The sequence below is a fragment of the Nelumbo nucifera genome, chromosome 1, assembly GCF_055504915.1.
Source record: "Nelumbo nucifera cultivar China Antique chromosome 1, China Antique-T2T, whole genome shotgun sequence".
Taxonomy (NCBI): Eukaryota; Viridiplantae; Streptophyta; class Magnoliopsida; order Proteales; family Nelumbonaceae; genus Nelumbo; species Nelumbo nucifera.
The window spans coordinates 145,510,023-145,582,111 of record NC_142649.1 but is presented as its reverse complement, the minus strand read 5'-3'; the positions used below and the strand labels follow the sequence as shown (position 1 = coordinate 145,582,111).

Sequence of the window (72,089 nt, the reverse complement as noted above, 5' to 3'; positions counted from 1 at the left end):
GACCCGATCTACGTCTTTTATTAGTACCAAGCTTACTACCTCGTCGCTCGTGGAGAGGTACAACTTTAAAACATCTTCCTCCTCGGGTCGGGTCAGAACCGGGATGCTAACTCGGTATTTTTTTCAGCTCGTCGAAGGCGAGCTAACATTCTATGGTCCATTCGAAATCTTTGCTTTTCTTTATGGCCTTGAAGAAAGGCAGACAGCGATCTGCCGACTTGGACATGAAACGGCTCAGAGCGGCCATCCTGTCGTTAGTCTCTGAACCTCTTTTTGCTTACGAGGTGGTCTCATGTCTAAGATGGCCCTTATTTTTTTAGGATTGGCTTCGATGTCACGTCGATTGACTATGTAGCCCAGGAATTTACCCGAGGTGACACCGAAGACGCATTTGTTGGGATTTAGCTTCATGTTATATTTACGCAAAATCTGAACCAAAAGGAGTGGGAGAGGATTATACCTGATATGGAGAAATACTATCTCCCAATAGAGGTGTTCACGCCCAAGGAAGGATCCAAAATCTGCTCCCACTGAAGATGGCGCAGTGAAGGATGGAGCAGAATCAGCAATGTTCTTCAAAAGAACTTGACACTTCGCAAGAATCAATTGGACGGCTTGTGAGTACAGCTCCAATCAATCTTTTCCCAAAAGATTGAAATCAAGATCCAATCTTGATTGCTCCCAAGAACTAGAGATCGAACTGAAGGAAGGGCAATGGCAGGAAGGTGGCGCAGGAGAGAATTCGTAGTATGCAGGAAATCTCTCAATCACTCTTTCTCTAAGAGAAGAATACTGTTGATGATGTTGTGTTCTTCAAGGCTGCCGCCCCCTTCCCCTTTTATAATCTTAAAGGGATCAGTTCCTAATCAGATTAGGAGTTGCTAATCCAAATCATATTTGGGTTAGAAGTCCCTTAGTGATAAGGGATAATCCTTATCTTATCTGCAGATCAAATCAGCTGTTTCCTAATCTAATTAGGAGGTTTCCAGCTCTAAATCTTATTTAGATCTTGGACTCTCTGAGTGGATAGGGTCTAAGCCCAATCCTTTTAGCTGACCCACTTCAGAATTCGCCCCCTTTAAATGACTGATCAAATTAGCCCAGTTCGAAATGGGCTTAAGGTCCATTAAGGTTATGTACTCAAAAAACCTTCCAAATTGCTGCCCAGTTGGGCTTCCTTGTATGGCGTGGGACCCAAGCATTGATCTACACATTAGCCACATGGGTTCAGCCCAGCCTTTGTCACAAGGCCTGGCCGAATGCACTGCTGAAGACAGTGTACCCCCTGAAACCCATCAAATGAGCTCTATGGGCCCAACACTTACACTAAGTGGTCCCTAGGCCAAGCCACCTTATAACACCCAGGGACTGTGGGCAGATGCAAGATTAGCCCATCAGGCATTATCCTCAATGGTCTTACACTTAACCTCTCAGCCCATAATGATCATACACTACCCGACAAGAGAGGACCTCTCCCTCGGCTGCAAGGAACAGTGTTGCACTCTCCACTCATATGGATCCCGGGAATTAAAACCTTCTTGCAAACAATTTAGAAACCATATATATATACTTTTATATCTTATATAAAATATATTTTTGCAAAACAAATCTCAACGGTTGAAATCGGCTGCCGGCAGTCTTGGTTTCCATCAGTGAGAGTGCATCCCCGATCATTACCTTTGTCCAAAAAAGGGGCTGATCCTGTCACTATGATCACCCACTCAGATGAATTCTCGGACTGTCCCAACATACCCAGGTTTTGACCCCCGCTAAGGATCTCACTGATTGGTATATCAAAGACAGCCTAATCCGACACCTAGTGCAGTATCATAATCGAGTCTAGGGGTCGGGTGTAACTATCTAGGTTTGCCCATCAATCTCCAAGGTCCAGGGCAATACTGGAAATCTGGTCCAATTCAAAGATTCAATTAATCCTACACTGTATGTGCCTAGGGCATCACCCTGGCAGCTGAGACAAGCCACCCGAACCGACTTGGTGGCACTACAGTGTCAGCCTTGTCAGGATAGGTCTCCCCAGACCGACCCACTGGCTGTGAACATTCTAAACTAACACGAGTCTCATTAAGTGTCCAGTTTAAGGGTATTACACAGAAACATACCAAGGGAACATGAATCAAATATGTATCTTTATTCATTTACAATAAACTCATAAAGTACATCATTCTGATTGAAGCTAAGGGCATACAAAACTGTCTAACAGCTCCCACTTGCACTTAGGTCCAAGCAGGTACTAGCCGGAGTCCCATGCTTTCCAAGTGTTTCTTAAACACTTTCTGTAGGTCCAGCGTTGTCATACAACAGTGGAATGGGTGATGTGCCGAATTCCAAATTCAGGAATGAACACCTTCATTCATAAGGCAACCTCACTTATGGCAATGCTTTCGGCTTGGGTTGTGGACTATTAATTTGCTACTTAGGACCCCTGTTTGCTGACATTCAGCAAACAGCACACGATCCTATCGTGAAAACATATACAGATGTAGACTTTCTATCATCTGGGTCTGACTGGAAATCGGCATCTATAAACCCCTGGATCTATAGTGAGCTACCGTCGAACACCAGACAAAACTCTTTTGTCCTTCGAAGGTACTTAAGTATGTTCTTCACAGCAGTCCAATGCTCCTACCCTGAGTTGGCCTGAAATCTGCTTACTACACTCACTGCCTGAGCAATGTCAGGACGAGTGCACAGCATGGCATACATGATGCTCCCTACGGCAGAGGCATAGGGAACGTCTTTCATGCCCTCAATCTCCTCAGAAGTCTTGGGAGACATCTTCTTGGAGAGAGTGACTCCGTGCCTGAAAGGAACATTTCCTTTCTTGGAGTTTTCCATGCTGTATCTTTTGACTATTTTGTCAATATAAGCAGATTAGGATAATCCAATTATCCGCTTCGATCTATCTCTATAGAGTCGAAGACCCAGTATATAGGAGGCTTCTCCAAGATCTTTCATGGAGAATTGCTGCGAAAGCCATACTTTCACCGTAGTTAACATTCCTATATCATTCCCAATGAGGGGAATGTCATCTACATACAGAACCAAGAAGGTAACCTTATCCCCACTGTACTTCCTGTGGACATAGGGTTCATCTGGATTCTGCTCGAAGTCAAACGATTTGACAGCAGAGTTAAAACGGATGTTCCAACTTCTAGAAGCTTGCTTAAGCCCATAAATGGATCTGTTAAGTTTACATACCATGTTTTCCTGACCTGCAGCAATGAAGCCTTGCGGCTGCTGCATATAGATATCTTCAGTAAGATCTCCATTCAGGAATGCAGTTTTGACATCCATCTGCCAAATCTCATGATCATGGTATGCTGCTACAGCTAGCAGGATCCTAATGGATTTAAGCATGGCCACAGGCGAAAAGGTTTCCTCATAATCGATGCCCTCTTTCTGAGTGTACCCTTTCGCCACCAGACGAGCCTTGAAGGTCTCAACTTTACCATCGGGGCCCTTCTTCCTCTTGTAAATCCATTTGCAACCGATTGCCTTTACCCCGGAGGGCGGATCTACTAGAGTCCAGACTCCATTGGTCTCCATTGAGTCCATCTCTGCCCTCATGGCCTCCACCCACTTCTGGTAATCTATGTCCAACATAGCTTCCGCGTAAGTCACGGGATCTTCCTCACTAGTCAAGGTTTCCACCAGGTAGCTATCCTGGTCATAACCATAACGGACTGGTGGCCTGGATGCCCGAGTGGATCTTCTAAGTTGGTCACTACCTGGAACTTGTGGGACATCTCCCACTGCTCCTAAGCTCTCCTCATCAAGAACAACTTCCTGACGATGGGTGTCCAGGATATAGTCGGTTTCCAAGAATTGCGCATTTCGACTGCAGAACACTTTCTGCTCACTTGGGTCATAGAAAAGGTAACCTACAGAGCCTTTTGGGTAGCCTACAAATAGGCAACGACTGGTCTTAGATTCCAACTTGTCTGCACTCATTCTTTTAACGTGTGCTGGACAACCCCAAATCTTCAAGTGTCTGACACTTGGTTTCTTTCCGGTCCAAAGTTCATATGGAGTATTCGGAACCGATTTGGTTGGAACCCGATTCAGCACGTAAATCGCAGTCTCTAATGCGTAACCCCAAAAGGATGTGGGTAACTCTGAGTGTATGAGAAGCGACCGGACCATATCTAATAAGGTCCTATTCCTCCTCTCTGAAACACCGTTAAGTTGTGGTGTAGCAGGAGGAGCTAATTCTGATACTATCCCATTGTCCTTTAAGTAGTCCCTGAATTCGTCAGAGAGATATTCGCCACATCGATCGGATCGAAGGGCTTTAATTTCTCTCCCTAACTGTTTCTCGACCTCTTGTCTAAACTCTTTGAACTTTTCAAAGGATTCAGACTTGTGTCTTATTAGGTACACGTAACCATATCGTGAAAAATCATCTGTGAAGGTGATGAAATACACGTGTTGATTTCGTGTCCTAACACTCAGGGGACCACATACATCAGTATGTATTAGGTCAAGTGTGCCTGTACATCTTTCAGGCTTACCGTTAAATGGCCGTTTCGTCATCTTGCCTTGTAGGCAAGGCTCACAAGTGGGAAGATCTTCTACAGCTAGAAAATCCAAAGGACCATCCTTTACCAACCTTGTGATTCGGTCAACACCGATGTGGCCAAGTCGGTAATGCCACAGACACGTGGGATTAACTGTATCACGGGCTCTCTTCTTGGGGTTTTCAACCGACGTAGTTTCGGTTAAGTTAGTTTCTAGAGAAGGATGTAGAACATAGAGACCGTTCTCCAGTTCCCCGTATGCGATGAATCTGTTATTTCTTTTAATAGTAATCGTATTACTAAAGAAGACAGAATAACCATATGCACACAGTTTTGAGACAGAAATCAAATTTCTTCTTAAATTTTGTACATAAAGACAATCTTTCAGTACAATTATTCCTTCTCTAAAATATAGTTCCACGGTTCCTATGGCCGTGGCTGCAACAGTTGCAGTAGTCCCCAAGTAGAGTGTGACTTCTCCTTCACTCAGCCTTCTGCTTACCTTGAACCCCTGCAGTGAGTTACACACATGAGTTGAAGCCCCGGAGTCAATACACCAGGACGCAGAAGCTACCAACAAATTGGTTTCTATAACACAAGTTTCGAAGTTACCTTTCTTGGATTCCAGGTAGGCAGGACAATTCCTTTTCCAGTGGCCGGTCTTCTTGCAAAAATGACAGGCATCTGATGCCTTGTCCTTCCTCTGTTTCTTGGGTTTGGCAGCCCTTTTCTGGGGCTTTCTCTTCGCCTTCCTTTTCTTGCCCGATTTGCCAGTTTCAACAAGCACGGCAATGGGCATCCTTTTTAATCAATTCTTCGGCCCTCTGCAACATATTGCTGAGTTCCTGCAAGCTGACATTCAGCTTGTTCATGTTGTAGTTCATGATGAATGGATTAAAGGATGGAGGCAGAGAGTTGAGAATAGCATCGATCTGAGTTACCAGATCCAGCCCGGATCCAAGAGCCTCTAGTTCGTTGATATAACCCATCATCCGAAGACAATGGTCGTGAATTTGTTGGCCCTTGGACATCTGCGCGGTCATGAACTGTTTCAAGACCTTCTGCCGAGTAGAACGATTCTGCTCATCGTACATTGTCCTAAGACTGTCCAATACGTCTTTAGCAAGTTCGATCTGATCGAACTGCCTCTGAATTGGATTGTCCAAGGAGGCAATGATATAGCAGCGGGCAAGGGAGTTTTTCTCCTCCCATTCTTGGTATTCTCTTCTTCGGGCCTCAGAAGCCCTATCTCCCGGACGATCCGAGGCAGGATTCTTTGCTACCTTGTCCAATTTCTCAGAGGTTAAGACCAACATAAGGTTCCTATACCAGTCAGCATAGTTTGGGCCCTTCAACTTGTTGTCATCAAGTAGCTTTGCAAATGATCCGTTCGCCATTTTCTGATAAAAAAGCAAACATCAGTCCACGACCTAATTTGATTCATGTTCATTTCATAGATATGGATTTTAATCTACGATCCATTTCCATTTATTCATCTCTGAGATTTCCCTCCTTTCTCAGTGACGGAGACTACGGGTTGTCTCTGGAAATGTGGGAAATCACATAGGGCGCATGAAGTCAACTGTTTTAGCTGCATAACCCCACCACCTTTCTGTGAAGGATCATATCCACTCATCATATGAGTTTTCCCTTTGGCCTCTGTCAGACAAGGTTCAGAGCCGTTTTCAGGTAAACCTTTCTGTCCAGTGAGTGCTTACCCATCATATTCGTGAACGCCAAGGTACCGTGAGAGAGTTCCCATTTTCTGGTGAAGCCCCTCCCACATCGGTCTATGACGCCCCTATCATCTTATGAAACACTTAGACAAGCCCAACAGCAAATGGATAGCCCATTTTCTGGTGCGTTTCCTCATTACTGAAGGACCCATCTTCGTGCTAATGATGTAAGGCCTTTAGAGAGTTCATCATATGAATCTCCCTATCACATGCACTCATATTATCTGGAGGGAACAGATAATTACGCCCTAGTTCTATCTTTAGGTCAAACCAAAGTGGCTCCCACTGACTTTCATAAAGCCAGATTTTGGTGGGCCTGAATCGGCTAGGGTTCCGCACGAGACCTCATGATGAGGTGTGGGGCCCACCACTAAGGGAGGTCATACAATAACCAAAAGGGACACCATGGCAATGATGTGCATTCAGCCATGGTATGCGAAAGAGCCACTGTTGATTGAGCATGGGCCAAGTACTTATGGCCCATGTACGTAGCACATCACACATCCATACATCACATACAGGGATAAATTGATCCAATCAATTAATTATCTGTAAAGCCCATTTGAAGCCCATTTTAAATCCATAATATTAACCATTAACATTATCTAGGTATATGGGCCGAATGGTTCAACCCATATAGCTTTTAAGGGTTAGGTGGGCATTTAGCAGTTTTAACTGTTTAAAACTGGGCCTTTACAGGTTCGGCCGAATTAACCATTTAATTAAATATCAATCCTTAGGCCCATTAGTGGGAAAATTAGGCTTGACTTTCAGCCTTGATTAAACCCTAGATTTGGTCCAAACAGTTTGAACCAATCTTGGTTCGAATGGGTCTAGGGTTTGATTTTTAATCAAATCTTTAATTCAAGAAAATAATCTGAAATTAATTACTGATAAAAGAAAAACAACAATCAGTAAATCAGGGCTGTTCGCACAATCCATCCTGCAAAACAGAGGTTAGATCACAGAATGCAGTTTCACAAACTGCAAATCGCAGATGGCGATTCTCTCATCTGCGAAATCTTCTTCTCTGCGAAATCTCCCTTTCTGCGCCGCCATCTTTGATCCTTAATTAAAATAAATAGAAATCCTATTTCTATTAATAATTACATCAGATCGAATACCTATACATTGAGTCTAGAAAAAATAAAAAAAAATTATTTACAGACCAAATGTTATAAATAAATCAAGAAACTGCAAATCTTGCAGGTTCCCTGCGCAAACCAAGAGTTCGATCTCCTCTTGTACGAACAGCCCATAAATCAAGAAAATCATAAAGAACAATACTAAATAATAATCAGATTTATATAAAATTAATTTCAGATTATTCGCCCATTAATTTTGGGAACAAAATTTCCCAAAACCCATATCTGCGCAAATCGGGTAGAACACCTTCTGCCCATTTGTGCAGGTTCAGATCTGAAACAAACTGGTTCAAGATTTGAACCATGGCTCTGATACCACTGAAGGGATGAGAGATCCTTCCTATGGACGCCCAAAGAGTGCGGAATAAGGGGCGAATTTCAAAAATTTTATCTCTCCCTTCAATTGGGAATCGTATTCCCTATTTAGAAAATCATATTTTCAATGATCAATCTTGAACCATAAACTGAACCAGATCTGAACCAAAAGGAGTGGGAGAGGATTATACCTGATACGGAGAAATACTATCTCCCAATAGAGGTGTTCACGCCCAAGGAAGGATCCAAAATCTGCTCCCACTGAAAATGGCGCAGTGAATGATGGAGCAGAATCAGCAATGTTCTTCAAAAGAACTTGACCCTTCGCAAGAATCAACTGGACGGCTTGTGAGTACAGCTCCAATCAATCTTTTCCCAAAAGATTGAAATCAAGATCCAATCTTGATTGCTCCCAAGAACTGGAGATCGAACTGAAGGAATGGCAATGGTAGGAAGGTGGCGCAGGAGAGAATTCGCAGTATGCAGGAAATCTCTCAATCTCTCTTTCTCTAAAAGAAGAATACTGTTGATGATGTTGTGTTCTTCAAGGCTGCCGCCCCCTTCCCCTTTTATAATCTTAAAGGGATCAGCTCCTAATCAGATTAGGAGTTGCTAATCCAAATCATATTTGGGTTAGAAGTCCCTTAGTGATAAGGGATAATCCTTATCTTATCTGCAGATCAGATCAGCTGTTTCCTAATCTAATTAGGAGGTTTCCAGATCTAAATCTTATTTAGATCTTGGACTCTCTGAGTAGATATGGTCTAAGCCCAATCCTTTTAGCTGACCCACTTCAGAATTCGCCCCCTTTAAATGACTGATCAAATCATTCCAGTTCGAAATGGGCTTAAGGCCCATTAAGGTTATGTACTCAAAAAACCTTCCAAATTGCTGCCCAGTTGGGCTTCCTTGTATGGCGTGGGACCCAAGCATTGATCTACACATCGGCCACATGGGTTCAGCCCAGCCTTTGTCACAAGGCCTGGCCGAATGCACTGCTGAAGACAGTGTACCCCCTGAAACCCATCAAATGAGCTCTATGGGCCCAACACTTACACTAAGTGGTCCCTGGGCCAAGCCACCTTGTAACACCCAGGGACTGTGGGCAGATGCAAGATTAGCCCATCAGGCATTATCCTCAATGGTCTTACACTTAACCTCTCAGCCCATAATGATCATACATTGCCCGACAAGAGAGGACCTCTCCCTCGGCTGCAAGGAACAGTGTTACACTCTCCACTCATATGGATCCCGTGAATTAAAACATTCTTGAAAACAATTTAGAAACCATATATATATACTTTTATATCTTATATAAAATATATTTTTGCAAAACAAATCTCAACGGTTGAAATTGGCTGCCGGCAGTCTTGGTTTCCATCAGTGAGAGTGCATCCCCGATCATTACCTTTGTCCGAAAAAGGGGCTGATCCTGTCACTATGATCACCCACTCAGATGAATTCTCGGACTGTCCCAACATACCCAGGTTTTGACCCCCGCTAAGGATCTCACTGATTGGTACATCAAAGACAGCCTAATCCAACACCTAGTGCAGTATCATAATCGAGTCTAGGGGTCGGGTGTAACTATCCAGTTTTGCCCATCAATCTCCAAGGTCCAGGGCAATACTGGAAATCTGGTCCAGTTCAAAGATTCAATTAATCCTACACTGTATGTGCCTAGGGTCTCACCCTGGCAGCTGAGACAAGCCACCCCAACTGACTTGGTGGCACTACAGTGTCAGCCTTGTCAGGATAGGTCTCCCCAGACCGACCCACTGGCTGTGAACATTCTAAACTAACACGAGTCTCATTAAGTGTCCAGTTTAAGGGTATTACACAGAAACATACCAAGGGAACATGAATCAAATATGTATCTTTATTCATTTACAATAAACTCATAAAGTACATCATTCTGATTGAAGCTAAGGGCATACAAAACTGTCTAACAATCTTCTACTAAGATCGGAATGTAGACCGTATCTTCTGTTGGCGTGGCTCGCTCCTCGGTGTACTCCATTGGTCGCTCGATCTCAATGTTAGCCGCTAGCTTGTCTTTCCCTTTAAGGGCGACGACATAGCATTTGCGAGACTCGAGCTGGTCACCTCGTAATACCCCCACTCCATAGTCCGTAGAGAACTTCATGGCCAAGTACTAGGTGGATACCACTGCGCGAAGTGCGTGGGTAATGGGCCGACCTACTATGGCCTGGTACAGGGAGGGAGTTGCGACCACCGAGAAAGTGTGTTCGAACCTCGCAATGTTAGGCCACGTGCCGACCTCTACAGGTACTATGACTCGCCCTAGAGGCCTGACTTCTTCTCCGCTGAAGCCTACCAGAGGAGTATTTGTGGGCTTGAGATTGCCTTCCTGGAGCTGGAGTTTGTTGAAGGCATCCTTGAACAAGATGTCAACTGAACTGCCCGAATCTTCCAGGACGCGCTTTACTTCAAAGTCATTTATTCTCAACTTTATGACCATCACGTCATCGTGCGGGTACTGAATCCCGCGTGCATCATCTTTTGTAAAATATATGAGGTCTTCGAGCCTAGGTCGCTTCGGTGGATTCTGCTCTTCACGTTCTAGTTCGCGAACTGTGGTTTTCCCCACTGCTGAGGTGCAACCCGCAATGATGGAACCGCCAATAATCATGTTGATTACTCCGCGGGTCGGTCTTTCTTCTGGTAACTGTCTCTGCGGCTGCTCACTCTACCTGCTGCTGGACTCGGGAGCATTTCTCCTTTGCTCCCCTTGTCGATCTGTCTGGCGATCTGCCAAGTTCGTATTTTCTTTTTGTACAAAATTTTTTAAATATCCGCGACAGATGAGTTCTTCGATCTCGTTGCGGAGATTTCTACAGTTTTCGGTACTATGACTGTGGTCTTTATGAAAATGACAGTATACATTTTTATTTCTAGTGGTGGGATCTCCCCTCAAGCAAGGTGGCCACTTCACATAGGAGGTGTCTTTGATCGCCATAAGAATCTCTCCCCACTTCGCATTGAGGGGCGTGTAGCTTGTCCTTTCGACCGGAGGAGTTCGGGAACGCCAACCTGACTTATGGGATCGTGAAGGAGATTGGCTCCCGGACCTGTTTCCTTCCCTGGTCGGGGACTTGCTTTTTCTTCGTTTACTGCCACCGTTATTCGACTTGTCACCTTTTCTTTTTCTCTTCTCCGCTGGATTTTCGCTTTTCTGGTTCATCTCCTCTTCTGTTCCGATGAACTGGTCGGCGAGCTTGAGGAATTCAGTGATGTCCTTGGGCTTGTTGGACACCACGTGCCACTTGAATTCCTTGTGAGTAATTCCTCTCCTTGCTGTCGTGAGTCTTACAGCGGGATCCAGGTTGGGGATCTGTAAACAGGTGTCATTGAAGCATTTTATGTAGCTTCGGATTGACTTTCCTTCCCTTTGGACTATGCTGAGGAGGCTTTCTTGAGACCTCGGGCACTTCTTGCTGGTGATGAAGTGCGAGGTGAACATCTACACGAACTATGCCCAGCTTTTGATCATCCCTGGCGCGAGGTTCTTGTACCATGTGCAAGCTACCCCTTTGAATGTCATGGAGAAGGCAACGCACATGCAGGACTCGTCAGCCCCAACTAGATGCATCTGGGACTGGAATGAGTCCACGTGGTCATTGGGATCGAACGATCCGTCGTACTTGTCCAGCGAAGGCACTTTGAAGTCCTTCAGCATTGGGGTCGGCAGGAGCTCAGAGGACAAAGGGAATGACCCAGAGAGGAGAGGAGCGGTCTTTGTGGCTTCTGAGCTCGCCTCCTCTTTACCTTTTAGCTGCTCAGGTTGACTAGGACCGGCGAGCTGGCTTGGAATTGCATTTCAGCGTGCCTTACGACGCCTTCTTTGTTGCTTCTTAACCGGCTCCACATTGGTGTTGCTGACCTCTGTGTGGTCGGGTATCGTCCTGGCACGGAGTGGCTCGGACTGCTGATGTTGGCTGTCATGAATGGAAGGGCCTCACCTAGAGTCCGCGGCCAGAACCCCAAACCAGTTCCCTGTAAGCGAACCTTCATGATGCGAGGACCGGGGTGAAATGGCTCTGGTGGGCTAAGCTTCTCCCGATCTGTTAATGTTTTGCGAAGCGGGAGGAGTGACTTGTCTATCCCTCCTGCCGCGAGATGAGACCTAGCTCCCAAGCAGATGTGGAACCTGGGAAGTCTCTCCCCGGCGAGGGGGGCGAGTGTTCTGACGATGGGGCTGATTCTATTGTGCTGCCGGGTGCCGAGGTGGAACCGACTGCTAATTCTGCTACAGCGGAGGGAACTGCTGCTGGTACTGTTGCGGATAGAGCTGATGAAATACTTGTTGCTGGTATAGTTGATACTGCTGGACCTGCTACATTTGGACTTGAATGGCCCGAACACAGTGTACCAGGTCGTCAAGTTGGGACTGTCCGGCTCCAGAGGGAACCACAGACGGTTCAGCAAACGTCGTGCCGACTACAAGAGGGAGTGGCACATTCACTTGCGTGGTCGCTTGGGGCACGGTCAGCGTTGGAACCCCAGCCGCGGTAAGCGGAATGGTGAATTGACCGATGCAGACAGAAGGGAACTGAGACTGCCCCCCGAAACGTTCATCTCATTCTTTTGTCCGGCGTTGCTGGAGGATGCCATGGATCTGAGTCTGTGATTGTTGGTGGAAAGAGGCTTTTTGTAGCGAGTTCCCACAGATGACGCCAAATGATGTTGCGCGATCTGATTGCTCCCTGCTGGAGGTGATCTGGCTTCCAGTAAACGGCGAACTAGGTCGATCTACAAAAGAAGAATCAAAGAACCCGGGGTTGTTTGCCCGGCGAGGTCGCTTTGATGCTTAAGTCAGTATATTTGGTTGCGAGCTAAAAAGCTTTAGAATGTAGAGAGCTAGAGAGCAGAGAAATCATGCATACCGTGGGCCTCCGGGGGTAGAGCCTTTATATAGTGGAGTCCTCGCGGGTTTCGCGGAGCGGTTCCGGGATTCTCATCACGATGAGATCCGTTTCCACATTAATGGGGGATAACTGATAGGGCTTATAAATTCTGCCCGAACCGGGCGGGGAAGAGATAAGGCTTACCGTTACGAGGCGTGATCCCGCGAGGCTTGGAATCTGACGGCAAGATCTTCGGGGTTGCCATGTAGTGGTCTGTCAATATTACTCGAGCTAGTGCTCTTTAGATCCGACCTGGGGTGAATGCCGAAGTGCCTTGGGACCGAGGTGGTCCTGATACGACCTTACACCGAGGTGAACTCATCCACTTACACCGAGGTGGACTCATCCACTTACACTGAGGTGAACTCATCCCGAGGTGGTTTGACTATCCGAACTCGATCTGTTGCGGACTTGGCATGTCGAGCTGAACTGTCATCTTACTAATTAGGTCGTGTCCACGTGTCCCCCTATTGCTAGGTCGGGCCAAATCACCCTTCATTAGAAGGGGAGAAAATAGTTGTTGATGCTCAATGCCGAGGCGAGGAAGAAGATGAATAGAAAAAAATGGGTTGCTGGCGGAGAAAGGCGGAGAAAGACGGAGTAACTCTCGACATCGCTGGCGGAGAGAGAGGCATTGTGGAATAGTTATTATAAAGATAGAATGGAAATTAAAAAATATTATAACGGTAGGTTTAAAGGGAAAGCTTTGTCTCACGGTAATAGTACAGGAAGGGACTTTTGTCCCAGACCCCATAATAGAGGGGGGTTTTTATAATTTACCCAAAAAATAAATAAAGCTCAAATCCACACCCAGGCCATTTATCAATCAAGCTTCAGTAATTCTGAAGCCGAACTGAGGTCATGAATAACCAAAAGTCTTGGTGGGCATCAACAGGCTGTAGGAAGAACATATGCATGAATATTTCCAAGTTTCACAATGGTAGACGGATTGAGGGAGTTTTAGATAACTTCCTGGATTGATTCTGATAGTTCTTGACTACTTCTTGTGCTCTGAACTGTTAAGAATAAGAAAGAAATTTGAATCTCGATGACTAATAAGAATCACTAGAATCACTTTTTGCTTTTAGAAAGCCTAATAAGATGATTCCGTTCTTCTTGAAGCAAAACTAGGGCACATCGTTTCTTGCTCACTCATTTTAAGTAGTACTAGCGGGGTGGGGACGTGTAAGATGCACGGGCTTTTTTAAGTGAAAGTGAAAATAATATAAACTTATTACATGATACGTGTTTATTTAAAATGCTTGATTATTGGAACGTTTAAATAATATTATAATTATAAATTTTTATAATTTATTTATAAATTTAAAAATAATAATTATCTATAATATAACTTGTTTATAAATTTATAAATAATTGTAATTATTGATAACTAGTACAATATAATGAAGTTAAACCTTATTTTTTGAAGATTATTGATAACTATTTATGTCAATTTTTGGTAATTCATCATATTTATAGGAAATAATGTTAATTCATTTGTGTAACTTTTTTTTGGATAACTTTTGGTAATTATGACATTTTTTGTCAAATGTTGGTAAATTTCTGTTATTTCTAGTAAATTTTGAAATAATGGCATAATTATTGAAAATAGATTTTGATGAGGGCAGATTTGGCCCTCTAGTGAAATTGTGACACGTGGCACCTCGTGACAATTAACAACACCCAGGCAACAACTTACCAAGTTGGTGTCCCACCCAGGCACCGGCCTGGCCGGCCTGGCGCGGCTTGGCATGACCTACACGCAGCCTACAGGCGGCCTGCACGCGGCCTGTGTGCTGCCTGGCGCGCGGCTTGCATGCAGCCTGCGCGTTGCCTGGCGCGGCCTGGATCAGCCTGGCACATGATCCGACCTGGCCGACCTAGCCGCCCATAAGACACCCACCGATAAACTCTGCATGCATACCCCACGAGCTCGGTAGCTCACCAAGGAGCTCGCCAAGGAGCTCGGTAGCTCAACAAAGAGCTCGCCAAGGAGCCAGGCAGCTCGGCAGAGCTCACCACAAGCAGCTCGGCATAGCCCAAGGAGCTCGGCATAGCTCCCCCGGGCAGCTCGCCACTTGTAGGGTAGCTCGGTACAGAAGAGTAGTTTGGCGTATCGCAGGAAGATCTCTTGCCTGACAACCTGGCCCAGACACCGACCCGCCAACTGACACAGGCACTGACCTGACAACCTGGCCCAGGCGCTGACCTGGCCGCCTGACACAAGCGCTAGCCAGACAACCTCGAGGAGTTCACCACCGTGCCCCGGTTCTGATAGGATGTGACAAGTCTTACTGTTTGAAGGCTTTTCACCCACCTAACCCGCGAGGACTCTAGTATATAAAGACCTCACCCCCCAAAGGGGAGGGGGGATGAAAAAGGATGGTAACCCCTGCTTTCTAGCTCTCTCATTTCTCTCCAAGCTCTCTGTAATCAGAATGCTAACTTAGGCATCGGAGAGTCCCCGCCGGGTAAACACCCCCGGGTACTCTGATTCAGTTCTCGCAGGTCCCTCAACTCCCGCCGCCTACACAGGAGAGGAGATCACCTCATGCAGAGGGCAGTCAGGTTGCGCTGCACCAGGGAGCTCCACCATCCTCTGAGTTGCAGGCCGCCTAGGAGTAGGTCAAATGATGAGTCCACCAAGGCAGTTCTCCACCAGGGAGTTCGCCACCAAGTAGCTCTCCACCAGGGAGTTCGTCACCAGGCAGTTCTCCACCAGGGAGTTCGCCACCAAACAGCTCTCCACCAGGGAGTTCGCCACCAGGCAGTTCTCCACCAGGGAGTTCGCCACCAAGCAGCTCTCCACCAGGGAGCTCGCCACCAGGCAGTTCTCCACCAGGGAGTTCGCCACCAAGTAGCTCATCACCAAGGCACTTCACCACCAGGTCAAATGACGAGGTACTTAGCCAAAAAAATTGATACACCACAAAAATTGGTACGTGACCGGAAACGGTTACATCAATTGGCACCGTCTGTGGGAACACGCTACAAAAAGATAAGTTCTCATCCTACAAAAGCTAAGTTCTCATCTTACCAAAGCTAAGTCCTCACTTTTTAGAAATTGAAGCTATCACTTTATAGTTTACAGTTTTTATGAGCTGAAAGACTATGCAGGGAGCTAACAGACTAAGTAGCTCTACCAACCTTACTTTCAATTCAGATAAAGCCTCATCAGTCCTCTCCGCAAGGTCCCCCCTACAAAGATGAGCTCTTCGTGGCTTCCGCGGGAGTTGGCGGCCAACAGACTACATAGGCGTCCTTACCGGTCGAGCCTTCCAAGGCTCCCGTGTGAGCTAGCGACCCAAAGTTAGTAGTGTTGCCCTCGAAGGTCGAGCTCCTAGTAGCTTTGTGTAGGAGTGGGAGACTGGCATTACGAAGCTGATGCAGCACAATCATAGCTCGGCACGTTGCAGGTAGCTCGGCACCTGGTCAGTTCGGCACCTCACAGGTAGCTCAGCACCTGGTCAGCTCGGCACCTGGTCAGTTCGGCACCTCACAGGTAGCTCAGCACCTGGTCAGCTCGGCACCTGGTCAGTTCGGCACCTCACAGGTAGCTCAGCACCTGGTCAGCTCGGCACCTCACAGGAAAAGCCTACGGGCCACATTACTGCTTAAGACCCGGTCGCCTCTCCGGCACGGACAAAGTCAAAAACGAGTAGACTACGAGTCACTCCCAAAAGCCTACGGGCCACATTACTACTTAAGACCCGGTCGCCTCTCCTGCACGAGCAGTGTCGAAAAAGAGTAGACTACGAGTCACTCCCAAAGCCTACGGGCCACACTATTGCTAAATACCCAGTCGCTTCCTCAGCATGAGAAAAATCAGCAAAAGTGAACTATAAGTTGCCCCCAGAGCCTAAGGGCTACACTACTGAACTGGCGGAGACCTCCTCACCTTACTCGCAACTCGCCACATATAGGCAGCCCCCAAAGCCTAAGGAATTGGATTAGCATTTACTAGCTCATCGACTTACGGGCCAAAAGAAATCTACTCCCTTCGCTGAGTTACTCTCAGCTTGTGAGTGGGGGGAAAATGATGAGGGCAGATTTGGCCCTCCAGTGAAATTGTGACACGTGGCACCTCGTGACAACTAGACAACACCTAGGCAACAACTTACCAAGTTGGTGTCCCACCAGGACACCGGCCTGGCCGGCCTGGCGTGGCTTGGCGCGGCTTGGCACGACCTACACGTGGCCTGCGTGCTGTTTGGTGCGTGGCCTGCACGCGGCCTGCGTGCTGCCTGGCGCGCGGCCTGCACGCGGCCTGCGTGCTGCCTGGCGCTCGGCCTGCACGCGGCCTGCGCGCTGCCTGGCGCGGCCTGCGCATGGCCTACGCGGCCTGGCGTGGCCTGCGCGACCTGGATCAGCCTGGCACATCCGACCTGGCCGACCTAGCCGCCCATAAGACGCCCACCAATAAACTCGGCATGCATACCCCACGAGCTCGGTAGCTCCCCAAGGAGCTCGGTAGCTCCCCAAGGAGCTCGGTAGCTCACCAAAGAGATCGCCTCAAGCAGCTCGGCATAGCTCCCCCGGGCAGCTCACCACTTGTAGGGTAGCTCGGTACAGAAGAGTAGTTTGGCGTATCGCAGGAAGATCTCCTGCCTGACAACCTGGCCCAGACACCGACCCGCCAACTGACACAGGCGCCGACCTGGCCGCCTGACACAAGCGCCAGCCTGACAACCTCAAGGAGTTCACCACCGTGCCCCGGTTCTGACGGGATGTAACGAGTCTTACCGTTTGAAGGCTTTTCACCCACCTAACCCGTGAGGACTAGTATATAAAGACCTCACCCACCAAAGGGGAGGGGGGATGAAAAAGGATGGTAACCCCTGCTCTCTAGCTCTCTCATTTCTCTCCAAGCTCTCTGTAATCAGAATGCTAACTTAGCCATCAGAGAGTCCCCGCCGGGTAAACACCACCGGGTCCTCTGATTCAGTTCTCGTAGGTCCCTCAGCTCCCGCTGCCTACAAAGGAGAGAAGATCACCTCATGCAGAGGGCAGTCGGGTTGCGTTGCACCAAGGAGCTCCACCATCCTCTGAGTTGCAGACCGCCTAGGAGCAAGTCAAATGACGAGTCCACCAAGGCAGTTCTCCACCAGGGAGTTCACCACCAAGTAGCTCTCCACTAGGGAGTTCGCCACCAGGCAGTTCTCCACCAAGGAGTTCGCCACCAAGTAGCTCTCCACCAGGGAGTTCGCCACCAGGCAGTTCTCCACCAGGGAGTTCGCCACCAAGCAGCTCTCCACCAGGGAGCTCACCACCAGGCAGTTCGCCACCAAGTAGCTCATCACCAAGGCACTTCACCACCAGGTCAAATGACGAGGTACTTAGCCAAAAAAATTGATACACCACAAAAATTGGTACGTGACCGGAAACGGTTACATCAGATTTATCATAAAAGTACCATAAAATATTAATTATTTGTAATAAAAATTATTTTTCACAAACAATTTAGCTATTTTAATATTTTTTTATCTAAAATATTTAATTATATATTGGAACGTTTAAATAATATTGTAATTATAAACTTTTATAAATTTGAATTGTAACTATTGTTCTACTTTTTAATACATATAAAAATAGACTTTTTTGAAAGTTATTACATATTATTAAATATTTTTTATAATTATTTAGCTATTTTTAGTTTCTTCTGTTTAAAATATTTAGTTATTGGAACATTTAAATAGTATTATAATTGTAAATGTTTATAAATTTATTAATAATAATACTTGTACTATATTTTGAATTGAAAATAAATGGGAAAATTGCAGTTTGTACCCAAATTCAAGCACAAACTGTTCACGCCTAATATGTAAGGTGGTGTCCTTTTGCCATTGTTTTTAGCCCAAAACAATCTTCTTCTGCTCCCGTTTACGCCAGAGACTCAAAGTGTTGTGATGAGGGCGGATTTGGCCCTCCAATGACATTGTGACACTTGGCACCTTATGCCAAATAAGTGTAGCCTCTCGACAACTAGACAACTCGAGCTCGCCACCAGGCAGCTCGCCACTAGGCAGCTTGCCACCTTGCAGCACTTACAGGCAGCTTGCCAGCTTGCGGCACTTACAAGCAGCTCACCACCTTGCAGCACTTACAGGCAGCTCGCCACCTTGCAGCACTTACAAGCAATTCGCCACCTTGCAGCACTTATAGGCAGCTCGCCATAGGCAGCTCGCCATCTTGTAGCCTGGCACCTCAGAACAACTAGGTGACACCCGGAACCACTTTGACAACAACTTGCCTTTGCTAAGTTGATGGTGTCCCACCAGACGTAGGCTGGCACAGGCGTGGCCTGGCCCTAGCACGAGCTGGCAGCCTGACACAGGCGCCAATCCAACAACCTCGAGCTCGCCGCATTTTACGGGATTGTGACTTGTAACGGCTATATTAGCTCACCCACTCCCCAGTTCTTACGGAAGGGATAGTATTATCGTTTAACGGCGTTTCACCCACCTAACACGAAAGCAGGTCCCATCACAGCGGGAATCCAGGAACTGCTCCACCCAACCCACGAGGACTTCAGTATATAAAGACCTCACCCCCCCCCCCCCCAGGGGCAAAGGGAGACCAAGGCGAAGATGCTAAAGGAAGAGGTGGTAACCCCTACTCTCTAGCTCTCTCATTCTCTAATATCATCCTTCAAGCTCTCTTTACTAAGTGCTAACTTAGCCATCGGAGTGACCTCGCCGGATAAACACCCCCGAGTCCTCTGACATCTGGTTCCTTGCAGGCCTCTAAAAGAGCAATAGAGCTCATCAAGGTAGCTCACCTTCAAGCAACTCATCAAGGTAGCTCACCTTCAAGCAGCTCATCAAGGTAGCTCATCTCCAGGCAGCTCATCAAGGTAGCTCACCTTCAAGCAGCTCATCAAGGTAGCTCACCTCCAAGTAGCTCATCAAGGTAGCTCACCACTAGGCAGCTCATCAAGGTAGCTCACCTCCAGGCAGCTCATCAAGGTAGTTCACCTCAAGGCAGCTCATCAAGGTAGCTCACCTCCAAGCAGCTCATCAAGGTAGCTCACCACAAGACAGCTCGACACCAGACAGTTCGCCACTGGGTAGCTCGCCACCAAGCAGCTCGCCACCAGGCAGTTCGCCACTGGGTAGCTCGCCACTAGGCAGCTCAGCACCAGGCAGTTCGCCACTGGGCAGCTCGCCACCAGGCAGCTCGCCCCCAGGGAGCTCCACTTCAGCCTCTGAGTCACCAACTGCATTGGAACAGACGAGATGACGAGGTACTTAGCCAAAAAAATTGATACATCACAAAAAAATAATACATGACCAGAAACGGTTACATCATGGTGTGCTTCTTGCAGCCCCTGTTTTTTGTCCAAAACAGAAAGATCAAAAACGGAAAAGGAGTTAGGGAAGGGGGTTTTACCTGTTCCAGCAATGCTTTGTCGACCTTCATCCCCTGCCTTTCGTTGAAAACAGAGAAAGAAGAGATGGTTTGAGCCTCTAGTGTGGCAAAAGTAAGAAAGAAAAGACAAAAAAAAAAAAAAAGAAAAACTGGTTTCGTAGTTCAACACGATTTAGGAGGGGATTCTGACGTGATAAATCCGATTTCTTTTGATTCATTAGAGGCAAATTAATATAGCTTTAAAAAAATAAAATATTCAAAGAAAAAGAGAAAAAAAAATACACTTCCATTTTATTTATTTATTTATATATATATATGAAGAAAATCAATTCTAATCACTTTTTATGTCTCCGCTCTTTTATTAGCTCAAAGCTCATCTTTGGATGGAGTGAGTTCTCTGAAAAATTACTTTAAACAAAAATCATACTTCAAATAAACGTTTTATTGAAATACTAAAACCGTCATTATTCCATTGGTGATAATTAATTTATTAATCTTTAGGTTTTAACTTATTAAGACACTAAGGTTGCATTTAGCATTCTTTAGTTTAAGGACTCATCTCCTTTTTGCTGTTAAAAACTCACTCTTCATGGGGGCATTTTAACTGCAAAAACGAGATAAATATCCTCAAAATAAAGAATGCCAAATGTAACCTAAGTACCAGATTAAATGATGATTTTTACAGTTTGAATGAGTAAAAGAAAAATATATAATGCAGAAAAGATATGGTATCAAAAGAGTTTATGATTCTAACTCATTGGTCATTTCAGATATCATATCTTTCCGATATCATAATCGAACCCATGGGCAAATCCATTGATTCACCAGTAAAATAGTGATCCAATGAGCATTCCAGTTTTTTATCTGGTTATCCGGTCCAATATTGGTGAATGCACCTTAGTTGCACTCATAAACTAATTTACTTTTAATTTATTGTGCATCTCTCAAAAATCTTGAATTCTTCATTCCCTGTGATCAATTTTCTTTCATGAAAAGCAATTTCTGGTTGAGATTATGATACACGTGCTGTAACAATCAGATTGCCACAATATGTGTCCAAATTGTTGGAACACACTATACCAATTAATATAATTTTTCTCCACCTTGATGTTTGAGAAGAGTATTAACATTCTATGTTCCAACTTTAATTTTTAAGACCCGGTCCATTTACAATTTTCAGACAAATTAGTTCATAAATCGCCACGTACACCATATAGCAATCTGAATCTGACTGATATACCAATAACTAGCTTTACAGTTTGAGAATAAATGAACCTAACAAAGAATGAGAATTGACCAGATTTGAGAGTGATCAATCTAACAAGTAATAACAATTCATACTATTTTAACAAGTATGAATGACTTCAAAAATATTTATAGAATTTTTGAAGACAAAATTTACCTCTTTATATTTAAATTTATTGATAAAAAGTGAGAGAAAATAGGGTAATCTGTTATTGATATAAAATGATTAAAAGAAAGTAATTTTAAGATATTCAATGCATTCAATTCCCTCTCATTAAATCCAACATTTAAGGTATTAACTTGCATTCACCTTCATTGAATCATATATTTAAGTCATTTTTGTTTCTTCTCATCATTAAATTCTATTAATTAAATCCATACATAATAAACTAATAATTCCAATAACATAAATACTTATACTTTTAAAATCTACCTAGAAAAAATAGAGTTTTCATCTACATGTTGATAAGAAATTAAACCATTTTGGGTCAAATGGGTCAATCCATGTTGCCACAATTAAATACTAAATTCAATAATAGATAAAATGCAAAAAATATTGAAATAAAAAAATGGAAATATTTTTAACATCATATATTCGACATATTAAACAATAATAAGTATGATAAGTAATAAATATTTTTATTAATAATGGGAATGGAATGTAAAATTTAAAATCAATTGGAAATAAAACTATTTTCCTATTCTCTCTCATTAAATCTCATATCTAAGGTATATTCTCTCATTAAATCCTATATTTAAGATATATTTTTCTTATCATTAAATTCTACTAATTAAATCTACAATATTAATTGTAATAGTACAAAATACATATTTTGAAAATTAATTTGAAAACAAAACCATTTCTTCCCTCCCAATAGTGGGTAAGCAATTCAAGTATTCAACCATTTGGGGTCAAATGGGATAATAAATAATGTCATAATTAAATAATAATAAATAAAATATATAATACAAAAAAATAATTTAACATACCTCTAATATTGTATATTCGTTATACTAAACAAAAATAAATATGAAATGTGATGGAGTGCATTTTGAAAACACCCCGCTTACTGGTGACTCAGATGCTAATTAATGGTGCGCGATTTGACTGTTCTCTGGCCGTCTGGCTACTACCTAGTGGCTAATGACTCAGAGGCCGAGATGAAGGATTTATGCTAGATGAAGACTTGGATGCCAAGCTAATTAGGATGAGTTGGGGGTAGATTGGGTGTCGAGCTAGGTTGATTGCTGAGCTGGGTAGCTCTTTAGAGAAGCCTACAAGGAATCAATGTTAGAGGACCCGGGGTGGCTAACCCAGCAAGGTCGCTTCGATGCTTAAGTTAGTATCTAGTAGTGAATTGCGAGCTGGAAATCAATAAACCAGAGAGCTAGAATGCACTTACTCGCACGTACCTTCACCCTGTGAGGTTGGAAGTGAGGCCTATATATAGGTGTTGCTTGGCGTAGGCTTCACACATCATGTCCAAGATCTTCGGGAGGTCGTGCCTAACCGGTCCGAAGTTCTTGGAGGTAGCCGTGCACGTAGACCAGTCATCGCGCCTTGTTCAGTTTCCTCCGGAACATTCGGTACGAGGGCCAACTTTTGAGAGACCCGGTAGTGACAGGTCGTGCATGCAGAATTAATCGGCGAGCACATCTCGCAGGTGACCACCTGGACCTCAATCAGGTCTTCAAGCCCTCGAGGGAGGTCACTCCTCGCGTCGAGGCCACTTCGGCTAGTGACGAGGTCATACAGGTCAGCCCTAGACGAGGTGCTTATAGCTAAGTTGTGGTCGAGGTCGCCAAGTCGGCAGCAAAGGCAGGTTGCTAGGTCGGGGCAAAGACGAACCATGATTTGGGACTCCAAATGATCACTTAGGCGGTGTCTATGCGTCATCCAACTGTTCTAAGATGCCATGTGTCATGATGTCACTGGAGGGCCAAATCCGCCCTCATTAGTTGCCCCCCACTCTCGAACTGAGATCAGCTCAATGCAGGGAGTAGCTTGTTTCTTTGCCTGGAGTTACTAATTCGATGAGCTCGTAGCCATTGGTCCAATTTGCTCCCTTGGTTGGAAGAGTCGAAGTGTTGAATGCAGCCTTACGCAGGACCTCGCCATCTTGATCATCGGAGCACGAGAGCAAATTCATCCGTTCGAGGAGAGGTGGAGTAGGTACCCCAAGGACATCTACCTTATCCAAGATGCAACCGTCAAGGAGTTCTGCAATCTGACCAAGTACCTCAAGAGCAAAACTCATCATGCCATCCTCAAGAGGGAGTTCTAACTACGTGACTGCCTCGTCAGGTCGCTCCACCCGGGTAGGCTACAACACAATGTCCGTTGAGCTAGTTCTCGATAGAGTAGCCAGTGAGGTCGATGTGGAACCTGAAACCGAGGTGGAGGTCGGCTATGAAGAGATCGGCCAAGTTTGCATCTGCCACGGTGCTGAAAGTGAACTAGTCATTCCTTCGTTTATTTTTCTCTCCCTTTCTATTTTCTCTTTTTATTTTTTAGGCTGGCGGTGAGATGTCAATGTCCTTTGAGGTCGATTAAGTGTAGCAACTACAACCATGACACTGTCAAGCTAGATAGATAGGGGGGCCGACCTACTAAGATTGGTCTTCATGTTGCCGATGTGCTTTGAGGTTGGCTTGAGGGGGCCTTCGCTAAAAAGCGGTATGGCTTTCCCTTAGAACTTGATTTGGTTAGGTCACCAGAGCGGATAATCATTCTGTAGTAGCTTTGAATGTGGGTGCTTCTATGTCGTCACTTGAGATTGGCTTCCCCGAGTAGGTGCTTACGAGATCATGGCGTACATGTACCACATGCTCCTAGAACCGCTAGCTGCCCACTCCTACTGGAGTCATGGAAGGCTCACCTTGAGGGGTCGACTCTACTGTCTGTGGGTTGCCTACTCTCACAGGAACCACAAAGGACTCGACCTATGAGGCCGGTTCCACATTTAGTTTGCTTCCAACTCTCAGGGGAGCCATGAAGAGCTCGATCTGTAGTGAGGCTTCGCAGTTCGGGTTGGAGGCAGTTTGGGCCAGACCGCTGAGGCTCGCCCAGGCTGGTTGTTCATTTTTGTTCTACTTGTGAGCTCTATTGATACGTACATTACTCTCAATGTCGGACGATAGGGTGACATCGCGGCTGCACTGCATCAGCCCTCGAAGACGCTGGTCATCTACCCCTACGAGAAGCCATAAGGAGCTTGACCTGTGGGGGCCGCTCTACTAACTATAGGTCGCCAACTCGCATGAGAGCCTTCAAAGGCTTGACCCGGAAGGGCGTTCGCATAGTTCGTAGGCCGCTAACTCCCGTGGGAGCCACGAAGGGTTCAACCTGTAGGGGAGACCTTTCGAAGAAGGCTGATGAGCTCGTCCGGGCTGAAATGAGGTCGGCAAAGTTGCTTAGTCTGTTGGCCATCAATTCCCGAGGGAACCATGAATGGCTTGACCTGCAGGGGTGGCCTAACTCCGAGGTGCCTATCACTGGATTGCTGGTTGTTGAGTTCGTTCTACTACTGATTGTTCTACGGTGGCATGAGTGCACTGAACTTCTCCTGTGCCTACATCTGGAAATTTGTGCTTCAACTCATAGAATTGTCGCGTTTCAATCCTGACGGGAACTACTAATGGCTCTACCGTGGGGAGAGGGGCATTCACATAAGGTAGCGATGTGTTTGTGGTGGCCTAACTCCGAGGTGCCTATCGCCGGATTGCTGGTTGTTGAGGTCGGTCTATTTTTGATTGTTCTACGACGGCATGAGTGCACCGAACTTCTCCCGTGCCTACATCTGGAAATTTGTGCTTCATCTCATAGAATTGTCGCGCTTCAATCCCGATGGGAACTGCTAATGGCTCTACCATGGGGAGAGGGGCATTCACATAAGGTAGCGGTGTGTTTGTATGGGGTAATGGAAGGGTTCGGCATGGTTGCTACTCCAGGAAATGCTATGGGCACTAAACTTGCTTGATTCTCACAAGGGGGAATTCTCAAAGTTCATTACTGATGTTCTTGCCCCCCAGTAATTGATTCTTTGTTCTTGATGTTGGTGTTGCTTGAAAATGTCATTGAGTTAATAAAAACGGAAATTAGAAGGTGAGAACTTAGCTTTTTGTAGCGGTTCCCATAGACGATGCCAATTGATGGAGTGCATTTTGGCAACACCCCGCTTACTGGTGATTCAGATGCTGATTGATGGTGCGATCTGACTGTTCTCTGGTTGTCTGGCTACTTCCTGGTGGATGATGACTCAGAGGCCAAGATGGAGGATTTCTGCTAGATGAAGAATTGGATGCCAAGATGATTAGGTTTTGCTGGGGGTAGATTGGGTGTCGAGCTAGGTTGATTGCCGAGCTGGCTAGCTCTTTAGAGAAGCCTACAAGGAATCAATGTCAGAGGACCTGGGGTGGCTAACCCAGCGATGTCGCTCCGATGCTTAAGTTAGTATCTGGTAGTGAATTGCGAGCTGGAAATCAATAAATCTGAGAGCTAGAATGCACTTAATCATGCATACCTTCCCCCTGTGAGGTTCGAGGTGAGGCCTATATATAGGTGTTTCTTAGCGCGGGCTTCATGCACCATGTCTAAGATCTCCGAGAGGTCATGCCTAACCGATTTGAAGTCCTTGGAGGTAGTCGTGCACGTAGACCAGTCTTCACGCCTTGTTCGATTTCGTCCGGAACATTTGGTACGAGGGCCAACTTTCGAGAGACCCAGTAGTGACAGGTCGTGCATGTAGAATTGATCGCCGAGCATGTCTAGTAGGTGGCCACCTAGATCTCAATCAGGTCGGCAAACCCTCGAGGGAGGTCGCTCCTCATGTCGAGGTTAATTCGGCCAATGATGAGGTGCTACAAGTCGGCCCTGGACGAGATGCTTCTAGTTGGCCTAAGTTGTGGTCGAGGTCGCCAAGTCGGTGACAAAGGCAGGTTGCTAGGTCAGGGCGAAGACGAACTATGATCTGGGACTCCAAATGATCACTTAGGCGGTGTTTGTGTGTCATCCAACTGTTCTAAGATGCCATGTGTCATGATGTCACTAGAGGGCCAAATCCGCCCTCATCAAAATGTAAGAAGTATTTTTATTAATGATGAAAATGGAATGCCAAATTTAAAATCAACCTAGAAATAAAATGATGTCATAGTCAAATAATAAAATTTAAAAAATAGAAATACAAAGAATCATTAAAATAAAAAATAGAGAAAAATTGGGCACATATCTAATGTTATATATTTATAAAAAATAAAATATTGGGTACATCTCTAATATTATGCGTTCATTATATTAAACAAAAATAAGTAGTATACATAAGAAATAATTTTATCAATGATGGAGACGTAATACAAAATTTAATGTCAACCTAGAAATCAAACTATTTTTCTTTTTTGGTGGTAGGTTAGTGGTTTGGGTCAAATAGGTTAATCAATGATATGATAGTTAAATAATAAATCTTTAAAAAATAAAAACTACAAGTAGTAATCAAATGAATACATAAGAATTATATATTAATTATATCAAAAAAAAATTAATTGTGATAAGTAATTATTTATATAATGTAGATGAAATATATAATTTAAAACTGATAAAAAAGAAAAGTTATTTTATTATCTATATGGTGGGTCTATGATCCAAATTTTCAAAGAAACTCATAATGTCATAATTGAATAATAAATATTTAAAAAAATGTAGAACACAAAAAATGAAAAAATACATAATTTTGTCAAAACATGTGGGAACATTTCTAATGTTGTATATTCATCATATTAAATAAAAATAATTATTAAAATATTTTTTTATTTTTATTAAAAATGTAATACAAAGTTTAATAATAACAATAATAGTAGTAGTAGTAATAATAATAATAATAATAAAATTGTTTTGTAATTTAAAATTTCCATGTACAAATACATGTGCTTAATTACTACTTCTACCTAAAATATATGATTTTGTTAGGTGGTCTAAATCCCAATTAAGGCCAGGTTAGAACCGCTAAGGTTGATTGGTTTCTCTATCCAAATTACTTTCTGTAGTGTCCAATATGTAATTTATTTACCAGGCCAGGCAATAGGCATCAACTCAAACGGTATAACTGCCGGGACAATAGATCCGGTAGGCCAATGCAATAGACCTGATATGATCCAACCATGTAGCAGTGTTTTCAATCCATCAATCAAATCGTTTGAACCGTCATCCAATCATGATTGATTTATCTAAAATGTGACCTTTGAACCATCAGATCTATGGAGGCCATAACTTAATTAACACTTGTTTGGGGATAATTTTTTGAGATCTATAAGTCCCAAGGTGTCATTTATCCACTATTTTTGCAAAAAATAAAAAAAAAAACCCTTTTGGCCTCAAATCCCAATTTTTAAAATTTTTATGAATAAAAAGTTAAAAAAAGAAAATTTTCAATTATTATCTTGTACTTTGGGTCTAGTGCCATTTTGGTTTTTGAATTTTAAAATGCGATAACTCAATAGTGGAACTTTCAAAACATGCCAATCTACCACCTGTCATTAATTAACCGTTAAAGTGGCATTTAAAATGGCACAAATGCCCTTCGAGTGTCATCTAATTTTCTTTATTAACTATCAAACCGTTGACAAATAATGAACAGTCCCAAATCTTTTTCTCTTCTATTTAAGAAAGTTGGGGTTGAGCATTCTGATGACCCCAACTTTCTTGAATAGAAGAGGCAAGGATTTGTGACTATTCATTTTTTGTTGACATTTGGACGGTTGATAAAGAAAATTAGATGACACTTGAAGGGGCATTTATGTCTTTTCAAGTGCCACTTAATGACTGGTTAATGGTAGATACTAAATTGGTCCATTTTGAAAGTTTGGATACTGAATTGTCGCATTTTAAAGGTCGGGGACCAAAGTACCACTAGGCCCAAAGTACTAATCGGAAAATTTCCTTTAAAAGTTAAAATAAAAATATAAATTAAACATAAAATAATACTTATATACACACTATGTATAGAATATAATTATATATTATTTTATTAATATAATACATATTTATATATAGACATATTATGGTCTGACCTGTGAATCCATACAGTCGAACCGATGATGCATGATCCAGAGGCAAGAATGATTCGGCTTGTGAGTCGGTTTTAAAACATTGCGCTGGAGGAGGGTCTGGTCCGGATCGGTTTCAAATCTAATGTAAAGCTGAACCGGCCGGATCGATCTAATCTGGCCTGCATCTGATCCGCTGGCAACTCAAAATCGGATGAAGAGAGCAAGAGAGGTTCCTTTGTTACTGGCCCCCACTTCCACCTATGCCACATCGTCGGAGAGAGAGAGAGAGAGGATTCCGGTTAACGTCAACCCGAAACCGGCCTACATCCACCACAAGATGCGAACCTACAAATATGTAGGATGGCCAGGATAAGCTGGTGTTTCAATGTTTTGGATCACACGTTTAAAATCAACCAATGAAACAACTCAGAAGGCGAAGGACAGGCTAGAAATTAGAGGTGAAAATTTCACACTCTCCCCCTCCACAGACCGAACATCTCTCCTCCCGTTCGCCTTTTCTCCTTCCCTCCAAAACCTCGACGAGCTCGAGCTGAGAAGCGATGTTAATAAACGTCTCAACCTCTCCTCCAACTCCATCGCTCTCATTTCTCATCAGATTAAGCAATCCAAAGTTAAATGGCTCTGATTTCCCTCTGAAATCCAGAACCCACTTGTCAAAATCTTTCTATTCTTCTTCTTCTTCTTCTTCTTGTCATTCTCTGTGTTATCATTCTTCTTCCTCATATTTCAGAACCCATGACGCAAACCATTTGTTTTATCTTAAGAGAAGATACCAACATGGAAAAAGAGATTCTTTTCGGTCCTTGGCGATCCCTGGATTTGAATTGGGAAGTTTGGAGGGCCCCCAATCTGTGCTGGAGGCAGCTGCAGTGTTAACGGCCATCATTCTCGTGCATGAGAGTGGTCATTTCCTCGCCGCCTATCTACAAGGAATACATGTAAGTAAATTCGCAGTCGGATTTGGTCCAATCTTAGCCAAATTCAACTCAAATAATGTAGAGTACTCCATAAGAGCATTTCCGCTTGGTGGGTTTGTGGGGTTTCCGGATAATGATCCCGAGAGTGATATTCCTGTGGATGACGAAAATCTGCTTAAAAACAGACCCATCTTCGATAGGGTCCTTGTTATATCGGCTGGAGTGATTGCCAACATAATCTTTGCCTATGGAATCATCTTTGGTCAAGTGTTGTCGGTTGGGTTGCCCGTTCAAGAGGCCTTCCCTGGGGTGCTTGTACCAGAGGTTCGCGCATATTCGGCTGCTGCCCGAGATGGACTGCTCCCTGGCGATGTGATTCTTGCTGTTAATGGGATCGAATTGCCACGAACAGGGCCTGCTGCGGTGTCCGAGCTTGTTGATATCATTAAGAACAACCCCAAAAAGAATGTGTTTCTCAAGGTTGGGAGAGGAAAGCAGGATTTGGAAATTGGGGTTACCCCTGATGAAAGTTTTGATGGAAGTGGGAGGATTGGAGTTCAGTTATCTCCAAATGTTAAGATTACAAAGATTAGGCCGAAGAATCTGCTGGATGCTATGAACTATGCCGGAAGAGAATTCTGGGGTCTTTCCTTTAATGTTTTGGACAGCTTGAAGCAGACTTTCCTTAACTTCTCGCAGTCGGCCAGTAAGGTTTCCGGTCCTGTTGCTATTATAGCTGTTGGTGCAGAGGTGGCAAGGTCGAATACCGATGGACTTTTTCAGTTTGCGGCTATTCTGAACCTTAACCTTGCTGTGATAAACCTTCTTCCCTTGCCTGCTTTAGATGGGGGTTCTTTGGCTTTACTTCTCGTAGAGGCAGCTAGAGGTGGGAGAAAGCTCCCTCAAGAAGTAGAGCAGCGGATTATGTCATCAGGGATCATGGTTGTTATCCTTCTTGGGTTGTTCCTTATTATTCGAGATACACTTAACCTTGATTTCATAAAGGAATTATTGTGATGAATTGTAAGTTGTTGGAAGTTTAAAGTGGGATCAAAGATTCAAAAGGAACTACTTATGGAACAGGTGATCTTCTCAGATTGATAGTATTGATGTTCTATATACTGGAGGAATTGAATTCAGGTTCCAATACTTCGCTTCATTTATTGCCCTTTAGGTTTGCTTCCTGGCAAGAAGGGTATGGCTTCTCCATGTTGTCAACTCATTTCATGTAATGTACACTTCTCATTCACTTGTAAAGTTGTTGTTTATGGCACTGGGAATGCTAACCTGGGTTATGGACCCTCGCCCCTAGTTTCCACCCTCAGAAATATATGCTCTACATATAAAAATTACAGTGAATTATAACCGTGGGCAATTAATCAGTCTTTGATATTATTAATTGGAACCTGGAAAAATATCTTTCTGCATTATCTTTATGTTGGTTTTCGCAATTTAGAAAACTTGAAGAGGGCAGATATTCTGTCTTGGAATTAAATTGTACAATTGCTTCAATTTCTTTTCCTTTCATGTTATGAAGTATAAATATTCTGCAATTGAATGCCTCATTTAGATTGTTAAGGATTCTTTCTTGAACCAATTGTTTGCTTGAAATACTTGCAGAAGTTTTCCTAGGAAACAATAAAGAATTCTTATCACTTGAGACATCAATGAGAATATTACTTACTGATTCTATTTGATGTATAAAGGATATGCATGCATATGTTGTACTTTATTTCTTTCTCGTTAACTTTGTAAAGATGTACCGGAGGCTAACAACTCTTTCACTTTTGTGAGAATTGAGATATAAAAACAAGACTATAATCACTCATCAGAATTTAAAAAGAAAAAGAAGGATGTGTGTGTGTGTGTGTGTTTTCTAGCATTTACAAGATGATCATTGATGCATCACTGTATAACTCTCAAACCCCAATTGTAATTAGTAAGAATTATGGTAGAGAAAATTTGTTGTGCATCATTATGATGATTCTTTCTTTTTTGTATATATTTTTTTACTTGGTCTTATTTGGTTGAGACAGGACTTTATAGAGTTTAGTTCATGGAATCATGAGATGATGAGAGTGACCATAAAGTCATAAACAACTTATGCTATGAATTTTGTTTTATTGATAACCAGATCACTGTAATGCAGTAATTTAATATGCTTCAAATACAATCATCCAACCATCTAATAAGCGAGAAAGCAAATATGAGCATGGATGTTATGGGAGAAAATCAGAACTGAATGCACATTGCCTGTAAACAAGGTAATAGTTATGAGAACATCCCCCCCCCCACCCCCAAACCACCACCAAATACAACTCTGCCCTCCTTACTCTAGCTAGAAAATCACCATTGCATTAGCTGATCTTTTAATCCATTTGAAAAAGATCTCCAAACTGGAACTAGATCTTTGGCTTCTCTAGCATGATGATGATATGCCCACGGGCCATCAGTGCTGTCTCTGAACCATCCAATTAAACAAAGGAGATTAAGGCCCTTAAGTGAGGATTTCATTTCTGAAGTCAGCTCTAACTGAATACCCCAATCCCAGTATGATATCTCCTGCATTCCCATAATCCCCCCCCGCCCCCCCCTTCCTGAGAATTCCAGGTTCCCCAAAGAGCATCCATCTCCTTGTGGAGAGAAATAATCCAATCCTGAACCATCATCTATGCTGGAGGGAGGAGCCACGGCAGATCATCTTTGAACAATATCATCGAGAGTGTAACCTCTGAACTTCTCCCATCTCTGTACCCCAATATGCAATTCTGGTACTGATAATACAGATTGGGATTTACTCTGATGGTGTCTAGTTTGAGAAGAACCTGCTAAGAAATTTATTGAGTTTTGTGGTGGAACTCCATTGAATAGTGGACTCTATTGGGTAGTTTTGTTTTAGATTTTGTACCATCAGCCCATATAATCTGCAAGGACCTAGAATGCATATTTTCTTGGGTAAGAGCCACAAAGTACAATGAGTAATCCTTCCTAGCTCAACATAGTATGCTGAAATCATTGTCTCAGAATCATCAATTAGGACAACCATAATATTAGTAAAGCCTTCACATGTTGCATTCAGTACAGAGAGTGGTACAGTTGTGATTTGGTAGCCTTTTCTTCAAGATTTTCTCAAGATTGAGCCCCAGTCTGGTTTTACTATCCTGATCTCTTCCTGATGACATATTTAATCTTGAGCATCCTACGTTTTACTGATAATTGGACCTACAACATCTATACTAAAGCAGATACTTGCCTTGGGTTCCATGTCCATCATAAAAGTTAAATTCAAATAACATATTATCATATATGGTTAATACTTGCAGACATGCATAGCATGTGCTCTTACACTAATGTTCAATAATTTTGTCAGCAAGAGGTATTGCATCAAATTCATGTCTTCTAGACTTCCTCATGAATGGCTGGTAGACTGTAGGTTAAAATCAATGGGCAACCTCTGAGAAATAGGCTCTTCTTTTGGTGCCCATCATTTTATGATTTGTTTTAAACACAAATGATGCAAAACACTTAGTTTTACCTGCTCTATGATTCAGAGAAAGGTATCTGAGGTGATTATTGGATTCTTGTCATGTCTTCCTGTAACAAAGTTGAGAAAACATGTGCTTCTATCTCATCCTTTTCCAATTTTGTTTTCGCTCTTTTTTTTGGATGGATAAGTTTATTTTTGCTCTTAGTAAGGAAAACAAGTAAAACTTTTAAACAGAATACACTGCAGATGTTCTCCTGAAGGGAATACCCAGAATAGTTGTCATCTGTTGCATTATCTTCCTTGGGAGCCCAACAGAGAGCAGAGTGAACAAAGCAGAGAATACAAGGAATAGCAGTCTCCATTGCATTATTTTTGTTGGAGCATGTAGGTGTTTGCAAAATATCCGAAGTATTACGCAAGCTAGAGGCATATTGAAGCCATCAAGTAACAGTTGTTGATGTTAACAATCAATACTGGCAGAGGATTCCAAAGCATGATGCAATTCTGGGATACACTGAAGCTATGAATGATGACAACATTCACAACCCAAATGTTTCATATGATGTTTGTTTCGTGGAACAAGGACTAGAGAAGTTGCGTTTAGTTAGAAAAAAGAATTGGTTTGAAATAGTGAGTGAACGACATGAAAATACTAGGTTTAAGGATGAATTGGCTCTAGATGGATGGATTGAGATGGTGGAAGTGGCTCTTGCTCATTTTCCCTACCCTTTAGTTCCAAGATAAGTCCATCGCCGATATAGAATTGTAGTGTAAATCACACATTATAGAGGTAGGTCACACTTGACTTGATTTGCGGTTTAAGGTTCAAACAAACTAGGTACGACGCTATGCTATTGCTAGCTTATAAAATTTGCCTAAATAAGAACTAAAGCCATAACTATCATTCTAATAGAACAGATTCAATAGAGGAGTCTCTCTCGCATACATGCACGCGTACACACACACACGTCCATATTTGTATTAGGACTGCACCGGACTGACCCAACCGTGTTGGGTTGGTTAGAAATCAGGTTCAACCCAATGTAATTTGGATCTGTTGGGTTAGGGTTGAAGTTTCACACAACCCCATTAGTATGATGCCCTTATTAGTATCTTTAAATATTATTAAATGTTTATGTAAAACCCAACCTTGTTGGGTTGGTTAGAACTTAGAAATCAGCATCAGGGTCTGGAATCGGAATTGGAATCGTAATGGGCCATTCCAATTCTAACTGTTTCGTTGGGCAGAATCGAGAATCTAATTCGCATTCCCAGTGCACTAGCAATCACCCATTTGAGGGAATGGCCATTCCCTCCTATTGAAAATTAAATCAATCCCATTCCAACTTATTCTAATATTCATTCTGGTTCAACCAAACAGACCATTCTAATTCCAATTCTTAGGGTTGTGCACCGGACTGACCCAACCTTGTTGGGTTGGTTAGAACTTAGAAATCAGCATCAGGGTCTGGAATCGGAATCGGAATTGTAATGGGCCATTCCAATTCTAACTGTTTCGTTGGGCAGAATTGAGAATCTCATTCGCATTTCCAGTGCACTAGCTTATTGAAAATTAAATCCCATTCCAACTTATTCTAATATTCATTCTGGTTCAACCAAACAGACCATTCTAATTCCAATTCTTAGGGGTTTTGATTCTGATTCCAAAATGGAACCTTAATTTTAGTGTAAATCAGATCACAGTAGGATTGAGGTACCTTTGCCTTCGCCTTTTGGATTGACGTCACCAGGCCCAACCCAACCCAACTTCACCCCTAGCCCATATTAACCTTGACAAAAACATTCATTTCGGATTCATCAAAGGGTCCTTTCTTTCATGAGACTAGGAATAGCAATAGGGCGGGTTCAGGGCAGGGATCATATTCCCCATCTCCGATCCCGATCTCCACTGGGGATAAAAGTTGTCCTCCATCCCTGATCCCCGACGGAAACAGGTTCCCTACGAGGACCCGAATCTCCTATTTTTTTAATTAATAATATTTTTTTAAATAAGTTTACTTAAAGTAAAGAAAAAACTTTAAAATATAAATAATATTTTAAATTTATTTTAATATATAAATAATATCATATATATAATCAAGGTCAGGGCAGGGTGGGGACTTCATTCCCCAACCCCATTAAGGGATCTCTATTAATCCCCCATCAGGTTTGGGGGCTTGGGGTTTGCTCCTCACAGCACATCCCATTTTGCATTAAGAACATCTCCCCATGAATAACAACATACAAGTATGGGTTAATTTACTTGGGAAAATTTTTGGCACGTGTGGGTCCCTTGTTAAACTAACTTTCCTGCGGTAAATTTACCTGGAAAAATTTTACCAATTTCTCAGGTGAATAAGTGTTTTTCCTACCAGAAGTCTGGAAGGAAAAGTGTCAAGACAAAAATATCTATTGAACAAGCTTTTAAAAATAAAAATGTCTAAGGGTATATATGTTAATAGAAAAAACTTATCCAGATAAATTTCAAGACTAGAAAGAATACAGGTAAAACTTACCAGGATAAATGCACTTACCTTGATAAATAAATTACCGAAAAACAAACAGAGCCTAAGTGTTCACTTTGTGAACTCTCCCTAGACTCAAGTTAAGCCAAGAACTAATCCATTCTTAGAACAGGAATACGGGGATTATTTGAAAATAAAAAAGCAGAACTCTCACATGTTCAGGAAAGCTTTCTTCTTGCAAGATGAATCCATTACCCAAAGAGGGTCTTTTTTCCCTTTTTTTTTCTTTGTGGTAGAAAATATCATTCAGTTGAACAGAGAATAAAGCATTATGGAGTTACAGACCAACAATGTGCCCCTATTACGCGCTTGATGCTCCTGCATACTGATTTGAAGATTGGATCATTAGATGGATGGTTGGATCATGGGGTGGCTCAACATCTGGATGATCCAAATTAGTGGCATTCAATACCACATGAACGGCCCATGGCAAATCTTGAACTATATACAGTAGTCTAACAAGATCCGATTTTGGTCAAACCTGACTGTTGGATTTTAGCAGCAGTACTTGAAGCCCCCAAAGAAATGGCAGCAAGGAGCAGCTGATAGCAGTAGCCAGTAGTAATTCAGGGCCGCAGGCCAAAGGGAACTGCCTACACTGTTCAGGTGAAGGTAGGGTTCCAGACCAATCCAAGACCTTACCAGTTACCAGCATCATCTATGGCTGGGCACCTTCAGAGGCGGTGTTTGGCATTAATGCCGTTGCCCAGAAAATGGTGCCACATCAGAAAAAAGCGGTTCTCAAGAATGGTTGGGGAAAATGTCAAATTCAACGTTTTTTCCAGTTCCAGCCTGTTGTTGCCAACAATACAATAATGTGACACCAATGTGACATCATCTGAAGTATTGGATAAATAACATTTCATTAATAAAAAAAAAACCTGTGATTGACACATCAATGAGTTGATACCAATATTTCTAAAGCTCAGCAAAATATTGCAATGGGATATTTCTGTACACAGTAAGTAAAGTAAGAAAATTTAATTGCGCATTAGAAATATCTATTAGGCTAAGAGTATAAATACAAATACAAATATATACAATATAAATACATATAAAATAGGGAAAATTCTCTATTAGTACTTTGTACTTCGAACCTAGTGTCACTTTGGTCCTCGAATTTTAAAATGCAATAATTCAGTACCGAATTTTCAAAATGTGACAATCCAATACCTGCCGTTTGTCAATCGTTAAGTGGCATTGAAAAAGACACAAATGCCCTTTACATGTCATCTAATTTTCTTTATCAATCATCCAACTGTTGACAAAAAATGAATAGTCCTAAATCCTTGCCTCTTCTATTCAAGAAAATTGGGTAGAAGAGGCAAAGATTTTACACTCTACTATTTGTATTTATACTCCTTCCGAACTGAGGTTTATGAATTTTCCATCCTCTTGGTGAGCCGGCCTGGTATCCTGATAGGGTTTAATTACGGGTTGGTGGAGTCTAATTAACATAGCAAAACTTGACCAGTTTGTCGGAGGGAGAGAGGGAGAGGATCCCATCAGTTAATGGGTCCCACCGCCCGGGACTAAAGTTAGATGATTCAGTTTGTCGAGGGAGAGACTAGAGAGGGTAATTCATCATTCATCAACCACTCCTTTTCTATTTTATCTATTTTATCCAGGGAATCCCTGTGCTGTGATATGTTGTCAGCCTCACAGCCTGCCTCACTGTCGGTCTATCCCAGGTCAAGGAGTTTGAGCGTTGAACTAAGGGTGGGTTTAGGGCGTTTTGTCCATTGTGGTTGTCTCCCTTTTCATTCTCTTTATTTTTTATTTTTTCTGCAACAATGTATTGTTGGTACTTGTACTTGGTAATGAGTTTCCGTCACAAATAATATAATCCTATTTGTTTTTCTAATTTGCATCTTTTGACCAATGCTGCTTTATTTTACAACATAAATTGAAGGGTAAAGGATAGCAATCACTACAGCTATAGGCTATGGCTGTTTTTGGGCCCACTTGCGAGGGCTTCAGTTTTTGATTGAGTTGCTTTCAATAAATTGCTTTCGAAGAAATTATTAAAATTAGCTTTATCAGAAAGTGGATTTCTTGGCTGAATGAAAATTTGAGCTTTCAAGACCTTTCATCAAATATAATTTTAAGTTTTTTTATCATAAAAACTCATGTGTTATAATGCATTGCGCTTCAGCAAGTTGGTAGAAGAATATTCCTACTTTGTGTTGTTTGTTTGATATTGTTTTAATTGAATAAATTTAATCCCTTTGTAAGTATGTGTGTTGAAAGGGTTAGAAATCAAGTTTCACATGGCCGAATCAGGTTTGGTGGTTGGCCAAATTTTAAATTTTTTTTTAGTCCAACTTGGAAACCAATTTATCGGTGATTTTGAAATCTAAAATTTCATGATCGATTTTGCATTGAAGTGGAACAGATTTGAAACTCAAATTAAAACTGATCATACTTAATATAGAGACCACAATGTGCAGCTCCCAGAGTGGTAAGTTCACACCCAATATCAGTCTCCAACTGAAGATGGCATAGTGTGTACGTGAAGTCGATTCAGTAACACCATTTTAGCAAACCAGTTCCAAAGTTGCTTGGATCGATGTGGATATATGAACTTGATATCTTCTTATGTTTTTCTTGCAAAAACACAGTAGAGAACTTATGGAAATTAGTCCCTATCACAGTTGAGTCAAATTGGGGTTTTTGGGAGGCAAAGGAGAAGAGAAGAGAAGTGAGCAAGAGATTGGAGAGGAATGGTTCAAGAGATTGGATCAGGACTTTATCTTTAATTGATAAGTATCATCTTCTTAAGAGAATGGGTGCTTTATACCCAGATCCATGTCCTGTTGTCATATGATCTCTTAACTAATCATATTAGTAATGGGCCTTAGGCCCATTTTCTTTAATGGTTCATGTCCCAAGGTATTGCATGGGCACTTTGGGCCTAAATATTGTATGGCATGGGACCCACAAAGGTTTGATACAAATCCATAAGGGTTCAGCCCCACCTCTGAAAGAAGTTAGGCCAAATTCACTATTTAGGGGCAGTAAACACCTGACCCAATTAACTTGGACTCAGTTTGGGTTCAACATTTACACATAAATGATCATTGGATTTAGCCACCCTATAAAAACATAAAGATAATGGAATTATGTAAGATAAAGTCCATTGGGTAATCATCCCTATAATAGTCGCTTACACCTAACCTTTTAGCCCATAATCATCAAAACACTATCCATATGGAAAGACCCCTTGCCTGATTATGAAATGTAGTGTCACACTCTTTGCTCGACTATATTTTGGGATTAAAACGTTTTGCAAACATTTTTCATAAAATAATAATATAACATATAAATATATTTTGTAAATCAAATTTCAAATATAGTTTAAATTCACTGCTGGTAGTTTAGATTTCCATCAAATAGAGTGTAAACCCTGATGTTCACTTTGTCCGACAAAAGGGCTGATCGTATCACTATGATCATCCACTCAGGTAATTTTCTAAACTACCCCAACATAACCAAATATTTGATTCTTGATGATCTCACTGATTAGCACATTAAATACAGTTTAGTCTAAAACCTAGTACAGTATCATAATCAAGTTTAGGGTTAAGTGTAACTTTCTAGTTTTGCCCATCCATTCCCAAGGTCTAGGGCATAACTGGAAATTGGTCTAGGTTCAGTGTTTTTTCTAAACACCCACTACAGTTTAGTCTAAAACCTAGTGTAGTATCATAATCAAGTTTGGGGTTAAGTGTAACTTTCTAGTTTTGTCCATCAATTCTCAAGGTCTAGGGCATAACTGAAAATTGGTCTAGGTTCAATGTTTTTTCTAAATACCCATTGGTTGTGCTTAGGGTTTAACTTTAGCGGTTATGACAAGTTGCTCCACCAATTTAGTAATACACTAGTGTCAGCCTTGTCAGGAGGATAAATTCCCCAAATCTATCCAATGGTTGAGAATATTCTAAACTAACACGAGTCTTATAAGTGTCCAACTTAAGGAGTAATTCACAGAAAGACATGAATTTAAACATAAAACAATAGTGTACTTTATTCATTTACTGATAAATGTTTGATGTTTATGTACATCAATTTGATTGGAGCTAAGGGCATACACTATCTAACAATATGCACACACACACACACACAAACACACACATATAAACATGTATTATCAATAAAATAATGTGTATATTTTACATGTAATATATGTATATATGAGTATTATTTTATTTTTATTTTTATTTTGGTTTTTTTAAATTTTAATTATAGAAAATGCTAAAATTTGGGATTTGAGGCCAAAAAGGTTTTTTTTTTTACAAAAATAATGAGGCACCATGTGTAGATTGTGAAAATTTACCCAAAATTAACATAAAAGTCACCCTGATCGGATAATCAAACACAAAGTTATGGCCTCCAAAAAATTTGTATACACATATAGTGTGTAACTCATGACCAATGACTAGGTCAACGATTCAATTGCTTGTGTCAAACTGGTTTTTGACTTGGTTAAGGGTTTTTGGTCAAATCTTTGATTTTAAGAAAACTAGGCCCGGGATCATGATCGGATGATAGTTCAAACGATTCAACTATCTGAATCAATGGTAGGTTGAAAACATTGCTCTTCGATCACCACACGAAAAGGTAAAGTAAAATAAAATAAAATAAATGAGTTGTAATGGTGTGAACAATAGGAATCCGGATCTCTTGCAAGCAAAACCTTGATAAAATGAAATCCAACAACACATTCAGAATATCTCCCATGAATATATCTTAAATTCATGAGGTGATATTTCCAATATGTGATTCAATTCCTTCGTAGGGTTTTTGCTTGCAAGTGACTCCCATTGCAAACAATGAGTATGGATATGCTACCCACAAAATGCTATTACAACCTAACCATAAAATACCTTAACTATGCATCAATTGTGCATCGGTATCCTCTCCCGATGAATGGCAATATGCAAGTATAGGAGATGTTTTCGATGTGTAACTATAGTTTGTAATGTGTGGGCAGGGAATCCAAATTTTCTCCTTATAGAGTGCACCTCACACCAGCCTCATAGCATTTGCAACTACACATTGGGAATATCTCTCGTATTCATATGTTGTCATTTGTGGGGAGATATTCCCAAGGCACAGCCACAATGTGCTGTGAGGTTGGTTTAAGGCGCTTTATTAGGAGAAAATCTGAGTTCATGGGCAGGAGATTAGAACTCTTAAAGATAATAGCGCAAGTTCAGGACAAGAGAGCTGAGCTCCAAACTTAAAATATCTCTTGGCATTGAACGAGTCCCTACCCCTTAACTATGGAAAAAATGTAACTTCATATATATGGTTTGTGTTTTGGGGACTAAAAATATTTAAATGGACTAATTCACATCAATTTACATTTGAACGTTTGATTGTTGTATTTTATTGTAGTACTATATATATTGGGCTCTTGAACACATTGAAATAGCTGAATGCAAAGTATTCTAAAGTAGTAGAGTATTCAGGTGTTCTCAAATATCTTACAACATTAGTTTTCAAAACAAAGTACTTAGAGCCAGAGGGATACCTTTTTTTTCTAGGTTGAAATATATACGAAGTGTTTTTTTTTTTTTCCACAAAAAAGAGGGACCACTAAAAACATCATGGATACATAGTAGACCCCCTGATACAAGATGAAGAAGCTAATCTATTAATATATGCAAGGAAGTTGGTAAAAGAAACAAAAGATCTACATAGCCTGGCCTTTCTTGCCATAACATGAGCAACTGAAGTTTTTCTTCAATTAAGTTCTTCAGATATCTAAACTTAAGTTAGTGTTTAGATCTATACATTGGTCCTTCTAGCTAATGTTTCTTTTGGTTACTCTAATGCCTTCAACATCTTCTATCGCATTAGAAAATAGAATAGTTGTTAGTATTCCTTGTGACACTAGCAATATTAGACCTCTGATGATTTCTCATAGTTCAGCTTCACCTAAGGAGATTGTAATGCAATGTTGTTCTTCTGCAATTAAGATATTGAAATGGTGAGAGGGTAAATATAAACCTGTTGTAGTTGATTTGTGAAACCATTGCCAAAGCAAGCATGGTATCAAAGAGTTATTTTCTCACTATACTACTCAGACATCAAATTAACACCTAAGGGATAATATTGGTTTGCTTTGATACAAACATCATGAGGATTAGGGGTTTTCTTTTTCCCTTAATTCCTTAAATAAGACTTCATTACGCGTGTCCCTTATGCTACGCAAGAGCCAAAATTCTTGCTAGACAAATCTTCTTCATGTGTTTGCTTCCTTCACTCCTTTGATATCATCATTCTAGAATATTTGAAGAATTTAATTGAAGAAAAGTTTCGGGATAGACACTAACTTAAGCTTGAATATCCACATAGCTTTAGAGAATACACACAAACACACAAAGAATAGGTGCCTCATTTGTGTTTCGGTAGTTAAGTCACAAAAAGAGTAGGCCACATCATCCCGTTGTCTACAAGTCCAACTTGCAACCTTTAAAGTATTGGAGAGCAATTTCATCCAAATATTTGGTACCTATGGGGAACTTGAAGTGACCATAGTCGCTCCCATGAAGTTGTTGGTTGAAGATTTACAGCTAGGTTAGCTGTAATGGTTCTATATGCCGAGAGGACAAAGAACTCCCCATTGCTTGTACTCTTCCATAGCAATTTGTCCTCCATCATACCATGCATCGTTGGGACTTGGGATGTTGAGGAGGCTTCAACTATGTAATCATTAAAAATGAGGCAGGAGACCATAATTCCATCCGCCATCTTGCATAGGATTTAATCGACTATTCGGTTTTACCATTTCTTCTAACCGAACCGAATCGAATCGATGCTAATCGAATTTGATTCGGTTGGACCCTAGTTCCACATAAATGACAAATATTTAATAAGTAATATTAATGAAAAGTTAAAATGGCCACAAAATCCAATAGTTTTAATTAATTAACTATTAATTAAAAGTTAAAATGACCCCAAAGCCTAAAGATTTTAATTAATTAGCTATTATTAATTAAAAGCTAAAATAGGCCCAAAGCCCAATGTCAATGGGGAATTGGCGATAATTAATGATTAATGAACAATTAATGACTAACAAATAATTAATAATGAGTTTAGGTTTTAATTAACTATTATTAATTGTTTATTGGAAAATATAATAATTAATTAACATAAAGTATTAAATAAAACTTTAATGTTTAATATACTTAACTAAACAACAACATTAATTCGATTTTCAGTTCGATTCAGTTGAAAATTTCAGTCAAACCAAATCGGAACTAAAAACCAATTTTTAAAAAAAAATAAAAGCCAAACTAAACCGTTAACCGAATTAACTTATTCAGTTTGATTCAGCTCGGTTTTCGGTGTCGATGGTTATTTGTTCATGGTATCCATGGATCATTAATAGGATCAATCCTGTCTCCTATACCAATATTATAGAGTATGTTCTTCAATTTCATTGTGTTTTGCCACCACAAAGAATCATCGAGTTTTGCTTTACTATTGAAGAAGCTTTTTTTTTTTTAATATATAAATTGCAATTGATGAATCCATAGCTCATGTGTTCCTTTGAGGAATTTCCATATTTACTTTGTAAATAAAGCCTTATTCATTGCCTTTGAGAGTCAAAGACCTAATCCCCCTTCATTCCTCATCTTACAAATCCTCACCCAAGCAATGTTGTGCCCAAAACTTTGGTCTTTACACCCTTCCCACCAAAAGTTTCTATATAATCGATCAAGTTTAGATGCGACATTTTTGGATAGCAAATTGGTCTGCATACTATAAGTAGGGATGCTTTGGGCAAATGCTTTTATCAATGAGGTTGTTCTCCTCACTTGCGAAAGAGTCCTTGCTTGCCATGTGTCAAATTTGTGTTCAACCTTACCAATCAACATTTTATAAAAAATCACTATTACATATCTCATCTACCAATATTTTGAGTGGTAAGTAGGGTGCATCCAAGTCAGTGGACCTTTAAAACAATAAAACTCAGGTTAAGGGAATAAACGTGAATACCATTTGATTTAGTGCGATCTGGTTGTTCCCAGTTGGAGGTGATTTGGTTTCCAGACGAACAGCGGACTAAACCTGCAAGGATACTAAAGAACCCCGGGATACTAACCTGGCGAGGTCGCTCCAATGCTTAAGTCAATAGGCTAGTAGCAAGCTAAAATTGCTTGAAAATGAGAGAGCTTGAGAGCAGGAAATCACGCATACCTTGCACCCCTTTGCACCCCTGGGGGGTGGAGCCTTTATATAATAGAGTCCTCACGGGTTTCGCGGAGTAGTTCCAGAATCCTCGTAACGATGAGATCCCTTTCTGCGATAATGGGAGATAGTGTTGCTAACTAATAAGGCTTATCAAGTCCGCCCGAATCGGCCGGGGGAGATAACGCTGGCTGTTACGCGGCGTGATCCCGTGAAGCCCGGGAACCGTCGGAGGGATTTTTGGGAACCTCACTGTGGTACATCGGTATCCCCGAGCTGACGCCTTTAAGTTCCGAATTGAACTGAATGTTGAAGTGCCTTGGCCGCCAAGTGTTCTTGTTGCGATCTGGTACCGAGGCGATCTCATTTCGGGGTGATCCTGTCTCAAGGTCACTTTAGCCTGGGGTAGGTGGGTACCTGAGACTGTTACGCTGCGGGATGATCATGCTGAGCTGTCATCTGTTAATCAAGTCGTGTCCACGTGTCCCCCTGTTATGAGGTCGGGCCAAATCACCCTTCATCAATTGCCCCCCACTCCCCGAGCTAGGGGTCTAGACCTGGTGCGGGGAGTTCATGATGTGACAAGTGGATTTGGCTCGTGGACGTCACGCGATCTACAAACTCTGCGGACGTCAAAAAATGCGCTAAACCGATTTCAACCTCGGGGGTCGCATAGCCGGTTTTCTTCGGAGCCGTCGGATCACTTTGATCTTGACCGTTGATTCTCCAGTACAGTGGCTATAAATAGGGGGACCCGAAACTCATTTTCTTCACCACAAGTTCATTAGCCTTCGGTCTGAGGTCGCGCTCAAACTCCTTAGCTCGGGTCTTCCTGTTCAGTGTTTCTTCCTAGTTCGGTCTTTCTCCTTGGTGAGTCTTCCCTAGCTCACCTCTTCGATTCATTTTATCTTTCATGACTAGTTTTAGCTTTAATAGTCTGTTAGATGAGGCCGAGGTGGGAAACTCGGGCCAGGTTGATAGTCATACCGAAGTTACTTTGGGTTTGGAAATGGTCGGTTGCCCTCCTGAGGTGCAGCCACTCCGGGAGGCGTGAGAGGCCTCTAGTAACTTGGCATCCTCCTCACACCGAGGTCGGGTGTCGGACAACTTTGGCCCATCAATAATGACAACGGATAGGCTCCAGGCCTTAATAGCTTGGTATAACCTCCCGAATGACCTCATTTATAGTCTTCCGTTAGGCAACTTCCCTTGGGAGCATGATCACAACGAGATCGTGATCTTCAAGGAGCAGCTCGCGGTTGGTCTTCATCTTCTGTTGCACCCCATGATTGTAGAAATCTTGAAACTTTTCAACATCACCATAGACCAACTGCACTCGAGCTCAATATCTTCTCTTCGATCTTGTGCATCAAGAAGAACGCTTCCAGTGTCCTTCCCGAGCATAGGCGGACCTACTACTTATCTCCTCGTCCGGGTTACAAGCTTTTGCACAAGTTCCCAAATAGGGTCACGGCCTGGAAGAGGGGATACTTCGTGGTCCGAAACACTGAGGGATGGCCTTTCCCAACCCACTGGAGGGCAGCCATTTAGGATCCTAGTGTCAAACTGGACCTGAAAACAAGGGAAGTGCTCCAATCTTGGGCAGAGCTCGGCCTCAACTTCGCGGACTACATGGTTGAAGACAAGCTTGTGTAGGCTGGCCTGACCCCTGGTAGGTCGTCTCTGTTTGGGTTTTTCCTTTATTTCTGATAATGTTGCTGACGTTTTGTTTTTGATGCAGCTTCCATGAAGCTCACTACAGATCAACTCCTTGGTCAGATGAAGGGGAAGAAGAAGCGAGCTGCCAAAAGGGCTCGCATCGTGTGACCGTAGGCTACCGAGCCTGAGTCCGAACAGCCCTCCATTACATAACCTCCAATAATCGACCTGATCGAAGAGGAACCAGGGAGGGCCTCCCCGCCTCGTGCGCCCAAGGAGGCAACTTCGGAGCCTGCTCCTGCAGCCGTCGCGTCTTCAGGCAGCAAGGAAGCAGTTCGGAGTATCCTGACTCTGAAATGTAGCCTTCGGAAGAGCAAGGGCGCGGTGTACGCCGAAGAGGTTGCTGGCTGGGCCGAGCTATCGGTCACTCAGCTCGGGGCTCGAGCAGCTACTCACTACATGGTGGTAAGTTCTGTCTTGACTTCTTCAATTTTGTGCTTAAAACTTTTTTGATACTAACTATGGTTCTCTTGGTAGGTAAACTCCGTCATGCACGCTCTGACGTACCAGTCTGAGCTACACTTGAAGCGGGCTCTTGCAGCTGAGTCCTCAACTCGTGAAGCTCATGCCGAGTTGAATCTGGCCCGTAACAAGATCAGCCAGGTGAAGAATGATGCCCAAGCTCAGAAGGAGCTCATTTCGCTGCTAATGTCCGAGAAGGCAGCGTTGGAGCGGGAGGTGGAAAACCTCGAGGCCCATGTCAAGGAACAGATCGAGGTACTCCTTCAGGCAGTGGAAGAATCCAAGGCAAAGGCCATCGAAGAGTACAAGAGTTCGGAGCTGTTCCAAGGAGAGCTGATGGAAGCCAGGTCGGAAGGTTACCGCAAGGGCTTCAAGCTCAGTAGATGGATGACCAGGCGCGAGTTCCCCCAGCTCAATCTGAGTGCTATCACCACCTCGAGGGTTACAAATGAAATGACCCTCGAAGCCGCCGAAGACCCAAACTCTGAGGCAGAGACTGACGACGAGTCGCTTGACATTGGAGAGGCCGGTGCTGACGAAAGGGTTGATCCTCCTGTTGAGGCCTCGGACAAGGGCGAAGAGCACTGAGTCTTCCTTGTAAATCTCGGGCCTGCGAGCTCGACTTAGAGTAGAGGATTTTTTTTTGTAATGAGGTCTTCACATCAATGAAATATACTTTTTGCCAAATGCTCCAAGTGCAAATAATTCTCTAATTGGTCGAATTAACCAAATAAGTATAGGTTACCCCGAACTGTCGAGCTACCGAGCTGGACTACAAGTAGGGATAACTTCCACGATGTACCCGAGATGCGTGGACATTGTACGGTATCTACCCGACCTGTCTGCGCGCGGGCTACTTGGTGATGTTAGGTGTCCCTTTGCTGGGGTTCAACTTTTTCGTCGTATGCCGAGGTGGGTTAGACATCGTAGGGTTTATACCCGAGCTGTCTATACCTTAGACATGAAATGAGTTGCCCATGCCGAAGAGGCAATGAGGTCGTGTTTGCCCATGCTGAGGAGGCGACTGGGGCTTATGAGGTGCTGAGGTCTTTTGTCAGCTCGGCACCTTAATCATTAAGCTTTAAGAGTGACTCATAGTCTGCTCTTGGTTTTGCCCATGCCAAAGAGGCGATTGGGGCTTGTATGCCTATGCCGAAGAGGCGACTAGGACTTATGTGCCCATGCCGAAGAGGCGATTGGGGCTTATGAGGTTCCAAGGTCTTTTATCAGCTCGACACTTTTAGTCCTTGGACTTCTGGGAGTGACTCGTAGTCCTCTCTCCAGTTTGGCAATCACAGGTAGTATCACCTTAGGTTGCCGATGTTTCACACTCGAGGTACCTGTTTTCCTTCTAAGGTTTCGAGCTCATATGTACCTTCCCCGAGTACCCATCTTACTCGGTACGGACCTTCCCAGTTCGGTCCAAGCTTACCGACACCGGGCTCAGGTACCATGACTTTTCTAAGGACCAGGTCACCGACACGGAAGTGTCGTTTCTTGACCCGAGCGTTATAGTACCAAGCCACCCTTTGCTGGTAGGCTGCAGTCCGAATGTACGCTAGGTCCCGTACTTCTTCCACTAGGTCAAGGTTGGTACGGAGCTCGTTGTCGTTCGCTTCTTCATCATATGCCTCCAGGCGTAATGTAGGCACCTCGATCTCGGCTAGGATTACCGCTTCCGTGCCATAGGTGAGGTTGAAGGGGGTTTCACCTGTGGCGGTCTTGACGGTGGTTCGGTAAGCCCATAGTACACTAGGAAGCTCGTCTACCCATAGTCCCTTAGCTCAGGCTAAGCGGGCCTTTAGTCCACGGAGTATAGCTCTATTCGTGACTTTTGCCTGCCCATTTGCCTGAGGGTGTGCCACCGAAGTGAAGTTTTGTTGTATCCCCATCTCGACACACCAACTCTGGAACTTGATATCTTCGAACTGCTTACCGTTGTTAGAGATAAGCACCCGAGGTAGCCCGAAGCGGCATACTATATTCCTCCAAAAGAAGTTTTGTATGCTTCGGCTGTGATTATTGCTAGGGGTTCCGCCTCCACCCACTTCGTGAAGTAATCCACTGCTACCACCAGGAATCTCCTCTGTCTTGTCGTTGGCGGGAATGGTCCAAGAATGTTGATTCCCCACTGTGCGAAGGGTCATGGGCTAGTGAGGTACTTCAGGTCGGTAGTAGGTCGATGGTGGATGTTGGTATGCCTTTGGCATTTATTGCACTTCTTGACAAGCTCGAGTGCGTCTACCTTCATTGTGGGCCAGTAGTATTCCTGTCGCAACGCTTTCTGGGCGAGAGCCTTGCCCCACAAGTGTCCACCACACAAGCCTTCATGAGTGTCACGGAGAATGAGCTCGGCCTCTGAGGGTCGCAAGTAGAGGAGCGTGTAGGATCTCCGTTACAGCCGTCTGTCTATCATGACATACTTGGCTGCCTGGCGCTCTACCCTTCTGCCTGCATTGTGATCTGTAGGGAGGGTCCTGTGAATCAGATAGCTCGCGAGTGGGTCAATCCAGCTCAACTCTGCTTGTGCAACAGGAGTGACCTCTTCTGCCCCGTCGAGAATGCTAGGTCGAGGTAAGTTCTCTATATACAGTGTCCTCATGGTGTTGTTGCTCGTGCTGGCTAACCGGGACAAGGCATCAGCCTCAGTGTTCTCGGACCTTGGAATTTGCTTGATGAAATATGGTTGGAAGCTGCGTAGAACTTCCCTGACCTTGGCTAGATAACCAGCCATGGTGGGGTCACGAGCTTCATAATCGCCGGTGACCTGGTTGACCATGAGCTGGGAGTCACTACAGATGACGATGTGTTTTGCTTGTACTTCATTCGCTAGAGCGAGCCCAGCTATTAGTGCTTCGTACTCTGCTTCGTTATTGGATGCTACGAACTCGAACCGAAGTGCGTACTCTAGCTTCACCCCGCTTGGACCGTACAGAATAATGCCAGCTCCGCTTCCCTGTTGATTAGATGAGCCATCGACGTGGAGGATCCAGGACTCCTCGTCCCAAGTCGGCCTTGATCTAACCAGGACTAGTGCCGCACTGGTTGAAGCTTCCTCTCTATGCTCGAGCTCGATCAACTTAGGGACTGTAGTGCGGAAGGTGCATTCTACAATGAAGTCGGCCAAGGCTTGGGCCTTAATCGCCGTCCGAGGCTCGTACCGGATGTCATACTCCCTGAGTTCGATGGCCCACTTCGTTAATCTGCCAGATACCTCAAGCTTGAGTAAGATTTGCCTCAGAGGTTTGTTGGTGAGGATGACGACGGTGTGGGCTTGGAAGTACGGACGAAGCTTCCGAGCTGCTATGACCAGCGTGTACGCCAACTTCTCGATCTCTGGGTACCTTGTTTTGGCGTCCTGCAAAACTTTGTTGACATAGTAGATAGGTCATTGGACCCGATCTAATTCCTTTATTAGTACCGAGCTTACTACCTCATCACTTGCGGAGAGGTACAACTTTAAAACATCTCCCTCCTCGGGTCAGGTCAGAACCGGGATGCTAGCTAGGTATTTTTTCAGCTCATCGAAGGCGAGCTGGCATTCTTCGGTCCACTCAAAATCCTTACTTTTCTTAATTACCTTGAAAAAAGGCAGGCAACGATCTGTCGACTTGGACATGAAGTGGCTCAGAGCGGCTATACGACCATTCATCCTTTGAACCTCCTTCAATTTACGAGGTGGCCTCATATCCAGGATGGCCTTTATTTTTTTAGGGTTGGCTTCGATGCCACGTCGATTGACTATGTAGCCCAGGAATTTACCCGAGGTGACACCGAAGACACACTTGTTAGGGTTTAATTTCATATTGTATTTGCGCAAAATTTCAAAAACACACTATAAATCATTTATTAAACAGTTTGAAAACTGGGTCTTAACGACCATATCGTCTACATAGCATTCAACCTTATTGCCGATCAACGATTCAAATAGTCTGTTTACAAGTCTTTGGAAGGTCGCCTCGGCATTTTTTAGCCCAAAGGGCATGACCTTATAACAGTACAATCCTAGTTCGGTTATGAATGTCGTTTTTTCCTCGTCGGTAGGGTCCATCCGAATCTGGTTGATCTTAGGGAGTGGGAAACAATCCTTCGGTAAAGCTTGATTCAGGATGGTATAATCGACGCACATGTGCCATTTACCATTGGCCTTTTTTACCAGAACTGGGTTATCCACCCAGCTCGGGTAATGGACCTCCCTAATGAAATCGGCTGCAAGAGCTTCCCGACCTCCTCGTCGACTATCCTCTAGCGCTCCGGGGCGAGGTTGCGTTTTTTCTATCTAACTGCCCTGACTAAAGGATCAGTATTCAATTTGTGAGTTATAATACTAGGATCTATTCCGGGCATCTCTGCCACGGACCATGCAAATATGTCTAAATTTTTAAGTAAAAAGCATACAAGCTGAGAATGGAGTGGTTCCTTGATCGATGCGTCAATCTAGAGAGTTTTGGCTGGATCTTCCTTCGAGACCGGGATGTGGACTGTCTCTTCAGTTGGCATAGATTGCTCCTCGGGATACTCCACAGGTCGCTCGAGCTCAATATCAGCCGCTAGCTTGGCCTTCCCCTTGAGAGCGACGACATAGCACTTGCGAGACTTGAGTTGGTCGCCTCGCACTACCCCTACTCCGTAGTCCGTAGGGAACTTCATGGCCAGGTAGTAGGTGGAAAGCACTACGCGAAGTGCGTGGGTAATAGGCCGACCTACTATGGCGTTGTATGGGGAGAGAGTCACAACCAACAGGAATGTATGCTCGAACCTCATGATGTTGGGCCACGTGCCGACCTCTACGGGTATTGAGACTCGACCTAGCGGTCTGACCTCTTCTCCGCTGAAGCCCACCAGGGGTGTATCTATTGGCTTGAGATCCCCTTCCTGGAGCTGGAGCTTGTCGAATGCATCCTTGAACAAGATGCCCGCTGAACTGCCTGAATCGACCAGGACGTGCTTCACCTCAAAGTTGTTGATCCTCAACTTTATGACTAGGGCATCATCATGGGGATACTGAACCCCGTGCGCATCATTCTCTGTAAAGAATATTGGATCTTCGAGCCTAGGTCGCTTCGGCGGATTCTGCTCCTCATGCTCTAGTTCGCAAACCGAGGCTTTCCCTGCTGCTGAGGTGTAGCCCGCGACAATAGACCCACCAGTAATCATATTGATTACTCCGCGGATTGGTCTCTCTTCGGGCAGTTGTCTCTATGGCTGCTCACTCTGTCTACTGCTGAACTCAGGAGCATTTCTCCTTTGCTCCCCCTACCGATCTGTCTGGTTTTTGTTTTCTTTTTGTACAAATTTTTTTAAGTATCCACGATGGATGAGTTCTTCTATCTCATCACGGAGATTTCTACAATTCTCGGTGCTATGACCGTGATCTTTATGAAAATGACAATAAACATTTCTGTTCCTAGTGGTGGGATCTCCCCTCAACTGAGGTGGGCACTTCACACAAGAGGCATCCTTGATCGCCATGAGGATTTCTCCCCACTTCGTGTTGAGGGGCGTGTAGCTCGTCCTTTCAACCGGAGGAGTTCAGGAATGCTGATCTGACTTGTTTCCTCCCCTGGTCGGGGATTTTCTTTTTCTTCTTTTGCTGCCACCGTTGTTCGGGTTGTCATCTTTCCTTTTTCTCTTCTCCTCCGGGGCTTTAGTCTTTTGGTTCATCTCCTCTTTGGTCCCAATGAATTGATCGGCGAGCTTGTGGAATTCGGTGATGTCTTTGGGATTGTTTGCCACTACGTGCCACTTGAATTCCCTGTGGGTAATACCCTTCTTTGCTATCGTGAGTCTTACAGCGGAATCCAAGTCGGGGATCTGCAAACAAGTGTCATTGAAGCATTTGATGTAGCTTCGAATCGACTCCCCTTCCCTCTGGACTATGTTGAGGAGGCTTTCTTGTGACCTTGGACACTTCTTGCTAGTGATGAAGTGCGAGGTGAACATTTGCACGAACTGCGCCCAACTCTTGATCGTCCCGGGCACGAGGTTCTTGTACCATGTGCGAGCTACTCCTTTGAAGGTCATAGAGAAGGCAACGCACATGCAAGATTCATCAGCCCCAACTAGGTGCATCTGGGATTGGAAAGAGTCTACATGATCATTTGGGTCGAATGACCCATCATACTTATCCAGCGAAGGTACTTTGAAGTCCTTTGGCATCGGGGTGGCCAGGAGCTCGGAGGACAAAGGAGATGACACGGAGAGGAGGGGAGCAGTCTTCGTGGCTTCCGAGCTCGCCTCCTCTTTTCCTTTAGGCTACTCGGGCTGACTTGGTCCAACGAGTTGGCTTGGAGCTACTACTCGACGTGCCTTAGGACGCCGCCTTTGCTACTTCCTAACTGGCTCCGCATTGGTGATGCTGACCTCCATGTTGTCGGGCAATGTCCTGGCATGGAGAGGTTCGGACTGTTGATGCTAGCTGCTGTGGACAGAGGGGCCTCGTCTGGAGTCTGTGGCCAAAACCTCGAACCGGTTCCCTGCAAGCGAACCTTCTAGTTGCGAGGGCTGAGGTGAAGTAGCTCTGGCGGGATGAGTGTCTCCTGACCTATTCACTTGCTGCGAGGCAGGAGGGGTAAATTGTTTTTCCCTCCTGCCACAGGATGAGACCTGACTCCTGAGAGGATTTTGGATCTGGGAAGTCTCTCCCCGGCGAGGAGGGCAATTGTTTTGACAACGAGACTTGTTCTGGTGTGCTGCCGGATGCCGAGGTGGAACCGGCTGTTGATTCTTCTGTAGCGGTGGGAACTGTTACTAGTAAATGTAGTGCAAAACCTGATGCTGGTAATGCTGAAATTGCTAGACCTGTTGCATTTGGGCTTGAATAGCCCGCACGCAATGTACCAGATCGTCGAGCTGATGTTGTCCGATTCCAGGGGGAACCACAGATGGTTCAACAAAGGTTGCACCCACTACAGGAGGAAGTGGGGTGTTCATGGGCACAGTTTCTTGAGGCACAGTTAGCATTGGGATCCCACCTGCGGAGAGCGGTATGGTGAACTGACCGATGCACACAGTCGGGATCTGAGGTTTCCCCTCGGAGACGTTCATTTCATCGTTCTGTCATGCGTTGCTAGAGGATGCCATTGATTTTGAGTTTGAGATTTTTAGGGGAAAGAGGCTTCTAGTAGCGCTTCCCACAGATGACACCAATTGATTTAGCTCGATCTGGCTGCTCCCAACTGAAGGTGACTTGGTTTCCAGACGGGCGGCGGACTGAACCTGCAAGGATATCAAAGAACTCGAGATGCTAACCCGGCGAGGTCGCTCCGATGCTTAAGTCAGTAGGCTAGTAGCGAGTTAAAATTGATTGAAAATAAGAGAGCTTGAGAGCAGGAAATCACGCATACCTTGCACCCTGGGGGTGGAGCCTTTATATAATGGAGTCCTCGTAGGTTTCGCGGAGTAGTTCCAAAATCCTCGTCACGATGAGATCCGTTTCCGTGATAATGGGAGATGGTGTTGCTAACTGATAAGGTTTATCGAGTTCGCCCGAATCGGCTGGGGGAGATAACGCTGGTTGTTACGCGGCGTGATCCCGTGAAGTCCGGGAACCGTTGGAGGGATTTTCGGGAACCTCACAGTGGTACGTCGGTATCCCCTAGCTGACGCCTTTAAGTCCCGAACTGAACTGAATGTCGAAGTGCCTTGGCCGCCAAGTGTTCTTGTTGCGATCTGGTACCGAGGCAATCTCATTTCGGGGTGACCCTGTCTCGAGGTCACTTTAGCCCGGTATAGGTGGGTACTCGAAACTGTTACGCTGCGTGCTGATCATACTGAACTATCATCTGTTAGTCAGGTTGTGTCCACGTATCCCCTTGTTACGAGATTGGGCCAAATCACCCTTCATCACCCCTCAACAAAACAATTATGTGGAAGTACTCAATAAAGATAAAATTGGACAAAGGGAACAAACATGGAAGTATGAAATCAAAAAAAATATATTCCATGAATTACGGCTTGACACATGTATTGACTCTGTAAGCATCCAAATAATATTTTAGAATTCTTGACATGCCTGAAATTACCCTCCCCTTCACCTATAAATAAGAGAATCCTTAACGTGATAAGGGGATATCCATCTAAGGCCAAACATAGCAAAGTTTTGCCACTTTCCCATCAGAGTTATCCTTTGTGTTTGCTGAGACCTTTGGCCAGATCTCATCCCTTTCTATTTCTATTTGTTAAATTAAACCTCTTGTAAATAATAATAACTCTCTTGATGTACTTGACAACAAATTTCTATTGTAGATGCAAACTCAAGCATCCAAGAAAACTTTTTCTTTTTTGTAAAAAAGAAACCTTAAAGAATACAACTTCACTTCAACTTGTTTTCAATTCCGGACTCATTTTCTTTTAAAAAACGTACCAAGAGACGAGAGAGAATTCACTTTTTTGCCCCTCTTCTCCACTTAACGTGAGTGGGCTGGACCCCACGGTACACCAAGTCAACATACTATATTTCCTTTAATTTTAATATCTCAAGTGGTACATGTACCAACCGGCATAAGCTGACAATAACGCAACATTTGAATATATATTTTTTTATTTTTATTTTTATTTTTTGGCTTCGTGACAACAAAGCAGTGTTGACTGTTGAATAAAGTTTCAATTTACATGTCTGAATTATTATTATTATTATTATTATTTATAAAGAACCCAAAAACATTTTTACAAAACTTTAAAAATCTGCAAGCCAATATGTTGGATAAACCATGTCATGTGAAAACACATACATGGAAGCTAGGCTTAGCAGTTTTCTAAAGGCACTTATGTGTTGGTAATGATGCTCCTCAATGCTTCTATTTTCTTCCATCAAAATCAAAACACAGAATCCCCTGGTAATAATATCTGACAGATTTGATTTTTTGTGTCGTCTGTGTCTGTGTTTAATTATCATGTTTAGAGGATAGAAACTGGTTTTTCTGCAAGAAATTAATCTATCCTATCATGAATCATTTCTGTAAAATGGCAAAAAATAAAAGAACAGAAATTCCTTTGTGGTTAATCCAACTATATGAATATATATAGTCTCTTCAACTCTGTTATATATTGTTCTTGACTGCCGCTTCTCAATACTCTAATATTTCATATTGCTTCTAAGTAAGTTGTAACCATGGGATCTCCATCTTCTCCGTTTTCATGAGAGGGAAAGCCATAAAATTTTGTTCTCTTAACTGTAGATGAAGACTTTATAACAAAGATGTCGGGGGTGGGGGAGGACCAGAAAAGGGATCTATTCCAAACCTGCACGAAAGGACCCAAACAGTAATTGAAACTGATGCAGAAAGAAAGGTACAGAAATGCCAAAAACAGTTCGGGGTTCAACTCCTCTGCAAAAAGGTGTTACATGGAAGATACTAACTGGGAAGATTCTCCAAAGGATCAATCAATATTGTTGCTTGCAACTTGTAAAAAGGTTTTTGGGGTTAATCCAATTCCATTCTATATTATGATTACTTGGCATTCCTTTGAATGTGGAGGCATGGGATCAAATTACCATGTAATGTGTGATGGATCAAATTACCAAATGGCAAAATTGGATTTGCTGAGACCTCATAACCTCACATGTTTGGGACAAGGCTTAGAAGATGATGATGAATGATTAACATATATATATATATATCAAGTAAAACATAAAAAAAAAGTTAAGTGAAAATTAAGGGTTTTAACAAAAAATAAAAAGAGATGATGATGAACGATTAACAAAAAAATCAATTAAATCATAGCAAGCAAAATGAAAAATTAAGGTGGGAGGTTCCCCCACTTTATACATTACTCATCTTCTATATTTCTAATGGGGAAGTTAGTGGGTGGGATACTGGGATATATAGCTTTGAAAGGTGGGAGTGGATGTTGGTGAAGAATTTTATCCAACAATGTAACCAGCCAACCACCACCTGATTGATCCCAACTACCCACCATCACCTGGAGGGATCATCATTCATTCATTCATCGTCTCAGGACTGAGGAGGAGCCATTAGGCGGGCCCATTAGTACATTGCAGATTTGCAGCCCTGGGTGTAGAGAGTAGAGACTGAACTCAGACACAATACTACGATGGATCGATCATCGTTTTTCCTAAGTGCATTTAATCGTTTTGAATCTTTCGATTGATTCAACATCATAAATGTTATGCCCTTCCCTAAAATTATTATTTATTTTAGGATTGAGATCGAATATAATCAACTATAGTATTCGGGTATATCTCTAATATCAAGCTTAGGATTGGACATGTGACCCATTTAGTATATGTACGGTGGTTTGGATTGACCACGCTATCCCTTTCTATCGTATAGGAATAGGATGGTTCGTGCAGGGAAGCTTCCTGCTTGACCCGATTACTGATCTGAAGACTGAACCGTTTCTTAACCCTTTATTTGTTTCTTCAAGCTAAACGACGTTCTTTGTCTCCTAACGGGGTCCATCACTCTCCAGAGTCCAATCCCATCATCAAGACTCGGGTGAGGATTGAGGAGGGAGAATAATATTTCTGTGTTGCGAGTTCTATCTTTCTCAAGTAAGTAGGTCTCGGCGTCTTGCCAAAGCGCGGAAAATGACGCAAGTGCCAGCAGCAGCCAACGGGACACGCAACCGCAAGCACTTCCGGGCAACGGGCAGCAATAAACGGCGCTGCCCTCGATTTACTAACGCCGTCGCCGGCTCTGACGGAGAAACAATCATTCGCTACTTTCGAACGGTCCGACCCTAAGCCTCGTTACTAGAACCACAGGCTCGGACTTGGGCTCGGGAGCAAAAGTGCCTCGAAAAAGCCAAGCGAAACGAAAGACGGAAAAAATGGCGTAAAGAGGAGAGAGGAGAGAGAGAGAGAGAGAGAGAGAGAGAAACGGAGGCTCGGGAAGGACAAGATGGGCAAGATCGCGAGGAAGAAGAAAGGCCGACCGTCAAAGGCGGAGCTCGCCCTGCGCGATGGTCTTCGCCGGAACCCGCCGTTGGAACCTCTTCCGGAAACCGACCTTCGCCGCAGCCTCCGCCGCCGGAATCTGACGTTCCACGGCGACCTCGACGACTATGACGACGACGAGGAAGATGACGAGGACGAGAGGAGAAAGAAAAAGCTGAAGTTGGTATTGAAGCTCCCCCAAAAAGCGGGTTTCGGTGGTGTTGACTCGTCTGGAAGTCTAACTCGAGCAGATGCGGGGAACGTGGCCCACGCGTCTGCTCCGGAATCTCGTTCGGACGCTGCAGCAACAACTGCTGTTGTGTCTGCTTCCTCCTCGGAATACGGAGACGGTAATAAGCCCTTTAAGAAGCGGAGAATCGACGGCGATGACGGCGGTTACGACGACGGTGACGGTGATGACGATGATGAAGATGATGATGCACGGTCCATTGGATCTGGTGATCAGAAGAAGGTATTCGTTTAGGAATCGCTGGCTCATCACCATTACTACTACTATCAGTAGCTGTAGTAGTAGTAGGATAGGTGTGCCCTCTTGTTCTTCTTCTCGCAGAGTCCAGCTCAGCTCAATCCCCAAAATCCAAACTCCTGAGATTTTTCTAATTGGTCCAGGCTTCTATTATACTTCTCTGTCGGGTTGGGTTCTCTATCTCTTGATTTTAACTGTCGGGGGTCAACCGTCAAAACTAACCCCCACAGAATCTGATCACGCTCCACCTTTCTCTCTCCTGTCTCCTCTTTCTCTGTCACACATCACATACATAAAACACTGTCTTGCTTCATTATATTTATTTATATAAATATATCTGGCTCATATTTGCTTTAGAATTAATTTTTCCCATTTATGGCAGGAAAGAGGGAGAAATGACAGTTCCAGAAGGACGAACTCTGTTCTGGGTTGGTTATAATTTTCGGATTTCTCTTGATTTTGTCTTTCAATTTTGAATTTTATTTGGTTGTTGAGTTTATTTATTTTTTGCTTGTGTTGATCAGGCGCATCGTCTGCTTCCCAGTTAGGGACTCCAATGCCGGATAAGAAATCTTTGGAGTTGATTCTCGATAAGCTTCAGAAGTATGAGACATGTCATGTTCAAACAGATATAGTCTCTTTCTCCTACAATGCCATTTCTTTCAACTGTAAACTAAGAGCTTCCTTGATGTTGAATGTTGCAGGAAAGATACGTATGGTGTTTATGCAGAGCCTGTTGATCCAGAGGAGGTAGCTCTGCAAATTTGTTTCTTTTTATTTTCTCACCCGCATTCCCCAATACCCTTATATTAATGTTTTAGTAGAGTGGAGTTTGTGACTGTGCTGGTTCTTCCAGCTTCCTGACTATCACGATGTGATTGAGCACCCAATGGATTTTAGCACCATAAGGAAGAAGCTGGCAAGCGGGGCATACTCTAACTTTGAGCAGTTTGAGGTAGGTGTCCGCGGTTTGATCTTTGGCAGTATTTATTTAAATTTTTGTATTGTTCAAGAGGAAGAAATCCTGTTTATACCATGGCTAAGGTGTCTTTATTAGATTGGGTATTTAGGGGATCGTAACGGTTATCAATATCTCTAATGTTGTTTCCGCTCTGCTGTTTCTTTCGCATTCTTTCATCGTAAGAGTCCATGTCTTTTAACTTAAATGTAGCGCGTAATGCTGAAGCTTGCCTGCTTGTTTTTTTTTTTCCACCATTTAGTGTTTCTTTCTCTATTATTCTCTTTTCTGAAGAGGGCTAATTATCTTATCTCTTTCTTACTTGTATATAATAAATACACACATTTTTCTCCCATTTATAGTGCCTTGTTCCATAGAATATGTTATAACTGCTTGCGCCTCCAGGTGTTATAAATATTTATTTTCATTTTCTATTAATTATTCTCTAGAGTACATAATTTTTCTTTTATGGTTGACATGCTAATGATTGAGAATGAATTCATAAAGGTAGAGTGTTGGACTGGATGCTTATTATGAGCATCATGTAACCTTTCTGATATTCAGACTTGCATGAATCCCTAATTTCCATTTAGGTTCCGTCACTTTTTCTGACACCCTCATTTCATGTATACTTGTCAGAGTTGTTTTGGCAACATGTTCACTCAATTAATTGAATACCAGTGCAAGGACGACATATAGTTATAAACAAAAGTTTTGTCAATTGTGATGTTTTATCTAACTAGTACACCACTGCAAAATTACCATGGAAAGAGTCTTGTAAGATTACCCACAGTGCAAGGAGATATTCAGTCATCTCTTTTAACTTGTGGTACAGCTGCCTTTTAATAAGATTCTGTATGTGTGCAGGCAAACACTATGTCACAATTTTAGTGAAACATTCTCCCAAGCTTCTATTTTAGTATATTTTTTTCTTACTTCATCCAATGACACAGAGGGTCTATTTAGGTGCATGAAAGGTTGAAAAAATAGGAACCTGATGGACTTAGGGAAACTTTTCTTCTGCCTATTCCCGATGGCAAGTCAATGTCCCCTGGCTTTCTCTTAGAATTGGATAAAAAAGAAATCTCAATGGTGCTGGATGCTTTTAGGTGGATATTTACTTGACTTTGCCAACAAGACTAAGGACTGGCAAGGGCAGCATCACACCTAGTGAACATCTGCACCCTGATAACACATAGGACCTGTTTTTACTCTACATGTCTATAACTCCATGGAAAAAAAGCATACTATTTGTGTGGTCCTATATTTGGTTTTATGGGTCCATCCATGAGAACACATAGGACCTTGTTATACTACTTGGTTTTGGTCCATCTGACCTTGATATTTATTAGACAACTATACATTTTAAAAAGTTTTTCATTTATCTTGTTAGCACAAAATTTTCAAGAATGCATGCTCCATGCATGTTTGGGCACTCTTCACTCATCAGCAGGGAACTTGATCATTCTTATCTCTTTCAATCTAACTGAATTCTGTTCTACATCTATTCTATCAATTTCATATGTCAAGCCTGCTTTTATTCTTTCCTTTCTTTTTGCAGTATGTAGTATATATTTCTTTACTTCAATGCATATTAGTTCCCACTGATATGGCAAATAGAGCTAGTTTGTTTTGAAAGTTTCCAAGGAAAGAAAGCTTAGGTCAATTATTTGGTATAGTGTTGCACTATTAGAAGAGAGGTATGAAGCCACATGCGTTCAATTATTATAATCTCAAGATTGGTTCAAATTGATAAGTCCCATCTGCGCATAGAATAATACAGCAATAAATTAAATTTATCCCTGTTACACAAGATGTCCTTGATACAGATGTTATACTATTTCACAAGTTGTATTTTTCTGTGCTTTTTTGGTTTGTAGTTACAATGTTGTTGATATGGCAGTGAAGGAATCTCTTGTTTATATTGCTTACTTCCTTCTAAGTCTAAGCAACAATGTTCAAGGATAAGAAGTAATATGCTTTTGCCTTTTTGATATTGTTATACATAGGCTTCTAACCATAGTTTATACATGCAGAGTGATGTTTTCCTTATTTGCACAAATGCAATGCAATACAATGCCCCAGAAACCATATATTTTAAACAGGTAAAGCCTTTTATCCTGTTTTTTTTTTTTTGTTTATAGCCTAATCTTGTTTGGTTTGTTCCTAACGGCTTGTTCTTCTAAAAAGGCACGATCCATACAAGAATTGGCCAGAAAGAAATTCCAGAAGTTACGAATTGATATTGGACGTACTGAGACAGAGCTCAAGTCAGAGGAAAAACCTAAAACAGGTTCTGTATTGAAGAAGCCAGTAAAGAAGTCCTTGTGCAGGAATACTCAGGAACCTCTTGGCTCTGATTTCTCCTCAGGTGCCACTCTTGCCACCACAGGTGATGCCTGTACCTGGTCAAATTTGGTGCAAGCTGAGAAGTCTAACCATGTTGATGGAGTTGGGGATGTCAATTCTTGCCTGATTGATAATAAACCAGAGAAGACAGAGGAGCACCTTTCAGGTATGGACATATAGTAAGTTGCATTTGGTAAGCTGTTCCTTTGAAAAACAGTATAGAAATTTGTTACTCTTAATTTTCATGTTTAGGGGTGAAGTGATTTCTAACATGGCAATAATGTGCAAACACCTCACAGGAAACATAATCACACAAAATAAAAAAAGCCATGTCAACATTATTTCTACCAATATATATATATATATATATTTGAGAAATCTGGTATTTACCAAATGCCTCAAACTTGGTGATTCCTGAGGAAGCAATTTTGAAGAATCATTTTGTCCTTTTACCAAACACCCACTTAAAAGTCTTAAGGCATCCATTTCTAAAGGAAGCGTGTAGGATATTCCAGGGATGGTAATGAGTTTCAAGATATTGGGAATATATTGTCAGTCTGTAATGATTCATGGATACCTGTACATGCCTAGTTTACTGGTTTTGGACACTATATGCTGCACCCTGATATGACACTTTATGGCCACTTGTACCATATATTTTATAGCAGCAATATTCCTAAATCCTAAAATATGTAAAATGGCATGCTTTACCATATCATAGTATAAAAAATCTATGTATATTATTCATTTAATTGAATTTGGCAAGATGTAAGTGTTGACTGATGACTCATAGTCTTAGCTTCAAAAACCAGATACAATGGTACATGATATTGCATATTAAACGAATACCTGTGTCTGGAATCTTAGAATGGGACATGGATGATGTTATCTCCTGATATGGTTTTGCATGATCCTCATTCACCTGGGATATGAATTCTAACATGTCTCTCTTAAATCATAATATGATTCAATCTTGTGTGAACCTTTAATCCATGATCCTGATTCCTCATTTGTAGGTAAAAGGTTGAACATGCATGCATAAAACTGTGCCTGCAACATAATTTATGTGGTTCCTTTGCTTATTGCAGCATTTTTCTCTTGTTTCAGGGAAGGGGGTTCCATCCAAATTTGGGAGGAAGCCATTTGTTGTGGATGAGAACCGTCGTGCAACTTACAACATATCCAACCAACCAGTGATCAGAACTGAGTCAATATTTACAACTTTTGATGGCGAAAGCAAGCAGTTTGTTGCTGTATGTAATTAATTACATATTTCCTCCTTCCATAATTATTTTTTCTGTACTCACCCACTTTGGTTTTCTGAATCAGGTTGGCCTTCATGCGGACCATTCCTACGCAAGAAGCCTGGCACGTTTTGCTGCAACTCTTGGACCTATTGCTTGGAAAGTTGCCTCCCAGAGAATTGAGCAGGCACTGCCTGTGGGAGTTAAATTTGGCCGTGGGTGGGTTGGAGAATATGAACCTCTTCCAACACCTGTACTAATGGTTGAAAACAACAATCCAAAACAACCGGCTTGCATTACAAATTTGAATTGTAAACCTGAGTTGAGAAAAGATGACAGGAGTACAGAGGGATTAAAAGTTGCACAAGATGAGGCTAAACTGGGTTTCAGAACTTTAAACTCATCTGGAATGGCGTCTTGTATCAAGGCCCCAGATCCTGCAATAGTGCATGGTGGCTCTAACTTAGAAGGGAAGTTGTTTGGTGTTGTTGGAACCAAACCCATCATTAATTCTACATCACAGAGGCAAATGCCATCAATCATGAATTTTGTCAAATCTAATAATAATATTCCTCAACAAGTTGAGTTGAATTGCTCATCATCAGCTGGTGGGGGCCCTACTGAGATTGCACCAAGAAAGCAGTTGGAGTGCAGTTCAGAAATGACAAGTTTGAGATTGCTTGAGATGGTGTCAAGAAATAGGAATCTTATGCAATCTATACCCTTCAAGAAGACAGAGTCTGAAGGGGCTGTTGCTGGAGGTTTGTCTAATGGGAAGGTTGTAACTAGCAGCTCCAATGGCAATAGACTAACCAGTTCATCCTCTAACGTTGTTCCTAGCCAACCGTCTGGATATGTGAATTGCTTTCCTCGTGGAAGTCAAGAACAGGGTCTCAGTGACCCGGTTCAGTTGATGAAGATGTTAGCTGAAAAGACACAAAACCAGCAGAAATCTTCTATCTGCCCTATGGTTGATACTCAACCAGTTCCATCCTTGAGAAGAGATGACTCAAGCACTGTTCAATCCTCAAGAAGAGATGATTCAAGCACTGCTGCCAATACTGCTGCCCGGGCATGGATGTCTGTTGGGGCTGCAGAATTTAAACCAAGAGATAATTCGAGCTCACCCAAAATGCAGATTGCTGCTGCTTCTCTCTATAATCCAGCACGGGAACTCCCCCAACCTGTTTCGCGATGCGAGGAACTCCTTATTTCTAGTGGGCTGCAAATGCAGTCTGAGAAAAGTAGGTTCACCCCTAATGCATTTCGTCCACAATCTTTCTATGTAGGTAATGGGGCACGTCATCAAAACAGTGGACCTATGATCCTCCCTCCATTAGTAACAACAGACTTAGCAAGGTTTCAGACAGAGTCACCTTGGCGGGGTCTTGTTCCACATACACAACCAAAGCAGAAGCAGGAAATGCTTCCTCCGGACTTGAACATTGGTTGCCAGTCATCAGGATCTCCAGTGAGGCAGTCTTCAGGCATTATGGTTGATTCCCAACAGCCTGACCTGGCTTTACAACTCTGAAACTGAGTGGCATTTTGAGAGAGAAAGAATGGAGATGAGAACTGGGATAAGGTACAATGGCCTAAAGTGGGAGGAGCTGACTACTCCTGTACGATAGGCACTGATGGCTTCTGCTATCCTAGGGAGGAGATTTCTTCCATCGTCACAAAGTTGTGCCACGAGAGAATGGCACATTGAATTGATCAAAATGTTCACCAGCCATCAATCCACATTTTAGAATCAGTCTCAAGGTTGGGAAACAATTCATTTTCAATCTTTGATTGAATCCTAGAAGCATTTTTTGGTAGAATCCCAGAGTTTACCATGAAAAGAAGGATCTGAAGACTGATGAGAAAAGAAATGTGCTTCAATTAGGACATCTAGGAACAGAGGAAAAATTTGGCAGATTCGTCTGGGCTATAGTCCATCTCTAGGTTTTCCTATAGGTTTGCAATGGACATATATGTATAATCTTATCATAAATGTGCACTTTTGGAAAACTTGGCAAGTTAACAGAGTAGCCTAGTGGAGAGGAATGGTGTATTATGTTAGTCCTTACAAGTTCATGAGCAGGTGATGTGCTTGAGAAGCCCATTGGAGTTTATTTTGTACATTGATTACAAGGATCGACTGTTAGACTTTGGTTCCTTCCTGTATGCATCTACTATTTTTATGTACAATGAGACTAGAATTTCTAGAATGAAAAGGGAGCTGTACTGGTGGAGCCTCTTCTGTTCAACTTTCTGTACTTGCAAGATTAATTTTTTGCCATTAGCAGATCCAGAGATTGGTTTAATTTTCCTGTTAAGACTCCAGAGTGTTATATGCAGGCATGTATGCATGATTGCATGGATTATACTGTTGCACTGGACCAGTCTAATTAAATGTGTAGGAGATTTGTGGTTGTTAGATAGGTTACACTAGTGCAGTGTTGTACATAAATCCTGTTCAGGTAATTTCGTCAATTTTTTATGCCAATGCTATAATTATCGAAGGCAATAGTTGTTACCTCTATGTCTAAAAGAAAAAAAATAGTTACCTCCATGCAGGCAAAGACATATGGATATGGCACAATGGCAGCATGAAGCGGCGAGGTCACAATCACAATCAAATGCCCATAGGCTGGCCGCTGAGACCTAAAGCCATTCCTTTGACTGGTCCAGCCCAGACTAAAGGTAAAGTGTCCCTTCTCCCTAGGCTAATATTTATTTGTCTGGGCCCTAAAACCTGTTGGAGTGGAATCTTTTAACCTGTATTCATGTGGAGCTTTATTCTTGTTCTCTTTGGGTCTGAGACTCGGGGGACACAGGACGTCTGCTTGGTGCTTTTGTGACTTTGTCTCATCTGTGTGTCATCTCTTGTTGCACTCAGTTAGATTGGACTTCTGACTAATCATTAGCAGTCCCGGTTGGACTGCAATCAGTTCAGAGAGAAGGCATCCCCGGTGGTCATATACACCACTAGATACCAGTTACCAGAGAAAGATTAAAAGCAGCTCTTTACTTTCTCAAGTGAAGCCAAATCCATCCATTTTGATCCTCTCTGCAGTGCAGACTTTTGTATTCCCAGATTTAGCTGTAACTGATGTAATGGGCATTCATTTTGTTTTATACTACTAAATTATGTGTAGTAGTACATTCTCTTTAAGCTTAAAGAAATAAAAGAAACTGGCCTCTTTTGGCCTCCTTTTTGACAGGCTGACAGCAAGATTTGATACATGTTATGTAATAAAAGCCTAATCCATTAATTCCTTAAGCTACTCTGTTTCACTATTCGATTCAAAATTTATCTACTTAACCTAGAGCCATCCATCGTCACAAAATTTATCTACTTAACTCATCATATGGTTGGTTCCCATATGATAGAGCTTCAGAGTTCCGGTGGAATAGAACTTGACAATGGTTAACAGAACATACGAAGCCTTTCATGCAGAACAAAGGAAAGATGCATGCTGTGAGTGATTTTGATGGGAATCACATATCTAAGATGAAAACTTATCCAAACAAATTGCATTAAAATTCATCCAAGAAAATACCAAGAGAATTTCGTGCCATTTCTTCAACCCCGAAATGTATCATTCTTTATTTTTTCAGAGGAAACTGACGAAAATCATAAGATCTGCTTAAAATATTGAACCTAGGTAAAACTGAAATTCAATTGACATCCGCGTTGGCGTGAATTCTTTTTGGCACCAATATTCTTACAGTTGAAAGAAGTGGAACGCGGGCCTTGTGTGAGTGATTATGTATCCGAGTCTGATGATTAACTAACTGCACTCTTTAGAGATTAATGAATAATGAATTGCTACACCACTTAACTACCAAGTCTATATATTTGATTCACAAAAGAGAAGCAAATGATCTTAATTAAAAGCATCTAGACCAAACGGGTAAAAACAATGTAGTAATGGTAGCAAGTGAAAGCCTTAGTATCCACCAATTGGGTCCTGCAAGAGGGGTGCATATTGCTCAATCTCAAGTAACCCACTAAAATTGGAGATCAAACAAGAATACAAGATTATAAAATAGAAGTCCCCTTTATCAAGAAAGGATGAAAAAAGAGACAAAACTGAAGAAAAAAAAAACTAGAGAGAGAGAGAGAGGAGAAAGCATGAAGTAGCAGGTTATAGACAAGACAGTGTTCCTCCCCCAGAAGGGAAACAGGGAACTATGATTGCAGGGCCATCCGTGGATCTACTCTCTGAATTACACAAACTGGCGGTATCGGGGCTCTCCAACTTTTTTATTGTAGGAATTTTGGTTTCACATATAATCCGGCTGGATCGAAGAAACCAACCAAACAAGGTGGGGAAGCAAGCCATGAAGGGTTCGAGATTCGAATTCCAAAGATTTGAGAGGCGAGAAGCAATTAGTGTTGTAGCCAACTGATCTACTAGACTATAGTATATATAGAGAGAGAAGAGAGAAAGAGAGGAGAGAGATGCGGCAATGGTCCATTTTCTTAGTCAGCAAGTAAGACCCATCTATCTTCCCTTTGTTTTGTGAAGGCTGAAAACCTTTATTTCTTGAAACCTTAGACCTTTCCTAACGGGAGAACATTAATGTTCAATTTCTTGTTTTATTTGATTAAAAAACATTAACATGGGTCTCTATTTTTGACTCCATGAACGAGAGATTCTTCATGAAAATTCACATCAGCTTCCCTTTTGTGGTGACTCTGGCCAGCTTGGACCTCAGGCTCAGCCTATTGCACCCCATATAGCATGTATTTACATGAATGCATGATGATGATGATGACATAATGCATGTATTTACATTAATGCATGATGATGATGATGATGATGAGAGATGACACGTGTCTGCATCATGGTCCCACCAAAACTTTGTGGCTGCCCAAGAAAATAGGATATAAACATACACATACACTAGTGACTAGTGAGTGAGTTGGTCAAAAAGCAAAAAATGGGGCAATTTCTATGATGCCGGAAGGAGACGATATCAACCAATCAGAAATTTCCGTGCTCCGTGAATTTTGATGAATACCAGGAGGAGGCAGGACTGGAGCGAGATCATGTCAATGTTTTACCGGGTAATTCACAAAAAATTTGTTGTGACCAAATAGCTGCAGCAGACCTGTTCAATCCCAGCTTCCTTCCCGTTCCATTGCTGATTTATCTGCGGTGTTAGTGGCAAAGTAGATATTGATCGATGGGGGACCATGAACACTGGCTAGCTCTAAGCTCTCTTTTGTTTTGAGTGAACTGATCAACTGATCAATAGTATTTAGCTTGGTAGTACAACAAAGGCCAAACCAGAGTTGAGCATTGTTGCACGAGGAAGCTGCAATTAATGGTGTTTACTGTTTAGGGCTTGATGAATTGGGTATTTCACAAGAAGATTAATTCATGGTTGCTTGTTTTTAGTGTCCTTTCGACCAGTATACGAATTCTTATTGCAAGTTGCAACCACCCAATCGATCCCACTCTGGGCCCTGAGACCTGAGTTGAGAGTTGTACTCTCTAATGCATGCTGTTGTTCAAAATACAGATATATAGAGAGAGACAAATGGGGCAATACTATATATCCAAAATTTCTGGTTTCAAACACATGATTCACTCTACTGTTAAGGTAAGGTTTGTAAGGAATATATATTATTCAAAGAAGACGTAAAACAGTTTCATCCAATTTGCTTCACTTATAGTCTTAGTAATACATAGATCCATAATGATGCGGCGCGATCTGGGCACTTCTATCCATCTGCTGACTGGCTCCTTGTTGGCGGCGGACGACACTTAGGAAGACGGAAAAGAAGGATTCTCGGGGATTTACCCGGTGGGAATACTCCGATGCTTAAGTCAGAACGCAGGGGAAAGAGAAAAGAAGAGTGCTAAAGCTAAAAGTGTAGGTCGCGCTTTATCACTGTGCTCGAGAGATTAGCTCGCGAGCAGAGGTGTATGCAGTTTAGAGTATGAAAATATTAATGTGTTCCAAAGTCTGAAGATCCCTTTTCCCCTCTGCCTTGAGGGCTTTTATAGGGGCATTCTTGTCAGATCGGGCATAACTGCCACTGGACCCCTGCCAAGGCTGCGCAGGTGGCCGTTGCAACGTACTCCTTACCTGGGTGAGTGACATGTTTCCAAGGGGCAAGTGCGACTCCGCCTGCTGAGAGACGTGGGTGCAGACTGTCAAAAGGACAGGGACTGTGCCGTCAGTTAAGGGACGTGGCGCAGTTTGATCGGTACGGCCTGTCAGATAGAAGCTTCCTGAGGAACGCTCATGTTGTGCACTTGCGAACCACTTTGTAGCGAGGTTGGGAATACCTCAGGGTTACCCTTAATAGAATTGGTCCCTGGGACGGCTTATCTGCTTGGGGGCCCGGGCGAGCTGGTTTCCCTATCTCGCGAGCTAAAGTTGCCTTGGAACATCCCCTTCGGGGTACCTCGGGGAACCCGGAGCTCGCGTTGTGGCAAGCTTCTTCTTTACGAGCTACGATGCGGCGAGCTGCTTTATGGGCTCATTACTTGGTTGTAATGGGCCACGAAGTTGAGCTGTTACTCACGCTGAGTCAGGTCCACGTGTCACCGTTTCGTAGGTCGGGCCAAATCATCCTCCATCAATTGCCCCCCACTCCTTGGGCTGAGAGTGTCGCCTTAGCGTGAGGAGTTCACGAAGTATGACGGACTGATTTGACCGAAATTCAAACTTGATTGACTACTCACATTAAATGCGTTTGCGGGAACCAGGAGATTTTTTGACTTTTCGGATTCCGAAAATGTGCTGAAGTGGCACTTAACTCCGGATGTCGTGCAGTCATCACTACCTTAATCATGGAAGATGTGCATCCAATCGCTTTTGATTTTCAGAAGGCGTGCGGTCAGTACGCCTGCGAGCCGTTGGATTTGCTTTAATCTGGGCCGTTGATTTGGAGGAGTGGGGGCTAAAAATAGGAGGGCCCTCTGGGTCTCTTTTTCCCTCACGCCATCTTGCTATCTTCGGATTTTGAGGTCACGCATCTGTCAAGTCTACTCGAGTTCCTCAACTCACTTCATCCCGTCCCTTTCGGTGAGTCTTACTTACTGTCAGTCATGTTTGGGTACTCGTACCATACTCATCATCAGGGCGGTGACCACGGCGATGATGCTCCCTCGAGCTCGGGGGGAGCTTGGGAGCAGGTCCCGGGGGCCCGGGAGACCTCCGGTGACGGAGCCTCTACTTCCCGAGGAAGGGATCCTAATTCTTTCGGCCCTTCCTCCATGACAGAGGGGAGGCTTAGGTCTCTAATTAGTTATTTCCACCTTCCTTGGGACTTCCTCTATTGCCTTCCCACTGGTAACTTTCCATGGGAGCATAGTCCCAATGAGATAGTCATTTACTAGGAGCAGCTTGAGGCTGGCCTGCGTCTTCCCCTGCACCCCTTGATAGTGGAGGTGCTAAACCACTTTAATGTCACCATCGATCAACTTCATCCCAATGCCATTCGAAACATGGTTGGGACTATATCCTTGTGTTGGGAATATTGTCTTCCCTTGAATCTCGACATTTTTTCCGCTATCCTTTGTATAAAGAATGCCACCCCCGGGCTCCACCGGAGAGGCGTCTCTATTACTTCTCTCCCCGCCGTGGCTACAAGCTCTTGCATGAGCTCCCGAAAAAAATTCCTACTTGGAAGCGGGATTATTTTTTGGTCCGCAACCCCGAAGGGTGGCCCTTCCCTACTTCTTGGAGGGGTGCCATCCAGGACTTCGAGGTCGAGCTGGACCTCGATACTCAGAAAATGATGCTGTCCTGGGCATTAGTAGGCTTCCTCTGTTCAGACTACTTGACCGAGGAGAAGCTCGTGCAGGCTGGCCTGAGCCCAGGTAGGTTGCCTTTTTAGGTCGCGTAGTACTTGTCATAACATTGTGTTCATATACATATACTTCGTTCTTACCGAACTATCACTTTGCGGTTTCTTCTTGGCAGCCATCATGTCTGGTATCAACTTGCGCCGCCTCCTTTCGAGCAACCAGAGGCACAAAGAGAAGAGGTCGCGCCCCGATCGGACTCCCCCCTCGGGGGGCACCGAGTTCGGATCTGCCGAGCCGGTCTTATCCTCTCCGCCACCTGAAATCCTGCCACCTCCTCCTGAAGGAGGAGCTAGTGGGGCTGGCTTCGAAGGGGGCGAGCTCCCACGGCAGGGGGTGACTCCCCGTAATCCTCTCCAGCCATTCCCTTATCCGCGGTTCCCAGTGGAGAACTGGGAGGGGGTGAATGATTACGTCATGGCTCGACGGAAGAGCCGGAGGGCGATCTGTAATGACGAGGTCGCCAAGTGGGGGGAAATGGAGCCCGAGGACCTCACCGCGTTTGCCTCCTCTCACTGCATGGTGGTAAGTGATTCTTTCCTTTCTTCTCTTGTTTTGCTTCCTTTTGCTGTCCTTTGATCATCTTTTTGTTTGGCAGGTGAATACTGCCATCCATGCTATGGCCCTCCAGACGTGCATCCACCGCGGCGATGCCATCGACCAAAGGGCTACCAATTAGAAGCTCCAGGGCGAGCTCGACCGGACTCGGGGCGAGCTCCATCACACTCGCAAGGGGAGTGAATCTCAGGAGCTGCTCGTCCGCGACCAGGAGGCACAGATTGCCAGGCTTTCTGAAGAGAGCCCGCGTTATAGGGAGGAGTCGTTGAGGGTAGCGGCGGAGAGGGAACTCCTCCGACAACAGGTGCGAGACTTGGAGTCTACTCTTCTGGATTGGACTCGGAATTTTGACCAGATGGTGGAAGTTGAGCGAGAGAAGGCGGTATGGGATTTCAAGGACTCCCAGGAATATCACGACCTCTAGGTGGAATACGGCTCGAGTTCGTACCACTCTAGGTTTAAGCTCTGCCGGTGGTTGGATCGGAAGAAATTCTCTGGGCTCAACCTTGATGACATCACTATGAAGGGCTTGTCTCCCGAGACGGCGGACCAGGCGGAGGAAGAGGAGCTTAACTCTCCGGAGACGAAGACGAGGAGGCAGATCCCTGAGGCTTTGGCGGTGTCTTTCTGGACTTCTGGTGGTTCCCGAGTGCCATAAACCCGGTCTTGCAAAGATCTTTTGTTGGGCAGTTGTGCCCTTTGGTTGTCAGACTTTCCCGAGCTGTTTAGCTCGGCTATTGCCTTATTATTTATCTTTCTTTTCCCCCTTTTTTTATGGTAATGAAATTTCTTCTTTTTCTTCCAAGTATAATGTGCTCTCTTTATTATTGCTAAGGCGATCTCAACACCCAAGCTATTAGAGCTACATACCTGAAGTAGGACTTCTCGATAGTTGTTATCTCAAACTGTCCCTTAATCATTTAAGGCATCTCTATGGTGCGCAGCGAAGTGATTACCATGTGTGCCCGAACTGTACACTTGTCGGTTATTCTTTAGTTCAATCAACATACTGAAACGAACTATGCTTGGCGAGGTTTAAACCCGAGCTGCTTACGCTTTTCATACTTTGCCTTCATCATCGGAATGGCTAAGTCTTTCTTGATGTCGAGGTGTTAGTTAGCTCGGTGTTTTAGCCCGTAAGCCGGGGATGACTTATAGTCCGCCCTTGGAGTTTGCCCATGCTACGGAGACGACTGGGTCTTATTACGCCGAGGTCACGTTAGCTCGACATTTTGGCCCTTAGGCTCTGGGAGTGACTCATAGTCCACTCTTGGAGTTCGCCCATGCCATGGACGCGATTGGGTCTTATTACGCCGAGGTCACGTTAGCTCGGCATTTTGGCCCTTAGGCTCTGGGAGTGACTCGTAGTCTACTCAGTTGTTACAGGTAATACTCTCTTAAGATGACAATATTCCATGCCTGAGGTACTTGTTTCCCTTCTAGGGTTTCGAGCTCGTATGTTCCTTCCCCGAGCACTCGTTTCACTCGGTAAGGTCCTTCCCAGTTGGACCCGAGCTTGCCAGCGTCGGGCTTAGGTACCATAGTTTTACGAAGGACCAGGTCGCCGACGTGGAGGTTCCGCTTCTTGAACTTCGCGTTATAGTACCAAGCTACTCCTTGCTGGTAAGCTGCAGTTCTGATGTATGCGAGGTCCCTTACTTCGTCGAGTAGATCGAGGTTGGTACGTAGTTCATCTTCATTTGTCTTGTCATTATATGCTTCCAGCTGCAGTGTAGGCACTTCGATCTCTACTGGGATAACTGTTTCGGTGCCGTAGGCGAGGTTTAAGGGAGTCTCTCCTGTGTTAGTTTTCTCCGTGGTTCGGTAAGCCCATAAAACACTAGGTAGCTCGTCTACCCACAATCCTTTAGCTCGGTCCAAACGTGCCTTCAGTCCGCGGAGGATGGCTCTGTTTGTGACTTCTGCTTAACCGTTTGCATGAGGGTGCGCGGCCGAAGTGAAATTCTGTCGTATCCCCATATCTTGGCACCAGTTCTAGAATTTGATGTCCTCGAACTGCTTGCCATTGTCAGAAATTAGTACCCGAGGTAGCCCGAAGCGACACACAATCTTATTCCAAAAGAAGTTTTGGACGTTCCGGGCTATGATCGTTACAAGAGGTTCAAC

At 43.2% G+C, this 72,089-nt stretch overlaps 2 protein-coding genes across 2 annotated transcripts; both read left to right on the top strand.

The window, feature by feature from the left end:
- Nucleotides 1-28,738: 28,738 nt before the first annotated feature.
- On the top strand, nucleotides 28,739-30,629 carry LOC104610955 (putative membrane metalloprotease ARASP2, chloroplastic). The gene has a single exon (XM_010277828.3). The coding sequence runs from the start codon at nucleotides 28,877-28,879 to the stop codon at nucleotides 30,269-30,271; it is 1,395 nt and encodes a 464-aa protein (XP_010276130.1). The 5' UTR covers nucleotides 28,739-28,876; the 3' UTR covers nucleotides 30,272-30,629.
- A 25,462-nt stretch (nucleotides 30,630-56,091) lies between these two features.
- On the top strand, nucleotides 56,092-63,839 carry LOC104610954 (uncharacterized). Its single transcript, XM_010277827.3, has 9 exons — nucleotides 56,092-57,021; nucleotides 57,419-57,464; nucleotides 57,561-57,639; nucleotides 57,741-57,786; nucleotides 57,893-57,991; nucleotides 60,031-60,099; nucleotides 60,185-60,509; nucleotides 61,451-61,596; nucleotides 61,673-63,839. The coding sequence occupies exons 1-9, from the start codon at nucleotides 56,515-56,517 to the stop codon at nucleotides 63,119-63,121; spliced, it is 2,766 nt and encodes a 921-aa protein (XP_010276129.1). The 5' UTR covers nucleotides 56,092-56,514; the 3' UTR covers nucleotides 63,122-63,839.
- The last annotated feature ends 8,250 nt before the right edge of the window (nucleotides 63,840-72,089 follow it).

Bases quoted from the DNA above. Each gene is read 5' to 3' on its own strand.
- LOC104610955 (XM_010277828.3), top strand. From the start codon at position 28,877: ATGTTAATAAACGTCTCAACCTCTCCTCCAACTCCATCGCTCTCATTT.
- LOC104610954 (XM_010277827.3), top strand. From the start codon at position 56,515: ATGGGCAAGATCGCGAGGAAGAAGAAAGGCCGACCGTCAAAGGCGGAG. The intron at 57,787-57,892 runs GTAGCTCTGCAA...TGGTTCTTCCAG, and splicing joins AGCCTGTTGATCCAGAGGAG to CTTCCTGACTATCACGATGT. The intron at 61,597-61,672 runs GTATGTAATTAA...TTTCTGAATCAG, and splicing joins AAAGCAAGCAGTTTGTTGCT to GTTGGCCTTCATGCGGACCA.